We start from the raw sequence: 72,089 nt of genomic DNA, 5'->3' as shown, positions 1-72,089 counted from the left end.
GAAAATCAACCTTAAGTATGTAGCTATAAAGTAAAAATGCTGTTGCCAAAGGTTCAAGATAGGAGGAAAAGGCGACTGTTGAGGCTGTACAGAAGGAATCTTTACAAATGGGGTTTTTAAACAATTTATGATAAATCTGTAAATGTTTCAGTGGATTTGGTGTAAAAGAAAAACTACGTTCCCAATAAAAGCACTGCTCATCTTGATCGGCCAATCTTCACTTTTTGGTCAACTTTCTTGACTAGTTCAATATATTTAGAAAATATTAATAAATAATTATTAAAAGGATTTTATCGAACGAAATCCATGCTTGAATCTAACAGTCTTAAGCCAACTGAGAGCTGGATATAAGCAAGCATTGGACATTACTCTGAGTCTATACATCACTTTTGACCAAACAAAATGATCTTGCGGTTTTGACTACAGCACCAGGAAGACATGTACAGATATATGTAAGGTAAAACATGTAGGTAGGCCTGAGTAACAAACAGTTTCTTAACGTTGAACTGTTTCATTTTGCAAATATCACAACACACTCCTGAATGGAAGGAGGCTTTATGGGCTTGTTCGAAAGCTAGTCTGCTCTCACGTCACAAGTAGTTCCTTAATGAGCAATGCCTTATAACACCCTTTCATAATTTATTTTCCAAGTTCAGTGGCTCACAGCTACTTTGATTGGAGAATAAATTCAGCAAGCTACTGGGGGCTCATCTGTTTCATCATGTCAACATCATCTGATAAAAATAACACATCTTTTTCATCAGTACTTGGTATATCAAAAGTCCACCTCTGCGCTTCTCCTCTTTCTTTATCCTTGCAAATATTTGGCTTATTTTGGCTTTCATCAATTGGCCTCTTCGCCCATGACCCATCGTTGTTTATACAAGTAGATCATGAATGTTAAACTGACGTTTCCTCGGTTTTGGACATCTTTTTTTCTGTATCGATGAACTGTCGTTTTACACAACATTTTGCCGCAGTTTGGGCATTTTTCTTTTGGCCGTTTTTTCTGTTTCTAACATTTTATAATGATATTTTTTATGGGTGTGAAGTGTGTGACATTGCGTAAACGTTTTACCACACGCTTCGCAAGGATAATCTTTGAACGACCACGCACTTAGGGACTTTTCAGACGTCTTACCCTCAATAGAAGGGTATTCTTTTCTCCTTCTTTCTTCATCTCTTCATCTCGGAGTGTCAGTTCTTCAAGATTCATTGACTCAGCAATTCTTTTGTGTATAACATATTCTCTTCGATTGGCGTTACCAGTGTCTCGCGTATGTTTAAAAATAGATTTTGTGGTGCGTGGGACGGTCAGTTAAAGATTATCATGGTGAATCTCGAGTCACAAATTTGCCGGTATTTGTGGACTGCAACACCTACTACTAAGCGACTTGCTAAATAACTCAAGCATATTGAGATAATTAAGGTTACTGAATACCTTTAGAGGTGTCTCACATCCAAGCGATGTAGCGCATCCAGTTTAACTATAGAATATTTATTTAAGGCCCTATATCAAATTAAGGCTTATAAAGCTGGGTATCAAACTATACCAATAATTTAGAAATAAAATAAATTGTTGAATTTCTTAAGACCTCTAAATTTGAGCGTTCGAGTCACCTTTTAAAGGCTAAAACTGCAAGTCGAAGCAAATTTTGTCGTCTAAAAAGTATGTGGGATTTGCCATATTCAATTTCAGTGAAAAGTTACACAACATTTTCCAAACAGCATTGAAAAATTATGGACTGATCATAGAAAAATCGCTGTCGGAGAAAAATCTTTCAAAAAAATAATTTTGCAGTCACATCTATGTTGTTTATATGTCAAACTATCTACTGTCCAAATTTGAGGGCAAACAAACAAATTGGCTTTGACTTGTAGCTTTCAAAAGGGACCAAAATGTGATTCGGATGCTCACATTTAGAGGAGGTGAAAAATCTCTCAATTTATTTTATTTTAAATACTTGGTTTAGTTTGATACCCAGCTCTTCAAGCTTTAATTTGATATAGAGGCGTAGGTATCTACAGTTTAAACAGACACGCAACATCGTTTGGTCGAGAAGTGCTTCAGGGTACAGGTAACCCTAAACTACAATACTTACTATACCGTACCTGGAATGATATATTTTTGCAACTCCCATGGCCCCAGCAATCACATTTCGATGTGCAAGGCCGTTTGGCCCTAACACATCGACAGGAAACACATCTTTTATTCTTACAGCTGCAACCAATCTGCAAGAAAATCAACCTTAAGTATGTAACTATGATGTCAAAATGCTGTTGCCAAAGGTTCAAGATAGGAGGAAAATGTGACTGTTGAGGCTGTACAAAAGGAATCTTTGCAAATGGGGTTTAAATGGGTATTGCTTACTGCGTAAATACAACACTAGGTCCTCATTACAAGTGAGGGAGGATGACTCGCTGGTTTCACATGGTGATGAGGCTTTCTAATTAGCTGCCACTTTTTTGTGAACCATATTGCCATGTGGATTTGCTCTGTTAACTTGTCTTAGTACTTTCAGAAAATCTGCTGAAACCTGCCATCTTGTCCAACAGTCCTTAGGACACTTGAGAAAATGCCAAATGGTGACACATTATTTTAGTGAGAAGTCATTATTGAATTTTCCGAGCCCTTCTCCCCCCAAAGTAATGTTAGAATAGTGGGCTACTTTAGCTGGATCAACATCACATTGTGTTGGGGATGGTGAGGAGAAGGTAAACAGAAGACCACATGTTGGCAATTTCACAGAACAAGTTGTTTGACAAAAGTGCAAAAATTTATTTCAAAAATAAAACATTTTTGCGGTTATTTTGTACTTTTATCGGTATGCAGTGTAGTTAAAATCAGTATCTACAAACAAATCGGATTAATAGGTCTCACAAAGTCCAATTAAAAGCTTGGTGCGAAATATTTCCGGTTAGGATACCCTCCGTTGCGGTCTTCCCAGTTTTACATAAGCATCTTCTACATCAGAAGGTTGGAAAATTAGCGCCTGCTTGCAATAGCTGGCCCATCACATTCAACTGAGGTAAATGCAACTTTGCAGCTGCAGCTTATACACAGTTAAGCAGGTTAATTACTTGGGCTAGCTAAAAGCAATTGAATTTCCATATGAAAGCCCGAGTTATAAAATGCCAGCCGTTCTTCTTCATCGTCTTTGTCGTCGTCATATTTCATGGCCAAATCTCATAGGGGGTCATAGTCTTATACGTTTCTAGCGTAGAGCGTGAAACTGAGTATGAAAAATGTGACAGTAGTCACTTGAAGGGATAGACGAGAAGGCCCTTCTTTCCTCTGTGACATTAATCGTCAAATTCGGGAGTCGGCAGAAACAAAATAAAGATTACTTTTTCTGATTCCAAAATAAGGTGAAAAAATTCAACATGCAGCACCCAGGACACATGATTCAGGATGAATCCACCTAACCACTACAAGCAATGGAACTAAAAGCAATTGAATTTTTTGAAATCAAATACTGCAAGCCTGAGTATATGTGAAACAGCGTCGCCTAAAGCATAAAATGAAAGCTAATGGCAACGAAACTCGAATGGAAATAACTGGAAGCAAACCGGGATGTAACTATTATTGGAAGCAAACATAAGTGGTTTAACCATATATAGTGTGCTAACGTGGACATGCATTGTTAATTTATATAAAAGGTCGTGAAATGTCACAAGAGGAAGAAGGGCTTTCTCTCGATCTTCGTGAACAATGTAATACACATAATGCTGTGTTTTGTGCTTGAAAGCCTGCCAAATAAGAAGGCTCACGCTCGTACTCGTTCTCATGAGATAATAAATAATCAGCTATGTACCATTTCAAACTATGCAAACACTGACAAAAAGCTATGGTTACTGACTTACAAAGAAACTTCAAAGATGAGGCAAACAACAGGCATTTGGATAAAGAGGTTACTCAATGAAGCAAGTTAAATAGTAGATATCTAAACGTAATTCTTGTGTCAAAATATCCTGACTTTTTTTGTTTGTTTTTTTCATGCTCAATCAGCTTGCTTCTAAAGCACGATTTGATATTGCGGTACGGAGCCTGAGCTAAACCAGGTGACCGGACCAGGTGAGGTAATGGCCGGACCAGAAATAGAACAATGGCTCCGCACGTGGTTTGGCTAGGAGAAAATACTGTTGCATTGCGGAGCCAAGACACAACAAAGAAGGACAACAGGCAAGGATGAGGAATTGCCCTGCCCTTAAAGTATCTGTTTTTTGAAGATTTAAGGGTAACAAAAAGTGTTGTGGCCAGGCCAGACTAGGACAAAAATTAACAGAGTGACTGGTTGTCTCTGAATATGGAGACCCTTGATAACAGAGAATCATTTTGAAGAGGAGCAGTCCCCTATATAGGACCTTTGTAGCCAGAGCAAAGCAGGCAAGTTTTTACTAGTGGCAGTGACACTGTAAAGTTTATCGTTATACATTCCTTGTTTAATTTGATTGTAATTGTTGTCTGTGTTTTAAGGATATCCCTTTCACGTTTCACGAATTTTGCATTTACATTGCTTGAGTGGCCATCTGCACTCATTAAAACAAAAGTATTAATTATATTGCATAAGACCCATGTCAAAAAGGATCCATTGAAGCCATAGTCAAGTTCACTACCGCGTGAAATTGAAACAGATAGGTCTGTTGATATGCTGAGTTGTAAAAACTTGTTTGAGCTTCTTTTCTTGGAGTTATTTCGATTCTTTACCTTAAAAGATTTTGTGGCAATGTATGAAATTAAAAAAGTCAGAAATAATAAAAAGTAATAATTAACAATTGAATAAATTAGTGAGATATAAGTCCCCTCAAAGAAAATTCTCTCGATGGAACAGATTTTACGGGCCACCTGTAATTTTTTCCAGGCAAGTAGAATAAGGAACCGGCTTTGATTTGGTTGTTTTTATTTACTTGACTGTAATATAACAGAGAACATTTGACAAGTTCAAAGTTAGTTAATATTAGCCTTATCACTTCAGGTCCATAAATGGTTCAGCTTCTGAAGGTTAACTATTTTGAAAAAGGAAACATTTTTAAACAAAATTTAGTCCCGAGTAAAGTTCAAGAGATGCCCCACAAACTGTGCAAAGGACATGTTAATACAACGTTTGGTAAGTCCATACGAGGATGTTAAATATGTGTAAAATTTCAAGCCTCATGACTGCTGCTGAAGGCCCTGTGGCCGAATTTTGAAGTTTTCCAAATTTTGAAGAAAGGAAAAGGAAATCAAACCTTTTGATATCATTTCCGAAAATAGTTAACCAAAAGGGTTCTAATGGCCAAATAAGAAAAAATCCGTTATTTCGCTTCTGTTGGCTGATTCTCGATATTTGCGGATTTACGCTCTCAAACCTTCAAGCACAACATCGCTGAGTTTTTATTAGCGATATATTCCTAGTGTTTTTTGCTAATGTTTTTTTCAACTTCTTGTAATAAGATAATGTGAGTTAGTTTTTAGCATTTGCTATTTTATCTTTTCACTTTTAACTATTATTTTGATTTTTTGTTTGACAACCTCCTGAAAGCCGATTTAAATTATGCTCTTAAAAGATTTTTAATTATTATCATACCATCATTAAATTAAAGGCCCAACTAGGAATATAATGCCTTCATTTAGTTATAAGGCATTGAAATTGAGAGGTGAAAAAATGTATCACTTAGCCATTGTATTTAAAGTAACGCTTTGCGCGAGTTGCAATAAACGCAAATTTTCAGTATGTCATCTGTGCAAGAAATGCAGTGCATTGATCGGGAGCTCATTGAATCCCTGGTCAACCCCGCTTTCTTGCACATGTCCACTCCACTAAAAGGCTACGACCCAATGTTTTATCTCCTTTGCAGCCGTTATGCTGTTTTTTTTTTTTTTGAATAATCAAGAAAATTCAGCGGAGTACAGAACAACGCGAGTGTGAAACGAGTGATTTACGCATCGCACTACTCAGAATTAATCTACAATCAGGCCAATTTTTTTTTTCTTTTTGCGCTCTATATTTTCTTGACATGGAGGCGAATACCATGTTTGAGACAAAAAGTAAATGATCGCGGAATAAATTCATCTGATCACAGGTAAGCCCACTGCTTTTGATAACCTGCTATGTGTATCGGCTGTTTTGTTTTGTTTTGTTCTGTTTTGTGTACTATCTCCAGCAAGCCGCATTTTGCACTTAAAAAGTTGAAAAAAAAGGAAAACAAGAAAAAACGCCTTTATCGCAGGTTAAGCTTTTCAAAACTGCCTGTTGAACGTGGAACTATTTCGATAATTCAGAAAACATTTCTACCAACGGGAGTTGGTTAGCCTCTGAGTCAAATAAAGATGTCGCTGCACACGGATTTGCAAAACACTTCGTGAAGAATGTGGCCCCCCTTTAATTAGTGGGCTGTTGTTAACTGTATTGCACCTTGGGATTTATTTTACACATTCAACCATTTCATTGACAGCACCTCAAATCTGCGAAGAGACTCAAGTATTCCCAAAGCTAAATCGTTGACCAATCACCGCCAACTAGTTCTAGACATGCAAATTGTTATGCCGCGGGTTAATAATCTGAGAACTGTAAGTACATTTGGCGAAAGACAATGGCATTCTGGGCCATGGTCAAGTAGTAATACCTCAGGGGACGCCAAGCATCCTCGACCTTTCCATATGGGATTTCTCCTCAGGAAAAAAGTACCTGTCAAACATCATGGTTACACTTAGAGTCTTTAAACTGACCCAAGAGATTACCTTGATCTAATCCATTAGAGTCCAAATCTTGGCAAATGCCAGGGTCTTCTGTGTTTTCTACAAGATTGAAAATCCATGTAAATACAAACAAAAAAAAAAAGAACTCTGTCTGTTACTTGGGTGAAATGCTGTCTTTTTAAATATTCTGATTGGTCCCAATTGCGGCTTATTGAACTACAGATTTAACTGGGCCACATGTAGGTGGTGGATAAGCTACGCAATGTTAAACATCTAGGCAAGTGAACATGACAGACATTTGATAAATGTGGTAAATTGTTTACATTGAAACACAGACGACCAGAGTTTGGGAATAAATTCGGAGCTTTATTGTTACACTGAGATCAAGAGACGAAATAAAACTCCGACACCTTAAGGGTGGGAGGGAATTAGGGTGAACCAAAAAACGGTTCGAACAGATCGACAAGAGATTACAACTGACATACGATTCTAAATAACTCGCTTAACAACGCGCTGTTACATCAATCAACAATTAACTATCATCACTTAGGTAATGATTAACACAATTGTTTACATTGAAACACAGACGACCAGAGTTTGGGAATAAATTCGGAGCTTTATTGTTACACTGAGATCAAGAGACGAAATAAAACTCCGACACCCAAACCCAAACTAGATTGTCTGTGTCTATGAAATTGAAGGAAGTTAAAGAATAAAAGAAAAAAAAATAAAAATACATATATATAGAAAAAACTAGCTAGAGACCAAAGCCCTGTAAGTTCTGGGCCATTGCATCTACGGCGGCTCGTTTCTGGTTATCGGTCATTTCGAGATAAACTAAATAAGCGTCGCTATGCCAGTCCCCTTGTAATTTAATAAATTCTGCGGGGAGTCCGCAATCGAAGGCAAAAGTAGCACCCCCACGCCGAAAACTATGAGGAGAAAATGCACTAGGATCTGCCCCGATTGCCTGGATAGACCTAGCAAGAAAACGCGAAAACTGTGAATAAGTGATAGGCTGACAGGACGCCGAAGAACTGTCGCGCACTGAAAAAAGTGGAGCACTAGCGGGCACCTGGTTCAACTCAAGATGCGTTCCTAAAGCAGTGACTGGACAAAGCTTTGAACCAGGAATAACTGGCAAGGGAATGCTTAGAGAACGCTGAGCGAACTGAATTGTTTTTGTTTCAAAAATGTGCAAATATGCCGTGTGCTCTTTAAAAATAAGTTGACCGCGACGGACAACCTTAGGGGACGAAATACTGCGTAGGCTGTCAACGACTAGATTAGATTTACGTAAAAACGAAAAGAAAGCAACAAGAAAAAGCGCCCACATGGCGGCATGTAATGGGAGACGTAAATCAAAGAAAAGCGCCATGCGATGCAACATAAACGGAGTAATGGCTTGTTTCCTGTTTAGTTGCATACCGAGAAAACGCTTAGTTCCCCTGATGATAAGCTTAAAAACATAATTCTGGTCCCAGCCCAGAGCGAAACCGTACAATTGATGAAAATGTTTCAGACTAGAAATATGGTTCTGGATAGTGCCGAACTGGCGACCAACATAAGCAAGATAAGCTACATAACGAGACACGATATTAGCGTCCAAAGGAAATGAACGAAAATGAAAATTATCGCAAAAACGAAGATAAGAAGCAAGATGCGATTTCATATTCTTCTGAGTAGTTGCGGCATAGGCCTGAGATTTAAGCTCATCTCTTAGCTGGTCGATGACCAGGATCCTGAGATAATGGCCTATAATAGATAGAAAGAAAGTGAAAATAAGTACTTATGAAGCTACTAAAAGGGAGAAGAGAACTACGATACTTGAAAGCGTAAAAGGTGTTCTGGCACCTCGATAAAAGAATACTGAATTCCTAGCTTACTACAATAAAATAAAAGTCACGCTGAGACTTGGAGTTAAGTTGCCATCTGCTTAGAGCGTCCGCCAAGGTGTTGTGGTCGCCTGGAATAAAGGATGCACGAATCTCGAAATCGTGTAAAGAGACTGTAAACCAAAGCTGACGCAAACAACGTTGCATAAAACAGTCGCGTGTGACGCCAGAGTTAATGACTGTGACCGCGGCTTCATTATCACAGGAGATGAGAAAACGCCAGCGAGCGAGAGTAGGCGCCCACACTCGAACGGCGAGCACCAAAACAAATAACTCTAAGGCAGTGATATGCTCCGCTTCCTGAACGATGTTCGTAGGAAGAGTGACGAAGAAACATTGGTCGAGACATGTAGCCCCACCGCCATGAAGACAAGAGTCCGTGGAGAAATGTAAATCCTCAAAAGACCAAGAAGCTGGCTTGATGAAGGAAACACCATTGTACAGAGGAAGAAACGTAAGCCACCAGGCAATGTCCAATTTCATGTCATTTGAAACTACCGCCTTGCGTTGTGCAGATGGAAATGTACGTAAATTGTTTAACAACCGTGACATGAAAATACGACCTGAATTGACACATGCTGTCACAAAAGACAATTTTCCGAGAAGAGATTTCAAGTCTTTGCGACAATAAGAGTCCCGAGTTTGCCAATGTGTCAGTTCGAGGGACAAATCATCAAGACGCTCGCGCGGCACGCGAAGACAAAAAGTGGTCGTGTCGACTTCGATGCCCAGGCAGATCATTTTCGTAGCTGGAGGGCAGTCTTTCTCAGGCGAAGCTTGCAAGCCTAGGCTATCGAATAATGACTGAAGCTAGTGAAAGGCGTTGAATGCTCTATCGGGATGTTCCGCGCCGTAAAAATCATCTAAATAAACGTCTGCTGTGTAACTGCGTTGAGTAAAGATAGAAATAACAGCCGATGTGGTTCTCTGACATATCATAGCGCTAGTCCGTAAGCCGAACGGACGACGAGTATCGAAATACAGTCTGCCATTAAACTGAAAGCCCAGTAGATTGTAATCTTTTGGATCGATCGGGAGTTGCCTGTAAGCTCGCTGCAAATCTTTTTTGTAGAGAAGACAACCGCGGCCGTGTTGAAGAATAAACTGGCATAAACGATCAATGCCGGGCAGTCTCAGTTTGTATGGCTCGTTAAGATAACTTGAAGCTGAAATGCCGCTATTTACAGAGGAATTTGGCGGATAACTCAAATCCATTACAACGCGCCGTTTGTTAGAGCCCCGCTTAGGAACAGTTTGTAAAGGTGAGCAAACCAAAGGCTGATGTAAGGGGTTGGTTTGAAAGGGACCAGCGATAGCATGATAACCAAGTTCAGTGTGAATATAATGTTCCACATGGTCGGCAAATTCAACCGCGGAGGGATGATTACGTGAAGAAGAAGAAGGGAGAATCTCAGCTGTATAACTCACCGGCCAGCCAAAGCGCAGAAAGTCAACAACGTGAGTATCGTGGTAGTCCCGTAAATAAAACTCCCAGGCGGGAATGTTGAGCTGAGATGTAACGGGTAGACGAGCTCCAAAGGCATTGGGAAACTCTGATTTAGAAGCCAGAATATGCTGAATTACTGCGGTCGCAGCAAAGTCATCTGAAAAGGAATTAAATCTAGTGTTAGGGATGTCCGTGAGCGATAAGTCCGTAGGAAAAGCTGGAGTCGGTTGGGGCGTAAAAGGGTCCGTACTCGGGTTTGAGCTCGCGAGTCACGCCGGCTCTGAAGAATTGAAGTTCACTTCAGGAATAGGAGCACGTCGCTTTGGGCAGTGAAGCATAGGATGATCTTTAGCGCAGACTCGACATTTGTGATGCCCTGCGTACGACGCGCTAGTTGAATCACAGGGGCAAGAACCGAGATAATTCCATTGACGACAAGCCTTGGCCTGTGAAGAATCTGGCTTTGACGATTTATTGTTGATGATATCGCTACCAGAAGAAGATCCGCCCCCAGCCGAATTATTCGAGCGTGGCTGGGGAGTGGAAGACCGTAAATCTGAATGCTTGAAGAAAATGGTTGCTGCATCGCGGATTTGAGACTCGTCATCAAATTCCAGGCGACACAACTCCACTTGCTTGGCAATATGAGCATAAAATCCCCTAACACTCCTCCAAGTATAGCTAGAGGCTTTGCGCATTAACAACTCGAGAAGCTGGAGCATAACCTCCTTGCGCTTGGCCTCATATGGCTTAACCATGGCGAGAAAACCAGCAACAAAGTCGGCCATCTCCAACTTCTCGAATTCCAAAGTGGGCGCACCTGAGCAGAACTCGTGAGGCTAGTCGATAGTTCTCTTCTTTCTTATTGTGCTTGGCTTCGACTCCACTCCCTCAACCTTGGTTTCTGCCGCTGCGGCGAGAAGCTTTAAAACTTCCAGCTCGAGAGCCAACTTGTCTCGCTGCAGTTGAGCCAGTTCGATCTCCGCTGTTAGTGCAGATGTGGATGGAACAGCGACTGGAGGATCAGAGAGCTGCCTCGAAGAAGGAGAATCATGAGAACCGTGAGCATGAGATGTTATTAACGGAGCACGAGGCGATAGCCCCGATGCGGCTAATTCGCGATCGAGTTGATCAATACGCATTTGCACGTATTCATAGTCGGGATCCTTGTTCGGCTTGACTTTTCTGCCTGAGCGTCGGGGAAGAACGGGAGAGGTAGAATCCTGATGAGTCATGATGGTCGGAGATGGAACCAAAAAACGGTTCGAACAGATCAACAAGAGATTACAACTGACATACGATTCTAAATAACTCGCTTGACAACGCGCTGTTACATCAATCAACAATTAACTATCATCACTTAGGTAATGATTAACACCACATGTGTTTCCTTTTTAATAACTTTACTTTGTAGCTTTGAAACTTAGACTAAGACAATTTGTATCCAGTTTGTGTCAGGCTCAGCTCATTTCATTAAGCTGCCTGCATCTTATATTGCTAATAAGTATAGTCATTTTTCGCCTGAGAGCTAAATTAACTCTCCTTACACAACAAAGTTAGCTATATTCCAGGTGCAGCTATCATAAAATGTACAGCAAGCCATGCAGATTGTGAGAAGATAAATGTTTCTGATCACAAAGGGAACTCAATTCAAATTAAATGATTCTTGATAACTTGTTTAATTTTTACTAGAAATTTAAACCACAAATGAAAGACAGCCTTAATGGGGTTAACCGATAGCCGCAAAACAGGCCAAAACAATAAGCAGTTAGGAGTAAAAATTATGAAATTTTAACTGCTAGGAGTAAAAAATATTAAGTGTAGTAAAAATTAGTCTTGAGGATTTTATGAACCCTGGGAATCACATCCCTGATGAGAGTTAAGACGAAATGTCCACTAACGTAGCGCCAGTCGTAGCACATGATAAACAATCGAAATGTTTCATATTCCTCCCACAGATAGCCTATGGTAAGCATAGAAACGTGGTGGAAAATTTTTTTTTGAAACGTTGTTTTAAGCCCGTCAAAAAATCACAAATTGCGACTGTCCAATGTTTACAAAGTGACTGGTCCATAGGGAAACAGCTAGTTTTCTTTTCCTCCAACCTTAATGTTTCCTTTGTTTTTGTCTTGGGAATCATTAAGATTCTCGGAAAAACAAATCTCCTTCTCTCTGGACCAATAATTAAGTTTAAAATGCTCACCTGCTCTTGGGCAATAATATGGTAAGCATAGAAATGTGGTGGGATTTTTTTCTTGAAACATTGTCAAAAAATCTTACATTCTGACGGTCCCACGTCTGGTGAAAAACACGCGAAACTTTAGTGACTCATACCCTATCATAAACTTCGCTTTTTTCAATCCGGAACATGACTTTTCTGTCATAGTTTAAGTCCAAACGCCGAGGAAACCAAATGCAAGAAGACATTTTAACGTTGCTTTTGATAATCTGGTCACAGGTTCCTGCCTATTTTCCTTTCTAGCAGGTTGGTGTTGTGATTATCATGATTTTGAGAGCGTCATTACTCAGAGCTGATGAAAAGCCCGAAAATAAGTTTTGTATCACCTTTTACACTGACATTTCTTCTTTTGAAATGTCAGAATTTTAGGTGTTTTGGTGGTTTACCGGGTAGCAAATTTGCCGAGTGAAAAAGTGTGCATAATTAAGAATTTTAAGGAAGCGAATTTTAGTCATTTTAAGCGGCTCATCGTGAGCTTGAAAATTAACCCACAGAAGTATAACTGGCGTCAAAAGACTTGTAAACCCCTCATCAATGCATTTCTAGGCTTAAACTGGAGTGTTATTGTGATGCAGATTGAAGAAAGCGAAGTTTATGATGCGGTATGAGTCACAAAAATTTTGCGTGTTTTTGACCAGACGTGGGACCATCAGAATCTGTGATTTTTAGGCGGGTGTAAAAACTATTTCAAGAAAAATAAACCCATCACATTTCTATGCTTACCATAGGCTCTCTCTATCTCTGGGCGAAATGTGAAAACTTTTGATTTTTCATCATGTGCCACATATTTTTGATCATTATGGCTCGGTCTTAGTGGACATTCCCTCTTAAAAGATAATGATGATAGTGAAAACTCGAGATGAAACAGGATTGTTGCATTTACAAATTGGCAGACAAGATGATATTTGAAATGTAAACTGCCTTTCCTTCTAGTCAAATCCATTCTAAAAGGGTCAAACAGACCTAGGAACATAGGTAAACAATGGTGCATATATTTTGTAAATGATTATGTTATTGCTTATATAGTGTTCAGGTCCCCTGTGCTTTGAGCAAGCGAGAAGATTTTCATGAACGCAAATCAAATGGGAGCTTTATAGCTGGATACAGGCCAAAATTTAAGCTTGTTCTTTTGTCTTTAAGCCGTGATGCGTCGAATAAAATCCCAACTTGCGGTGTTGCGGTGATCTCAAACCCTTCAATGTGCGATGTTTGTGTTTTTTTTCCCAAGGTGGTCAGTGAAATAAATGTATTTGCCATGCTGTGGTTTCTAGTATTACCTTTCTCAGACCTAAATTTAGCATCCAAACCTCGCTAATCCGTGCTAATTTATGACAAGCACCTAACATTGTTTTTAACAAAATACAGACCAACGCTGTCTAGAGCTCAGCCTTTGAGAGACACGTGGAAACCATGAGCGAGGAAAGATCAAGGATTGAAAAAACTGGAACTTGTCAGTGATACCTGTCTCGAAAACAAAAGTTAGCCACACGGACAGAAAAAAAAAATAAATGAATAAATAAGTTAGCCTCCAAGGCAAGACAGTGGCTCCTTTGGTACATTTGTGCAAGTCAAAATATTTTGTCACTGCAGGCCAAACCATCTGCACTGATAAGAGTTACGGTGTTGACAGATTTTTTTTGGCTGAAATAAACAGTTTTGGCCTCAGTGACAATCCTGGACCGGATGTTTTATTGTTCACATGGCTTTTGTTTAGCTGATTTACAGGTCTTGACCTTTAGGCAACGAAAAGGCTCTTCAGGCTCCTTGTGTCATCCTTAAGACGTTCCCCCACTACTGGAATCAACCCTTCCTTGGGAGTAGATTTTTCTCCCTTGCGTCCTCCTCCTTGGTGTCTGCTACTAAAGTGGACAAGCTCAAGGCTGAAGTTCAACGTTAAGAGTGCCTACCATATTGTTCCAGTCCACCCAGAAGACTGCTTTCTCCTGGGGATGCAGTGGCAGGGATATTTTTTCATAGACTTAGTAATTAAATTCGGCCTATGGTCTTCCCCCTTCATTTTTACAGCACTCGCAGATTTACTAGAGTGAGCTTTAAGACATAACTACAATATGGAATTTGTTTAACATTATTTGGATGACTTCCATATGCTGGGTCCCCCTAATTCTTCACTGAGTGAACGGCATGTTACGGCTTGCGTCCAAGCTGTTTGCTGACTAGGGTGTACCTTACACCCAGACAAACTTGAAGGTCCTTCTACGGTCCTGAAAGTCCTTGGCATTGAATTAGACTCTGTCTTGCTTCAGGCCCGGATACCAAAAGAAAAGTTCGATCATATATCAAGTCTATTGACTGAGTGGTTGCTTAAAAGGCACTGCAAGTGCAAAGAATTGGGAGTCACTTATTGGTAACCTGCATCACGCCTGTAGGGTGGTGACTCAGGGGTGTACTTTCCTGTGCTAGATGATCAAGTTGTTTTCTGCTTCCAGAAAAGAAGACCATCCTATTCAGCTCAACAGGGAATTTCATTTGAATCCCATCTGGTGGCTGGACTTCTTTCGCTCCTGGAATAGCTCCAGCCTCCTCCCTTCTCCTCAGTGGGCTCCACTGCCAGATTTTCAGGTGTCATTGGACCTGGCTGGTACTCTCGGCTATGGGGCTATCTTCGAGCGTGCCTAGTTTGCAGGTGCGTGCACCCCTACACGAATGCCCAGGTTGATGGCTTACAAAGAGCTGTTTCTCGTGGTGATCGTGGCACCACTTTGGGGTTCCCAGTAGTCCTTCAGAATTCTACTCTGACATTAGGGTGAAAACGCAAACATCGCACACCAAAAGGTTTGAGATCACTGTAACACAACAAGTTGGAATTTTATTCAACGCATCACCGCTTAAAAAACAAAAGAACTAGCTCAAGTCTTGGCCTGAAGGCAGCTGTAAAGCTCCCATTTCATTTAGGTTCATGAAAATCTTCTCGCTCGCCCAAAGCACAGGGCACCCAAACTCTGTATCAACAATAACATAATCATTTACAAAATATATGCATTGTTATTTACCTGCGTTCCTAGGTCTGTTTGAACTGTTTAGAATAGATTTGACTCAAAGCAAAGGGGGTTTACATTTCAAATATCATCTTGTCTGCTGCTTTGTAAATGCAACAATCCAATTTCATCTTGAGTTCTCACTATTTTCATTAACTAATAACTCTTGGGGGAAGAGATTCCCAGTTTTCATAAAATCCTCAAGACTTGGACAGGACCGGTGACTATATAAGATTATGCAATAATATTGCATAATCTCAGAATGAAGTTCATGAGCACTTTCCATTCAACCGAAAATTCTGGAAATTCAAGGATGAAAATCAAATGTAACGGAAATTTCTAGGAAAACAGCTTTCAAAATTTGGGTATACCTCAGGAGGTTGTCCCTATTTTTTGGAAATAATGTCAATCTTCATTTATTTTGTTTTATTGAGCGGTAGTTCTTTTTGTCAGGATCACAGCGAGTTGGACTTCCCACACAAAGATGAGGGCGACGCATATTTGCAAATGGACTTTACTTTAGAATCCTGCCACTTGGTTATCGATAACTACTAGCTACAGCTAAAATCATCAAGAAAGCGTTTAATTCCAATAAAACAGAGCTATGTCCCCATGGTGTACTTGTTTGTTTTGAATAGGTTAGCTAAGAAATGTACAGAGATTTATAACGTGTGGAAAGCCATTTTAACACTTATCAAACCCTTTGTTTTGTGACATTTTTGTTGCTGTTGTGATTTGTATAAGGTCCCTGCCATTGTGATGTATAAAACATCAGCTGTCGACATGCAACATATAAATGTTCTGCTTGTTTCTATATTTGTGACTTAAACTTCGAAGTCACTGAAAAATTCCAAATGAACTAAAGTGTGTCTTATCATTTTCCACTCTGGTGCAGTCAGCCGCAAAATTCTGTTCCATTTGACCCAGGAAATATCCAGAAATTCACACCAGAGTGGAAAGCGCCCTGTACCCTAGTGAGGTATTTGTTCAAATTCTAGGACCCTTTTTCCTGGAATTTTAGGAATTTTGGTTGAATGGTTTTGAATGTTTCTGAAATTCAACAATTTCCGGATTTTCTGGAACTTTTGCCTGGAAATTTCTGCACCATTTGTCTCTGTTTCGGAAATTTAGGAACTTTGGTTGCATGGAAAGCACCCCAGAGTTTCTCAAGTGAATAGTTTTTTCACGTCAGCACTACACTTACTCTAATTGGTTAAAATCCATCGGATGACGAGGCAAGAAGCAATCTGCTATAGGGCTGATAATGCATTAGCAGCCCGCTGTCGGTCATTTGTGGCCCGCTGAGCATGTGTTTTCAAGAGGCCGAGTTTCTATTTGGCCGCATATATTGATAATAATAATCATGTGGTTTTTCTCAAATTTCAGCTTTTTGAAGAACTCACTTGTGCAAATTAAATCCAAACTAAACTCGAAATCATCTGATTACCTATACAAACAGTATAATTCACATTTCAAGGCTGTTGCTTTTGCCCTGATTAGAAACTCCGATGTCACTAAATCCGGAATCCAAGGTTAACTAATTGACTCTACATCGATTTGAATGAGTGCTAATGCACACTGGTGATTTAAGCCCCTTAAAAAGCTAAGTACGTCTAAGTACGTACACTAGCTTTGCTTTATTTTTCACCAAACTTTTCTCATACCCTTGAATTCCTGTCTTGATCATTTCAGTTTTAAAAAATTCAACAAAACGTCACATTCACATGATCTATGAAGTTTTAAAATCTCATATCACAAATAACATCATTTGAGCAGGCATGGCCAATATAATAACTAGTTTTTGATTTATAAAAGTTAAAAGATATTTCAGGTGTCCTCCCAGAACTTAGTATCCCTACAAATGGCATCATTTTGAAGTTGTTGTTTTTGCTTTTAAAACAATAATTTGATCTCTTGAATAAGCGATAACATCACTTTTTGTGATGACAAAAAATATGTTTTTCCTAGTTACAAAGGCATGAAAAGCTTTGATTCATATATATATTTTTTAACTATTCCCGTTCTGCTCATCCAAGGCAATCAATCTGCAACAATAGTGGAGTCGGCTAATTCGAAAACAGAACTTAAATTTCAAGATTTTTTTAGGGGGGATCACTAGTTTTGGCCTGAAAATTCTTTGAAACTTTAAAAATGGTCATATCTCCTTTAATATTCAAGACATCAACATACGGTTTTCAGTTTTCGACAACTCTTGTTTCTAGCTTTTAACAACAGTAAAAAAATAGGTCTGCAATGCGAACTTGTGTGGAATTTCAGTCAAATAAAAGTTGATGCACTATGGATAAATCAGAGAAATTGTATCTTTGCAGTGAATATTTATACATTTTGACAGGTTGTAGTGATGAATGTCTGGTAAAGATATCGTAGAGTCCTGGTTGTGAGACCCCAGGCTGCAGACGAAAAAACGGTTACAGGAGAAACATGTTTGGACTTCAGTTTGCGGGAAATTTGCTCTCTTATGGTGCAGTTACACGGGGCTCTTTTCAACTGTGGTAAAAGACCCTTTTGCGACGGGGAAACTGCATTTGGTGAGTATAACCAATACTTCGGGAGGTGAATTTCCCTGTGGTTAATACCCATGGATACGTCAAAAAGATCACATGCAGTGCTCTTGACATTTAATGTGGTAAGTTGCAATGGTGTTTTGATGTCCAAGGTATGAGGGCAAATCACGATTCTCCGTTTGACATTTAAAATATGTAACCGAAAAAAGAAAAATGGTTTTCCTCCGTGTAAATTAGCTTTTGGGCTTAAACATGACCAGTAAATGTGAAAATGTTTAGCATGAAGTTTGAAGGCAAATCCAAATATTTTAGTCCTATTAAGAGGCCCTGCGCCTAAGAAACGACCGATGATTTCCGGCTAAACAATAAAATCGGCTGATTTTTATCTCCCAAGTAGAGGTTACCTAATACTATTTAAAAATGAATTTCTTTTGTTTCAGTTTCGCTTTAAACCAAAAATACCGAGCCGCAAACTTTTTCCGTCTGATAGCAGCAAAATCAGGCCGAAAATAAGCCCCCACAAAAGACTGTTCAGAAATTACTATCGCAATGCAAAATAATGAGAAAACTACACAGTGTTGAAGAAAAAGGCCTTTTAATGCAATAGCATTCGATAAACATCAAAAAACTGCCGAAGCAATTAAAAAATAAAGTGTCAAATGTTGCATACTAAATTGGATGGAGCATTAGTGATGAATTAGACATTGGAGGGATACAAATCACGTTTCTGGAAAAACATTTTTCGGCCAAAGTATATTGACCTTGTACAAAGCGTTCAAAGTTACCGTGTTTACCGTTATGCTGCTACTTCAGTGAAACACTTCTCTTTTGCCAATACGGCCATGGATAGCGTGTTAAACGCCACTTTAAAGCTTGCTAGGCATTCAAAGACCATCCTGAGTAGAAGGACGTAGAATTGAAAGAGACAGGAAGATGAAAAATCCGCAGAAAAAGAAAATAACTCAAAATTACCATCTGCTAACGAAAGTTGAATCTGGAAAATGTCGTCGCGTGACAACGGCCATTGATGTCATTTGTACAAATAGTGGCGGAATCCAAATGAATGCACATAAAGGGAAACAATTTTTCCCGGCCAGAAAACGTTTAGTGGAACAATTTTATGTTATTTTTCACAAATGATGGTCACTCAAAAAGAAAAACTTCCCCAACCGCCACACTATTTTGGCCGCAGTGTGATCTGAGTTATGGGGTCACGACTGGATCCCTATCTGCTGACTGCCCGACTAACACAGCGGTCAAACGTCTGCGCATGTGCGAGCAATGGAGTGACTAAAAGGCGGTCAAAATATTTTCATGACATTGTTCTTTTCGTGGGTCATCGGCATCCTATAAATGACATTTTCCTCGTTATTTATATATTTGCTTATGTTTTAGCCTGTACAACGAGAGCTAACAGAAATAAGAGTTAAAAATTGTGCTACCTTCTGCTTGTTGCAGTTCTTTTTCCGTGGTATGTATTTTCCGTCCTCCTTGAATTTTTTGTCCGCCTACACTTTGCATTTAGTGCACCAGTTTTTTCCAGGTTTGTAGTTTAGAAAAGATTTTCCCACTTGGTCAAAGACCTGGTACAGGCGGTGTGGGATCGGTATTTTGGCCAGCTATGCCCCCATGACGATGGACATGAACATCGTTTGTCATTTCGATTCATCTCCTTCCTGTGCTTCAGACAAATCCTGGATCCAGATGGAATCCCCACAGTCCTTGCCAAAATTTTTCCAGCTCGTCTGAGCGAGGCCGAATCACTGCAATTGTCTTTTTCTTCTTCCATTTTTCCTTCTTTTACACACCGTTTGTCATCCGTTTCCGGTGTCATGCATCGTATGATTAATAAAAACAAATGAAAATATACTACGCCGTCGGTTCGTAGCATGACATGGGTTTTCAAGACTTATAAACTTTTTTGGTAAAGCTCAAAACAAAATGGTAAATCAGCAGAATACCGGTAACTCAATAAACTTTGTGTCTGAAAAGTCTTAAGTTTTCCTTTTACCTACTTTCTTTTCCTTTTACAGATTTCTATGAACTTTTCAATTTTTTTTTCATAAATTTTGCGTGACACCGGTTGTTTCCCATGTTTTCCTTTAGATTTTTGCGCGGGAAATTGGAGCGCGGCTCCCAAAACATGTACCCATTTGCGCATGCCCGGCGTTTGATCGCTGTGTTCTTGCGACTTGACGTGACAAATGACGTCAATGGCCGCTGTCACACGGTAACTTTGAACGCTTTGTACAAGGTCAATATACTTTGGCCGAAAAATGTTTTTCCAGAAACGTGATGTGTATCCCTCTAATGTCTAATTCATCACTGTGATTGCTTTCAACAGCATTGGACTTTTGAGAAATAATTATTTTAAAATCAGCTCCAACGCTCCATCCAATTTAGTATCCAACATTCGAAACTTTATTTTTTAATCGCTTCAGCAGTTTTTTGATGTTTATCGAATGATATTGCATTAAAAGGCCTTTTTCTTCAACACTGTGTAGTTCTCATTATTTTGCATTGCGATAGTAATTTCTGAACAGTCTTTTGCGGGGGCTTATTTTCGGCCTGATTTTGCTGCTATTAGACGGAAAAAGTTTGCGGCTCGATATTTTTGGTTTAAAGCGAAACTGAAACAAAAGAAATTCATTTTTAAATAGTATTCGGTAACCTCTACTTGGGAGATAAAAATCGGCCGATTTTATTGTTTAGCCGGAAATCATCGGTCGTTTCTTAGACGCAGGGCCTCTTAAACGTGTGAGTATACGGAAACTGCACCGTCATGCAACGTATCAACAAATCATGGTTTATTGAGGGAATCTCAACTTGCTAACTGTAAACACACAGGAAAATACTGGACTTTGTCATTGTGTTATATCTGTACGTAAAACTTCGGTTGCTGATATAAAAATGCTGGTTTTAGCAATAGAGAGGGATTGAAAGCAATGAAATGATTCAAGTGTAAATTTTTCACCGACAGTTGCAAACTGTGCAGCATGAGATTGTTTACTAGAATTTTATTTTCTGCAGAAATTGTTGGGATTTTTAGCTGATCGAAGCAATTTCAATGTGACATAATTTAAATATGTAATTGCAGACAGTTCTGTCCGAGAACTGGAACATTTTGCATGATTGTTCCTTATTCATCCAAGAATTTCGTGAACGGCATGCAAACAGAAAGCGAATGTTTACCCACCTCATAATATATGGTGCATCAAAAATAAATTCAGCAGCGAGTGTCTGAAACACTAAGACCTAAGACTCCCTCCAAATCTCAAAAAAAAGTCAAAATTCGCCAAAAGACAACAGCCAATAAAAGTAATCACACTAATGGTCGCCGCACAAAAACACTCAACCCCAGGGTCCTCCTTCTTGCTAGTGGAACCCAGTCTACATGCCAAGTAGAAACCACATGACAAACACTTTGCTCTCATACACAAATAAAGGTATAAATGTTGCTGGCACTAACAAAGTGTGGGAAATCCCACACAAAAATGTTGGAATTTACAAGTTTGCAGTTTAGAGTATCATATGACGTCATCATTGGTGACGTCATCATCTGATATATGCAATAATTTATTGTGAAAAAAATTGGACTTCTGTCCTTTATTTACTTTTCAAGTCTGGTGACGGTATGTTAAGTTTATTTGAAATTATGCTAGTTTAAGTGTTTCATGGGACTTAAATCCCCACACAAAATTCATATTAACAGAGCGGTTCAAAACAACAAAGTAGTTTCTTCCCTGTATATATTTGTTACTATTCATTTGCGTCCCAACAGCTGGTTTACTTCCAGTCAGTTGGAATTCTGAACAATATTTATGTTATAATAATTTGAATTATTTATTTCAGTTATTTGCTAGGACCCTTTAGCCTTTGTGCTATAAACACAGCCGAGGGTAAATGAAGGTTATTTTATTTACTTATTTATTTACTCCACACTCTGTATTCCATGATCTATTCTACAGACTGCAACAGCAGGTGCTTAAATTTGAACTGTTAATTGAGAGCATTGTTACCTTCCTTCAATTGTTTAGAGTCCTGTATAAATCTTTTCAGGTCTTCATTCTCCTGAATCACCTATACAAAAATAGTATATATTCCCTTCTTGAACATTCTATCACAGGTCTATCAAAACCTAACTATTGACTGAGTTTTTGGCTGGCGTCAATCATGATTATGACAATAACCAACCAACCTTGAAAAAAGAATGAATTCTACCAATTACAGCCCACAGATGTGACCTTTTGAATTTATGTTTCCTGACAGGTCTGCTAAGATGAGCGACTGAAACCAGGCATAAAACCATTCAGTTCGCCTGTAACTGAAAGGCGCAGTAGTTAACAATGCTAGGTGAAAGATAGTGGAATTCAGAGCTACCTCATTTACGTTATTCACCCTGTACCTTAAGATAGAGAGGATATCAGCACCGTTGCCTCTGTTAATCTTTTACAAAATCTGACAGTCACAATTTACCTAGTCGATAATCTTTTTAAGCCAAGCAGCAATATGTTTTACATTTAAAACATAAAAGAAGAAACGTAACTCCTAAACTTACAGCGAATAACTGGTTGTCCTTGTCTTCCAGCTGTTTTTTTGTCGTTCGACCACAAGCTCTAAGTCCTCTTTTTGGATTGTTTTTATTGCTGCCTCTTTTTCCATTTTTTCTGCACGACGTTGGATTTGCTAAAGATAAAATGACTCACAGCACGGAAGTTAACGTCAGTTTATATGGCAAACATCCTCCCGCTATTGACTTCAGCAACACTTGATACTTATTAAATATAATTAATTCATCACAAAAATAGCCCACTTTAATGTACCCCTTTACTGATTCCTTACGCCTGGTGCAAACTGCACTAATCAATACAACGTTTTAACTCATAACACCAACGCGGCCACACAAATTTGTTGGAACAAAAGAAAGTGCCTACATAAGAATAGAGTTAAACCCCCAGAGGATTGGTTTGGTACACTAACAAGGCCACCGTTTCGTCATGGTTTTGGGACACCAATATGGCTGCTGTGACGACATGTTAAGGTTACAGTATACCTTCGGGTCGGCAATTTTCTTCAAATTTGGATTTTTGGGTCAAAATAGTGGTCGAAGAATAATCTCTAACTTCTGAAAAAAAATTTTGAAAAAGGCTAAATATTGGCGGAGAAATGGCGGTTTTACGTTTTCACCGGAAGTAAAAGTTTACCTCTTGATTGACAGCCCTATGGCGCGTATGCAATCAACCGAGACGATTTTCTCGGGAATTACCTGTATGGATGTCACGAATTGACTACTCAGTTGATCAACATTGTTGTTCTGACTACGCAGCATTTTTGGTATTAGGCATGTCTCTATTAAGTTATAAGTAAACATAGGCCACATTTAAACCATGGACCAGTTCGAAAAAGCGAAAACAGCGAAGAACGAATGAAAATACATCAATGAGTGAAGAAGCGAAAGTTCGCCACGCGGATGAAGCTATAGTTATCGTATAAGGCGGGCAAATATTTGTGGTAAGAGAAAAGAAAGGTTCTGTAAAAATTTCGGAACTTAACAGCAATAACAGGGATGCTGACAGAGACTCTTCTGATGAGTCCGATATCGATGAATCGTCGGACTCATTGAGACCATTTGAAATATTATTCATGCACAGTTGCCCACACACAGTTGCTCTCCGTGCTTTCTTTTGTTTGTTTCCTTCGCTCAGCCACTTTAGCGTTCGTATCCTTTTTAGTCTTCCCCATTTTGCCAGACCAGCTTCAAGAAAAACCAAGCTACAGACAAATCCTCTCTCTGCTTTCGGTTCCTTGAGCACATTGTGAAACACGAGTTTTTTAGAGATTCGCGTGTAAATTTCAGCAGGTGGTTAACGGTTGTAAACTTTCTAAACTTTCTACCTGAGAACCCAGTTGAAGGCGTTTGTGGGCGGAGTTTGTTTGCGAAGCAGAAAATTTTTCTTAGCGCTGTTTTCTCAAATAAATCTTTTCACTTGAAGCAGACACTTTAAAGAGTTATAACTCAAAGGGATTTTGTTCAATTGCTCTTAAATTTGGACAGTGGCTAGTTTAACATATAAGCTACAAAAGCCTGTCTGGGAATTGTTAATTTCGAAATACTTTTTTTTCGAGAGCGATTTTTGTACGATCACTCCGCATTTTTTAAATTCTATTTTGAAAATGTTCTGTAACTTTTTACTGCAATTGAATATGCCAAAACGCAGACACTCTTTTTAAGCTCTTTGGGCCCTGAAACCGAGGAAAAAATTAAATTAGCGTAAAACGAAATTCGCTTTGACTTGTAGCTTTGGAAAGGTGATTCAGGCGCTCGCATTTAGTGGTCGTGAAAATTTCGACAATTCATTTTCTTTCAAAATTCTTGGTATAGTTTGATAGCCAGCTCCATAAGCTTTAATTTGATATAGGGGTTTAGGTATCTACAGCTTAAACTGCACGCGCTACATCGCCTGCGCGCGAGACACCCCTGAAGGTATACTGTAACCTTAAAACGCTATACGGAGTAGCAAATGTTTAGGTCTATCATACCTCTCTTTCAATTTCCCGTCTCTCTCGTTGCTCACATTCCAACGTGTACATTTTTTTGAATGGTGTGAGTATGCACACTCTTTCTTTTAATCTGCAAGATAGAATGAATGAAAAAGCATCAATATTGCATTCCCACATACAGATCCACTTCCAATGGAAACAAAAGTTTAATAAATACACGCTGGAAGAACAGCATTTTTCTGGGTATTATTTTTCAAAGTTTCGGTTTTGTTTTGCTGCATGACTATCCTTCTAGCTAAACCATTATTTAAGAGCAGTAATATTATTATAATTATCAATAATGATGATGATAATGATATTAGAGACAATATTATGATTATAATAGGAAACTTCACAGCATCCTTTGCAGCTGAAAAATGCGCATGTCACATAACTTTCTCAGTTTCAAGTCTGGGAGGTTACCACATTATGAGAAAATAACTCTTGCCAGGAAATTTATATTTTCTGCAAACTTAGTGTGATGACATCATCAGTCATTCAACCATGTCTAAAAGTGTGTTTTATCTTAGTGCGAGGACTGGAATTGAACAATTACAAAGCAATTCACATATTTGAAAGGGTTATGTTATACAGCACTTAGAAATGGCCACGAGACTTCTACCATCTCACAATAATTGTTATCGTGGTTATCAGCGGTTTTACATGCAAGCAAGGTGTTAGGGTCAATTCTGCTTTACATTGACCCTTTCGCCTCGTTTGTATGCCTTTTTAAACAAAAGAATATTTGACCGCAGACTCAACTGCAATAACAGCTATTAAGGGGGCTTACTGGCATGAGTACAAACATGGCGGACTACAGTAGGACGAGGGGTATATCATTTCTTTGCTGGAACTTACAGAAACTGAAACTTGCATGTTACTAAATATTTTTTTGAAAATTACAGGGTCTCCCAATGTATGACCATGTGACCATGAAATCCCTGCTCACACGATTACAAGAGGGTGGCAAAGGGAAGTAGGTACATCGCCAATTTTACTTTCTCAACCCTGAAAGCATCGTTAAAAAAAGAACTCTGCCGATTCAACCACTGAAATGCATCGGCAATATTTAGGGGGTGGCAAATAGACATTTATTAGGTCAAAATTATGCCTCCTTGGTCATTGAGGGTGTTGGCTGCTCCTGGAGGAATTATTTTGATGCAATAAAAAGTCTATTCGCCCCCCTGCTGCTGACTGGGAGATTCAGTCTTTATCCACTGGGCTCCTGGACAATCTGGGAGAGTTGGCACAATCTGTGAACAGGTTCTTGATGAGCACGAAAAAAAATAAAATAGGGTGAGCGAGGTGAACCTAGCGAGATGGGATTTTTCCATATCCTGACTGCTCTCGGTCATATCCACCCTCCTGTTTTTTCCTTCCCCTTAAACACAGTTGGGAGCCTGTTCACAGGCTAAGTTAATTGGCAGAGATCTTGTATTCTTTGCTTTTGATGTCATTATGTTCTAAACTACAAAACTGAAGAGACACCAAAGTTTTTATCCTGATCAGGCCAAAGGGGTGCTAAATTTATATCTGTGTATAACTTCTCAGCTCAGGAGCTTGTTTCATTTGGAAACTAGCACATTTTGAATTTCGGAGTTATGGCAGTGCCTGACATAAAACTATGAACGCGTTTGTCAAAAAATATATACTTATCTCGTGATTTTTATCCTATTCAGAAGTTAAAGTATCAGGAAAAGTGCTGATGTAGATGCTTGTTTGTTCAGTACAGAGTTCAATAAAAAAGAAATAGTACAAAACTTTCAGGGCAGATTACGCCATAACAATGGGTCAACATGCGATAAAATGTGCAAATTATGCAACTTTTCCCCAAGCTATTTTATGCTTGTTTTTCTGGGTTTCAGCAGGAGAAAACCACTTTTGGACTGCACTAAAGACAATTTGAACAGAACAGAACAATAATTAAATGTCTCTGTGTATATTGGAATACAAAAAAAACTTGAGGTGCTTGTCCACCACAGACTTCCGAAGATTATCAATAACAACGACGAACAAAACATTTTGATTGGTTCTCGATCTATTAGAGGACAGACGCACGATTGACGTCATCATTACAAAGTTTTTCCCTCTCTGTTTTAAAATGGCAGAAAGTCTTGAGAATTTAGACAAAATTCTAGTTGACTGGGTAAAAGATAAGGTACAAAAAAGTCTTATCAAGGCATTGAACAGGTACGAAAAGAAGGAAGAAGAAAGATAAAGCCCTTCCTTTTTTAGAAAATGACTCAGAAAAAATACTCGAGCAGTCTCAGTCGGCTAAACCGAGCAAAACATTGGTTTTGGTAAGCCGAGAGCCGTTGCCACTTATCTCAAATTTAACAAACCTAATAAACAAAATGTGTATGAGATTAATTTATTTGAAAAATTCAACTTTTGTCCATCTCAAAATAATTGTTGACACACTGATTGATGTCAGGAATGACACATCAAAACATCACTACTTAAAATCAGTTAAAATAAACACTTAACCTTGATTTCTGATGCGAATGGTCCAGTCCGTTTCAGGGCACAGCAGCGAGCACAGTATAGCTCACTACAGCTCATGGCTAAATGTATCGCAGCTTAAAGGTATCTCCGACACTATTTCAAACTGATTTGAGAATCACCAACCACAAAGGACACAACTAACTGACATCACTAACGCCCCTTTCATTCAAAACTCGAATCGAATAGCCCCCAGGTTAACCGCAACCACAAGTTTTCCGAGCGTATTTTTTCGACTCCTGTAATAGTCAAGGCAACGTCCAAGCTTTTCGGCTCACAGGTCTGGTCTGGTGAGAAAAACGGACTTGACGTTTCAAACATTTTCTTTAAGATTTGTAGATTTCACTGTTCAATTCTGCTTTCGCTGTAAGTTTTCTTCCACGAAAAGCCACGCTCGAGTCAAGTTTGACAGTGGCGTGATTTTCCTGGATCAATCACAATTCTTTGTTACGCATAGCAACCAATAAGATTGCTTCATTTTGTATAGACAATAGATTACGTCAAATGGCTTTGTTCGTGTTCGTCAAAGGGAAAAAGGCCAGCTTTCGAGTTATGTTGAAAGATTTTGAAATAAGGCTTTATCTGTAGTAGTTTATTTCGTTATATTATAAAACAAATAGATTCCATGTTGCCATGCGTCTGTTCAGTAATAGATCACAGAAGACGTCAAAATGTGGTAAGAACATCAGTGACACACTCGGCTATCGCCTCGTGCAACTCTTTTGTTCTTACAACATTTTCATTTTGACGTCATGTGTGATCTATTACTGAACAGACGCACGGCAACATGGAATCTATTTGTTAAACCGACAATTCTGATTGGCCCGGGCAATTGTTTCAGAATAAAAACTAGTACCAGTTCCCGGACATCTAGAAAACGCCTGGAACTTCAATTGTTTGCGACATCAAAGATTTTCTGAGAAGGTTTGGGAGGCTTCTCTAACGGAAATTCAACTTGAAATGACGTGTTGATGTGACATTTTTTCAGAAAAAGCGTTAGCTAATTGTTTCTTTTACGAAAATTGTACTATTTTTCATGAATTATGTGTGTTATGGTTTCTGTTTTGTTTAGTTTTGCTTTTGTTTCCGATATTCTTTTTGGTTACCTTTATTTTATACTTTTGTTGCGCAAAGGCTCTCGGTCTCGCTCACGTTTGTAATCGCTCGGGGTAGGATCATGTTTCGTTTGTACAGTCAATAGGTTTTGTAAGGAAGTTTATCATCGTTCTTTTGAGGTTTAGCGATTCTTCTTAAAGCCTTTACTGTGTGGGTTAGATATGTAAGTACACAATCTTTTAGTTTATTGTTGTTTTGCTCGTTTCACTTTGCTTTTAAGTAACCAATTTAAGTTGTGATAGCTTCCCTCAGGACCACGTGTTTATGTTCTTTAGGAGCGTTCTAGCGTGTCTTATGTTATAAATCTTTCATTAGTTTCAAGTATATTGGTGCCGAGTCGTTTAGAATGATTAACAAGCATTGATACTAGGATTATTTGTTACCTTTATGTTGTTTTTACGAGGAACATGCATTTTTTTTCTTCGTGTTGTATTTGTGGGTTCCGCCCCCAATGTGAATTTTTTGAGGTTTTTCTTTGTAAATCGTTGCTGTTTCCTCGTATAATCCAGCATTCCATGGTAATTACCTTTAGTTATTCCTTTTACATGTTCATAGTGGTTATTTTAGTTATGTAATTATTTTTAGTTTACAAGAATCATCAAGGTTGGCATGAAATAAACAATCGATCAGTACTTGTGACTGGAACTTTCAGCGCCTCCAGTGTTCGTTTTTATATAAGATATGCCCATCTGAGCTTTGACGCTTTGCTTATTTATCTCGACTGTCGTAGCTTCAACTTCAATGTGATTTTTCATGAATTGTGCGATCACATACGGTTTGACGTTGATTGTGCAAAATTGCACTTGCTCACATAATATCAGAAGGCCTATTCTGCTCCAGACTCCCGGTAGTGGGGGACGAGCGAAAAAATAAAGAGAGGGCGAGCGGGAGAAAAAACGATGCAGAACCATGGCGATGAACGCCCCTTACCTCCTGGCCTACATTCCCCTCATTTTTGGGAGGACATGCTACCTGGCTTCTCAGTTATATAGGTTAGACATTGGTCCTCAGGCAGAATGGCTGGCAGGCTGTTCAAGCTATGCAAAATGTTCTACTGAGGGAAAAAGTCATCCAAGCTGCTTTTAGACCAAATGAAAATACGTACTACTATAACAAGAAAAAAAAAAATCATAGCGGACTGAGAAAGATATACATTTAGCATTCAGGCTCCAAAAATAAATAAAATTCATGCTCAGCTTGAATCCCCCACCGTTCCCTCATCAATCCCTGAAAGTTCAAAAGTCGCCTCCTAAGAATATGACGTAGCTGTTTACGGGCAGGGACCTTTTGCGTAGCTGTTCGTGTTGCATCGTTGTTTACAAGCAAGTTCTTTTTGTGTGGCGTAGCTGTTTACCAGCAAGTTCTCTGCGTGAGGTGCGGCTGTTTACCAGCACTTTTTGCGTGGCGATTTGCCAGGATAAAACGTGAGTATTTCGTCTTCATTTTAATTTGATTACAACATGCAAACACATTGCATTAGAGCGATGATCGACACTCAAGTAGCACCTTACTCAAGTCAATATAGCTGACTTCGATCACCTCCATAGCGGAAAAAGTATAAGTATTTGACACCTACAAAATGTTATTAATAGTATTTGTGGAAGCAGCGTGACCGAGTAGTTTGGGGCACTAGTGTTGTAATTCGTAGGTCCCGGGTTCAAGGCCCTTACCTTGCCACTTGCAGGATTTGTTTTTCGGTAGTCGCGAGGTTCAAATCCTCAGTCACGCTTTGTAAACTAGTTAAGGTTAGTACCTTTATAGCTAAGTGTATGAACTATCTTGCATGTTTTGTTATTTTCAAACTGAAATATTTGACACCATTAATAAGGAGCTGGAATAAGCGATACAGCGTACTAATTTCCATAGTTGGTATTTAGAAGATCAATCTCCGATCTATATGTCTTTTCCCAGAATTATTTTCGTTATTTTATCTGTATGCATGTGTGTATATTTGTATGATAGTCTATATTTACTTTTGCCCTTCTGGGTTTGTGTTGTGTTGTGTCGCATGTTTCGTTTTTTTGTTTTCCCAATCTGCATATTTAAATCAATGTTACGAGTATCGTTGGAGAGCAGGGTTGTTTCCAGACAAAACTCAGGATCGCTGGTAACAGCAACAAACTAATTTATTTCCGTAAGGTAACTTGACGAATTTACAGCACTAAGCTTCTTCAAATTTGAATCAATCTCTCTTACAGAAGAAACTCTCGCTCTAATATACATGAGGCTTAAAGTTCTAGAAACTTCTAATTTGGAACTAAATTAAGTAGTTTGACACAGTTTCTAATCTTAGTAATGACATAAGGATTAGAATGTTCCGGAATGTTCTTATACAAATTGGTCACGGCTGAATGACTTCCAGTTCTAGATTATTCTAGAACTTGACTTAGACAATTTTTCATAACAATGAAGTTTAAATATTTCTCAATCTACTCCCAAGGCGAACATTTCTGTAGGTACTGACAACTTTGACAATGCAGGGTAATTTTAATGTGATGACTTTAAATGTCAGAGGACTATGAAACCCGGTGAGGAGGAGAAGTATTTTCTGTTTTCTTAAAGATCAAAACTGTGAAGTCTATTTTCTGCGAGAAATAAACTCAGAACTCAGTGATTAAATTATTTGGAGAAGAGAATGGGGAGGTGTCTTTTTGCATGGATCCACACACAGTAAAGCTGTCTGCATTCTTATTAATCCTTCATTTAATTGCGCTTTTGATAATTTACAAAAAGATCAAAATGGAAGGATTGTTTTGGTTGATTCAAGACTAAATGACAGCAAATTATCTTTATGCAATATCTATGTCCCTAATGTTCAAAGAAAACAACAAGAATTTTTGCAAGAACTAAGCGCATACCTAATGTCCAACACAGACACTGAAAGACTCATTGTAGGAGGCGACTGGAACATCACTTTGTAGTCAGTTGAGAAGGGGGACGGCACCTCATGGAAGTCCACCACCGCCAGAGACAAACTTCTCACGATGATGACTGAATTCGCAATAGTCAACATTTTCAGAGAACAAAATCACATTAATGTCCCTGCCCCTTACCACAAGAAGAACAGCACACGGGGTTGGGCCTCAAACGAGCAGTTTAATGTAATGTATATATTGGGACACAAAACAAACTGCTAGGGGTAGGGAGGGTTAAGGGAAACAGCTAAACGATCGAACTTAACAGCGATAAGCGAGTGTACAATGTGATATGATGCTAGCACGTGCCGGCTACATTAAACTATATTAACAATATTAACATCACTTAATGTCCCTGCCCCTTACCACAAGAAGAACAGCACACGGGGTTGGGCCTCAAACGAGCAGTTTAATGTAATGTATATATTGGGACACAAAACAAACTGCCCAAAAAAGTGGCCCAATGAAAAACTAAGTGCTGGAGTGGTAAGGAGAGGCATATTGGTAAGGAATGTCCTTAGTCTGTGCGATACGAGGAGCAACCTTTAGGAAGAGACTTAAGGGAGAGCGAATGTATCTTTTATAACAATTGGAGGACCAGCGACCTAGCAGTTTGATCTCATAATCGTTCAGTCCTGCGATGGTAGCAGACGTTGCACCACCAATGCGAAAACTGTGTCCGCTGTAATGGTGAGGGTCTAGACCCACGAGTCGGAGCAGTGTTGAAAGGAAAGTGGTGAGATCTCTGCGGGCTAGTGGTAGTCCAGAGGAAAGCCGGAACAATGGGTCACTGGGGGTGGCACGTGGACGAGCATGTTGAAGGCGTAGATTGGTCTTTAAGGCGCAGACTGCACAAACAGTGTGGTGAGCATGACCAACATATAGGACCACTCCACGGTGTTGTTGATCAGTCTTCGATTTTCGCAGGTTTAGAGCTGCATATTCACCAGTTTGCGTGGTGTGAAGGTTGACATCCTGTAGGCGGAGTAAGGTCTCGATATCATAAGATGTTTTGCTGGTGACGGTAAATTCTCCCGCGCGTAGAAGCAGAAAGTGGGCGGTGGTCATGGCCGCCCAGTAAACTGTATCATCTTCGGAGTGTGGGTCGATAAAATATTTTGGCGACACGGAAGGTCAAAGGTTATAGGTAATTTCTGCTTGGCTGGACTGGAGTGTACGCGTTCAATTCCTCGCAAGGTTTGGTGTAGCTTAATAGTGTGAGTAAGAGGATTATGAATTCCGTGACTGATGTGTAACGCACGTACGCCGGCGAGGTACACTTTAATCGACTGTGGTTTTAAACGGTCAGCTAAGAAGGCCACAAACAAAGAGAGTGTTTCTTCGGATGCGGGAACGGCAGTGAAGCCATGTCTGTCGCAGAATGTGAGGTACTGACGTTGCGCGGAACTGTATGTGCGATGGGTATTTTCAGCTAACCCTTTATGGAAGTAGTGGTCAGCCCTCATTTGAAGGCGGCCAAGTTCAGCGGAAGGACTGGCGTAGGCAGGTCTGCGTCGGGCACCAACTTGCGAAAGCGTTGGACCTGTAATCGAGACAAGGCATCAGAAGCAGAATTTAGTATCCCAGGGATGTGCACAGCCTTCAATACAATGCTAAACTTGGCACAGATGAAGAAAAGATAACAGACAAGGGACATAATGTGGCGACATTTGCTGGAACCGGAGGTCAGAATGCGCACGACTGATTGATTGTCACAATGAAACAAAAGACTTTGTGAGGTTAGGGAGGGGGCCCAGACTGTCATGGCCATGGTGATGGCATAAAGTTCTTTGTACGTTATGGAGCGACGACTGGGGATACCGACTTCATTAAAGGTTGCACAGAGCCAAGCGGTGCCAAATAAGGCTCCAAAGGACTCGGTACAGGCATCAGTAAACAGGTGTAGGCACGCGTTGCTGAGCCACTGTTCATCATAGAACAAACTGCGACCATTCCAATCAGAGAGAAATGACAGCCACCATTCGACGTCTTTGAAGAACCGCTTAGTAAGACGGATATGATGGCTCGGGTGGGATCCTTTGGACAAAAGTTCGATCATTCGACGAAGAAACGTTCTACCTGGTCTGCATACGGAGCAGATGAAGTTGAGTTTCCCAATGAGGGACTGGAGCTGTCTCTTTGTGCAGGAGGCTTTGGTTTGCCACATTCGAAGTAAGTTGAGAGTCTCGTCCAGACGGGTCTGTGAGATGCGCGCCTCTTGAGCAATGCTATCGAGTTCGATACCCAGTAGTTCTAGGGTAGTGCATGGCACAACAGTCTTGGCAGGATTTGAATTGAAGCCGAGATCTGCACAGGTACTGAGCATGAGATCTAAGTTGGTTTGGCAGAGGGGGTCTGGGGCAGGGGGGCCACAGGTCCAGAAGTCGTCCAGGTAGTTCCAAACGGGGCTGGCCCCACGGTCGCGCATGGTGAACGATAAGATATCCACGTACTTGAGGAAGAGCGCGGGCGAGCTGTACAATCCGAAAGGCAAAAAGGCATCGACAAAGTAAGCAGTGGTGAGTGTGCCATTAATGTCAATTTGCCATGTGGAGCCAAGGAGCTCCCAGTCTTCGCGACGCACTAAAATGTGACAAAAGGCATCAGATAAATCAAGTTTACTCATTAATGAGCCTTTTCCATGGAGTTTAAGTTTTGAAATCGCGCGGTCAAGTGTGTCGTAGGTACAGGAAAACTTCTTTTGGAATGCCATCGTTCACAGAGTGAGCGGCGGGCCATGATAGATCGTGAATTATGCACCATTTCGTAGGCATCGAGCGCTTTTTAGGAATAGTGCCCATCGGCGATCCGACAAAGTTAGCAAAGGGCGGTGTAAGAAAAGGACCAATCTTACGATTAAGACAAAGTTTGCGTTCCAGCTCTCTCGCCACTGCCTCAGGGTTTGTTGATGCTGATAAATGGTTATCATAGATCTGACTGTAACGGTTTCCGGAGAAACCGATGTTTACTCCAGAACGAATGTCGTGTAATAAATCATTTGCAAGCGTTTGATCAGGGTAACGTGATGAGCAGTCCGTCCAGGTATCAAGATTGAAGGGTGAATTAATGTCCGGTAACGTATTTACAATCGGCCAGAGAGTGCTCCCCCCGGCAAGCCTTGCAAACGTGGGCACGCTTGCACTCAGTTCCTTGTTGGCAAGAATTGCGCTGAAACAAGTTGCAGCCTTCTTTGCCATTGCTTGTGAACCACTTGTCGTATTTCCACGGTAATTTTGCTGGCTTGCGTCCGGGCGCGGGCGCGAGCTAATTTTCTTCGCGCCTTGATTTTCCTCCAACGCGGTTTTCGCACGAAAAAGGCAATCACGCACCAAATGATTCGGGGATTTACAACGCTGACAAGAGACGCCTTCTCTCCTGACGGCGGACGAGTCGAGAATTGTTGTGTACAACGTTGTGTCAACGGTGTCGAAGCGTGCAGAGGTATTTAGGGTTTGGCTGAGACGAAATTGGACATCGTAATTGTAAACGGCGCTCCACACGAATTTCCTGTTCGCTTTTTGAATCACGTCACGGTAGCGGGCGAGTTCCTTGTAATGAAGTGGTGAGACATCCATCACGAGCACCTCATAAATGTTCCACGCCTCGAGCCACGAGTCGAACGATTCAATAGTTACGTTCTGGGTCGTGCTTGCTTTCCGATCGCCGGTTCCAGAGATAACATCGCCACATGTGTCGGGCTTAACTTTGAGGCGGGGAAGGAGATCGAGAAAATCAACATAAGTGCCAGCTTTTACGACTTTAAGTACGGTACCTGCAATTGGTTGGCCAGAGCCACTGTGTGAGCCAGATGGAAGTTGCTGTGTCATCTGGATGGGGGAGTTGTCGTCTTTGTTGTCGGCGCGAGCGGACGGTTCGTGTGTTGAGGCACCGCCCCCAATTTTATACTTGGTTGTTGTTAGTGCGGTTACCGTGTCGCGTGGTGTTTGCTGCTCGAGCTGCAAGGCTTCCACTTGACTCGACAAAGCTCGTATGGCTTGGAGCAAGGCGTCCTGCTTATCGCCAGAATCAGGAGCGAGTTGTTTCTTCTCTTCGACGGGCGACTCCTCCATGGTGCCGTCGCTATCAGGATCTCGTTCTTCGGGTCCTTCGCAGTGTTTTCCCATTGCTGCAAAATCGTGCTTATCTTTGGGTGTTCCGCAACCGGGGCATTTATTTTTGCGTTTGGATTTGCTTTTCGAAGACATTGCGTTGAAACGAACCGGTACAAGTCGAAGAGAGCAAACAGCTAAACGATCGAACTTAACAGCGATAAGCGAGTGTACAATGTGATATGATGCTAGCAGGTGCCGGCTACATTAAACTATATTAACAATATTAACATCACTAAAATGAGCTATACTTATGAATCAGAGCTCTTAAACTGAGTTCGCGGAACGACTTTTCTTTTATTGCTCGACATCTCGCAAAATGGGACGATCAAGCAGTCAGGCTTACTATATCGATAGCTCAAGTTTCACGAGGACCGGGACTATGGAAGTTCAATAACTCCCTTCTGGAAGATGAAAAGTACGTAGATTTTAATATGAGAAAACTATATTGTCATCAGTGAAAAGTGAACAGGCTTAGAGGACAAAAGTCTTAAATGGGAATTAATTACAATGGAATTGAGGGGTCTGACAATCCCGTATTCTCAAGACAAGGCAAAAAAGGCAGGGTAAAGGAAACGAATATTCAAAAGAAAATGGAGGAATTGGACAACCTTATCTCTAAACCTGCTAATACCGGGACTGATCACATAACCCGCCAATTGAAAACCAAATATACAACGTTAAAGGAAGATCTCTGCCTTATTTATAAAAATAAAGCTAAGGGAGCAGTTATACGCTCTAAAACAAAATGGATTGAACAAGGCGAAAGGCCAAACAAATACTCTTTTAATTTGGAAAAAGGAACTATAACCGTAAGGTCATCAAATCTTTAAAGAGACCAGATGGTGAACTGATTTGTCATGATTTGGAAATATTAAAGGAATTGAATTATATTATAGAAATCTATATTCATCTGTCATAGACAGGGGGAATGATTTGTTTAAAGAGTTTATTGGCTACCTTGAAATACCAAAACTCAAAGATACAGTTAGAGATGAACTAGAAGGAGAAATCACTCTTAAAGAATGTCAGGACATTCTCCGTACTTTGAAGCGGGAAAAATCTCCAGGAGATGATGGATTTACGTGGCAATTCTACAATTGCTACTTTGATTTGCTCGGATGTGACTTTGTAGACAGCTTTAATTCAGTGTACAACATAGGTGAGATGTCAATCTCTCGACCTCTAGGTGTGATTACGCTTGTTCCGCAGGAGGATTCTGATCTCAAATTACTTAATAACTGGCACCCAATAACACTGTTAAATTTTAGATTATAAAATTGTGTTCAAAGTAATCGCCAGAAGAATAGAAAGGGTCCTCCCACTTCTTGTTTGCTCAGACCAATGAGGATTTGTAAAGGAAAGGTATATAGTCCAAAATGTTAGATTAATCAATGACATTTTGGAACAAATAAAACTACAGGATATCCCAGGTATCCTACTGCAACTTGACTTCCAAAAAGCCTTTGACACCATTGAATGGAAATTTATTCAAAACAGTATTGCCCTTTTTAACTTCGGTGAGTCCATCCAACGCTGGATTTCAACTTTCTACTCTAATATCTAGAGCTCAGTCTTGAATAATGGATTTAGTACAAACTACTTCGCACTTTAAAGTGTTAGACAAGGATGCCCCTTGTCCCCTTTTCTCTTCATCTTGGCAGTTGAGCTTTTGGCATGTAAAATTAGACAAGACAAGGAAATCCAGGGAATAAATATCTTTCAAAAGGAACTAAACGTAAGTCAATTTGCATGACAGTGCTCTTCTTAACAGCAATAGAAATTCTGTAAGAAGAGTCATCGAATTGTTCCAGACAACTTTGGCGACCTCTTAGATTTAAGACTAAACCCGTCGAAAACCAAAGTTTCGTAGCTTGGACCTCGGAGGCATTGTAAAGAAAAACTCTGCCTGTTCCGCTACTTGGATCTTATGCATCTTATGATGTAAAACAGAATGAAAAGCTCAATTTTGAGACACAACTGCAGAAAATGCAAGGTATCTTTGATATCTGGAATTGTCAAAATTTAACAATATTTCGAAGATGTCTTATAGCAAAAAGCCTGGGAATCGCCCAGCTGGTCCACACGATTTCAAACCTCAACATTTCGAAAGCCTATATCCAGACCATTAATTCTGCTATTTTTAAATTTATTTGGAGAAAGAAGAAAGATAAAATCAAACGTAGAGTAATGATCTCTGATTATGACAAGGGTGGTCTGCACGTGCCCAGTATCGATACCATGGCAAAATCATTGAAGCTGGCATGGATCCTTAGACTTTTATCGGAAGAGGAAAATTTCGAGGACTCCTGGAGGGCCATTCCCAACTACCTACTGGACAAATATGGCCGACTAGATTTTTCATTAAGGTGTAATTACGATAAAAAGTTATTTGCAAGGATCAATTTTCCCCAGTTCTACAAAGAAATCCTTCAGCATTTCCTGGAACTTAAGACACCCTACAACGATTCTTTTTGACATCAAGAATTTGTTTAATTCAATAACAAAGACATATTGTTGGAGGGATGCTCTACCTTCTACAAAAATTGGTTTGAAAAGAGCGTTTATCTCATCCAAGATCTCTTAGACGCAGATGGCAACGTCATGTCGTACACGAAATTTACAGAGAAACATCTTTTAAGCTTTACGTTTCTAGCCTATTTTCAAGTCATCTCAGCAATTCCTAGAAACGCCATAGAATGGACAAAAGTAACCCCTCTAGAGAAAACAGACTTCCTGTCTAAAATGTTTTCCCGCTTTCATCAGAAATTTGTGTCAACCTTTTTAAAATGAAAGACTTAAGACGAGCAGAGTCATATTTTGTGGACATAAAAATCGTTTGCAAGGACAATAAGCTGAAAGGAATTACGGTCACTTCGCCCCATACAAAAATCACTTCGCCCCATACAGAAGTTACTTCGCTCCATGAAAGAAATTAGCGAAATTTGTCGTGAACTTTTGATGTTGGAGTTGGACTCATTTTGAACTTATGTCAGTTCAGATTTAACTAATGCAGCTTTCAGTCGTGTTCGCTTAAATACACTTGGTAACACTAAAAATCATTTCATTCGATTACTTTCCTCAACACGAATTCTTCTACGTTGCAATCCCTCAAAAACCTTGTTAATGCACGGGGGAAATACTTGACGTGTCCTTGTTAATTCTTATCGTTATCGGCCTCATAGTTTTGCTTACTTGAGGAAGACGACATTTGGTAAATGTCGTCTCACTTTTATCGCACGTGATTGGTTGAAAACTTGCCAGACAACGCAGCAATCACGTACGCTTCAAATTTCGGGACCTTACAGCGATGAAGCCCTGCTAATCTTTTACTTTGTTCTTGTTCTTTTACTCTAAGCAATAATTTTAGAAAAGGGAGCTTTTAAAAAAGATTACGAGTCTCAATAGAGGTAAGTTTGCATAAGTTATCAAAAGAATTGTCATGTTTTTTATTTCATTTTTTTTCTGTATTCTATGTACTGTATGGCGGACCATCGTGTTCAAAATGAGATATCATGATATCTCCATGATATCTTTAATTTATCACGATATCATGTTATCATGATATCTTCACAGCAAGAGATATCAGGATAAACGGATATCTTTGGTTACAATGATAACTCTTTTTCCCTGGAGAGATGTCTCGTCTGATAACATTTTGCACCGTTATTGTATTTCCTTGTCATCACCGTGTATTTTGTAATAGCTCTATTTTGTGTTGTATTGTGTTGTGTTGCGTTGTATAGTATTGTATTGTATTGTATTGCAAATGTATCGTATTTTTTACAATAGCAGTTATTTGTGTTTGTTGGTCATTATTGTGCAAATAGAGAAATACAAAAGAGAATGAATATGCACAATGACATTTTTGGTTTTATAATTCGTGAATGTCCACATTATGAGAAATGATGTAGTAGTAACTGAGATACTGATACAGGTTGCTTGTTTTACACTGTTACAATATGCTTAGTATGTTTTCAGCATTCGTGTTACCTTTGTTTTTCCTTCTCGGTCTTTTCCAGGCATTCTGTCCTGGCATAGAGTTCTTCTCTTTCTTCAAGCAGATCTCTTTTTTCCACCATTTCTCTTTTTAGTCGTGTTATTGCATATTCTACGGACAAAATTAACACTCAAGGTAAGGAAAAATGAGGGAAGATCTGGGTCTAACCAAGTTGTCCATACAGCTACAGCTTATCCCCATTTCCGTAGCAGTTAGTGACTAGGAGTATTTGTACTTCTCTCTGAATGGAACGAAAGTCCATTGTAGGATTACAATCCACATTAAAGGGGAAAAGCACCAAAAATACAGTATCTTGATCAAGAATAACTACTTAATAACCAAGAGTGAGGTCGTCACGGGAATATCTCAAACTGAGGCCTCGCTGTATTGACCTCGCTATCGCTCGGTCAATACGGTAGCCCGAGGTTTGAGATTTTCCCGTAACGACCGAACGGTTGAGGTTATTAAGTTGTTTATTATATGGCTCATGAATTAAAGAAAAGAGAAAAAATTATTCTAGCGGATGTTGTCAATTTACATCCGGCAATGCGCATGTTTACCGATTCTTTCATCGTGTCAAACCCAGGGCAAAAGTGAACTTCACCACTGTATTACGTATTCCATTAAAAACACACATTTCTTTACGGGAAAAATGATTGTCACAGCTTCAAAAAGGCATTTTAGTATCGTGATGCCACAACTTGATGGGGGAGTTTTTCCGACTTTTGTGGCAAAGACAGAAAGTGCTTTAAAATAGTCCAAACAAACGGTCTTTCCGTGGAAGAAAATACTAATGCTTCAGAATGCACTGCTTAGAATAACTCGATCTTCGCATTCGCTTTCGACAACATATCTTCACCTCCTGCACTCTGGGATTTACGGATTAACCTTTCAAGCTTTTTGAACGTCTAAAACTTCCTAGTTATCAGAAACACTGCTGCCGACAGAAACCGCCCGATTGTGTACATCTGATGATCCTGGAAGCTGATTTACACTTGCTTGTGTTAAAACGAGGGAATCTATTTGATGAGAACTGGGATGGAGTTCAGTATTTCGGTAATTGTTCTGACTAAGATGATAACTTGTAAGTTTCTTCATGGTGTTCTGCTCAGGATGCGTGACAGATCTGCCGATGGTGTTTTTCACTCAGCGAATTTAGCTTTAAGCTTACTTAGACTCGGCAACCTTTAATTGTTTTTCACTAGTGGCCGCCAAGGTTAAGGGCTGGTAAGTCAAAAACGACTTCTATACACGTTTTATCAAGGAAAAGTCCCTAAAATTTTAGCTACTTGGAATTCAATTTACTTTCTCTGACTGTTTTTAATTGGCTTCCATCGTTTCAATGCGCTTAAATTTTTAGAGCTGGGCGCTTCCTAATTTGCATAATCCGTAATCGGCCCGTGCGCATTACGGCTGCATAATGACCACTCAGATCTCGCTCTTAGCCAATCAGAGTGCACGTTATATCGGCTACAAGCCAAAGCCATATAATAAGACAACATAATAACCCTAACTGCCAATGCGATAACCAATGGGCCATTGCATCTCCCCAATTAACACTGAACTGGAGGAGGAATGGCACATGTGAAGATTACTAAAATAACCTTAACCACTTACAGACTGGGTGCAATACAGCTGAAAGAGCAACAGTTCATTTTCCTGTATTTTGATCGCCTGTACGGATACAGCTGTAGTTCTGATATCTGTTATTGACTGTATTTTTTCCGTTAAATTGTTAATGTCTATTATTCACCTAAATTCATATATTTTGAACATTGAAGATTTTTTGAGGGAAAGTGTTAAGATTATTGTTGATAATTTGTAGAGCTTCAAAGCTTGTATAGTAGAAATTTCACATTACCGAGCCTTACAACAAGTTGGAGAAACCATCAATGAGAGACGCATATGTCATAGCTGATTACACTTTATGAAAAAAGTAGCGTGATCTTTTAATCAAAGTACTAATGAGCCCCAAGTTCCACATGTCACTTAAAAGGAAAATGTCGATCAAGTGTTGATCGAGGATATCAATCGACACTTGACTGCGGATGTCTTTAGTAAACATGATCCGAATTATGTAGTTGAAGGCATCACCGTGAAGCACTACACTGGTAGCTTTGGCAAAAAAGTTCACTGTTCCAGAGTGTCGATACTTGAAGTTTTTGTGTTTCGAGGATCGAGTTTTAATTGATTATCTATTAGGCCAGAGCTGCACAAGCAAATCCATACTCCCATTGTACAATGATATGGATGATGCTCTACGGAAAATTTTTGTTATTGTCTACTAGACAAGGTGACATGCGTGAATCTAGGAAAAGATCAAAGATGTGTACTCTCAAAAGATTTTCAATATTATGGAAGTGAAGCATACAGAGGCCCAAGACAAGTGGTACGAGCCGGGGAAGAAGGAAAACCAAAGCTTTGATGGAGAAAACCAGCAAAGAAGTTGATTTGCTGAATTGCCTGTTATAAGCAAGTGTGAAAATTATGTCCGTAAGTAAATAATCCAAGAATTCAGACTTTCAAGCAGTTGCAAGTGATACAATAATACCTTGGATAAAAAATATATTCGAGTTTAAAGAATTTGCTGATAAGATTTTGTTCATTTTTGGAAACAGTTAACACCAATATGTATTTTTTTTGTTCCGCATAGTAATAGGGCCAGACAAGTAATTTCCCACTGTTTGGAAGTCATATTTGCCTGACGACAGCAAGTGAATTGTCGTTTTTATACTAGAGATGCATTATCCATCTGGACGAGCTTGGGCAAACATTCATAGTTTGTCTGGTTATGCGTCTCCAGGATAAAGACGGGCACAACACAAATCATGTGTCTAGACGAACTATTCTTGGTTATGCATCTTGAACACTGCACTACGAAAGATAGTTCCTCTGGACGCAAAATTCGTCTGTGTGTCTAAAGATGGGCATCAGACAAAGAACAAAAAAAGACTGCATTACGAAAGAGCCAGCAGTTGTATGCAAAGAAAACAACATACCGGAGGCAGGTGATAAAGCAAGTGCAAAACCGCAAAATTGACAATGGACAGAAACAGAGCTCAAGTACTTTGCCTTAGTCCTGACAGACGAGAAACACGAGTTTGGTTACAAACTGGACAAACTTGCATTGAAGTAGACCGCAAGTAAAACTGTCTTCGAGGATATAAAGAAGGCCTTTGAAGAACCATGTCCTCACAAGAATTTAAAGGAGAAAATGAATGAGAACATCATGGGTCTAAATCGAAAAAGGATTTACCTCCTTTGAGAGTTGATGTGGAAAGGCTTTGAGTCAAGTTTAAGTGGATGAAAGATCAATGACGAAAATACACGTATCGCATCAAGAAAAGTAGTAGCAAGTCTCCAATTCAAGAGCCAGAGTGGTACAAAATCATTAATCCATTTTTTTCTGACACTCACAGTAATAATTTGGAAATTGATACGAGTGATGTTTTGTCCGATGTGGACTCATATCCAGGCAGCAATGAAGAGCAGACAGATACAAGTCATAGCAGTTATCAGGAAGAGGATGGTGAGGCAGATTTAACCTCAACAAGTGAGAGTGGAACTGAAGGTGTAAAAAGAAATGGTTTGAAAAATGCATTGGACCTAAAACCATTAGATTGCAAGAAACGCATCGTGCAGAATGCCGCGACATATCCGGGACTTAAATGTAGAGTGCGCGCGAAATTTAATTATTAATTAGGCTGCCGATGGCTAAACAACAAAGAAAATGACCAGAAAATGGCCGACTACGCATACTTGTTTAGAGTTTACGTGCTTCATACTTGTGTTTCGTAGTGGTTATCATATGGCTTTTGTAGATGAGACATTGATGGAATAAAGGAGACATTTTTTGAAATGTTACGAAAAGTGGATTTAGTCGTTTTCTTTTCCTGAATTTGGTCCATTTGAGGGAAAATATTATATGAGGAAATATTTGGAGGAAGAATTTTACTCCTTCAAAGTGCCCTTCTTAACGGTTATCATATGGCTTTGAATGTATGTTGTTAAAGGAAGCTTTATGCCAAGTTTTAACGGAAAATAATGTTTCGAAGTGGTCGTTCCGCCAACTTTCGAACACTCGTAACGATCCTTCAGCCTTCGTTCGCCTCGGAGACTAGAAGAACAATAGAGCGAAACTCTTTTGAATTTCCCGGCAGAATATTAATATATGCCAAGCTCTGCCTCCACAAACAATAGGACACACGCCGACGCTATAAGGCATTGAAATTGAGAGGTGATAAAATGTGTCACTTAACCATCGTATTTAAAGTAACGCTTTGCGCGAGTTGCAATAAACGAATTTTCAGCATGTCATCTGTGCAAGAAATGCAGCGCGTTGATCGGGAGCTCTTTTTAGAGCTCATTGAATCCCCGGTCAACCCCGCTTTCTTGCACATGTCAGGCAAAAATGATCTCAGAGAGATAAAAGAGTTAAAGGAAGCGAAGCAGAGTACTTCATCCTCAGCCAGTCTCAAAGAGATCATTTTTGATTTTCGTTGAAAAAAAGATCTCAGAGTGTTCGGAACGTCGTTTTAACATCACTTTACATGTAATTTCATCAACATAAGAAGTGTTCGGACGGCTCCCATGTGTTTTCAGTTAAAGGATAATTCTTCCACTGAATAAAATACTCTGCCTTGCCCCCTTGATTTCGTTGACAGACTATGCGCTCAACTTCATAAATACCCATAACAACGGGCTTTTGCTTGGGTCGGTACTTATAACTGAGGCGACATGCAGTGAACAACAATGCTCACTCAGGCGTAAGACGCGCTGCGTGCCTTTGCTTTTTTGTTCGGCTCTGGATTTCAAACAGAAATGTCATTTATTTTCCTCTTCATCTTCCGAATAGATAAAGACCTGTGTTGTCTTTTAAGTCCTCGATCAACGAGAGACTACATGAACCGATCGAGTAAAAGACTACGTCTGATGAACTGCTTTGACCGGTCGAGTAAAAGAGGACAACGATAAAGTAGAAGAAAGTTTTATGCGCACCGTTCTTTCCATTTGGCAACACTTTGGAAGAAGAATTTTTTGTGGGAGAACTTTTGGCTCCCGCGCTCAAACCATTTCGAGCGTGACATGTCAACAAAAAAAGTGACTTTGTTGACACACGACTTTGTTGACAAAAGTCTTCGTGAAGAGCGCAGGCCGCCTTTAAATTAGAGCGCTTTTGTTAGCTTATTACACCTTGGGATTTACTTCACACATCAGACCGTTTGATTGACAGCCGCCGATTCATTGACGAGAGCAGTCGGAATTCCGACAGCTAATATTTGTAATTTTTTTTCCGCGCATTGAAAAAATGAGCACTGCAAGTATATGTCGCGCAAGACAATAGAATTCTGCGCGATGGAGTAAGAAGTCAGTCCCAGGCCATAAACGAGATCGCAAAGAGTTTTCACGTTCTTGGAGAATCACAGCAAAAGCGCCCTAAAAGGATGATGGAGGCAGACAAGGAAAGGCATGCTGAATTTCTCGCTTTTCAGAAAGAGCAAGCTGAACTGAATAGGCAACATGAGCTGAAGATGCTTGAAATCATCATGAAATATTCAAATCCTCTATTCCAAGGAGTACAACAGCATCCTCAACAACAAACAATGCTTGTCCAGCCTATTGCACCTCCTTGGTGTTACAACTTAATGCCATATAGCCATACTCCTCCAACTCATCAAGTGGCAAGTGTTAGCCAAGATTTTAGACATGGATAGCAGGAATGATCAACCACCCATGACTTGGTATTAGGTAGAGGTTACTTAAGGGACTACTCATGTTTACAGAGGAGTTGGTTTGTGGATTTTCTTTGCTAAAAACAGGGTCCTCTGTCACACTTTACTGAAATGATCTTGTCCTAGTGTTTAGGAACCTCCGACGCATTATAACAAGCAGTTGTGTTAACTTACAATCCATTTATCTTCACTTATGATCTGGTTACAGAAATACTGAGGTCCAAATCATGATTAACCATTCTGTGATTTAAACAAACCAGTTTGACAAAGTTTTACAGAACCAGAGCTTTATATTGGATATATTGGCAACCATTACCTTTTAACAGTCTGTCTGGTTGTTTACTTTTGCTTAAGCAGTATACCTTACTCCACATTTAACCTAACTTAAGTTGAAATTGGAGTTACACAAATGGATGAAAGGCAACAAAACTGCTGACTTAATACTTTATATATAAATAAGCATTGTCTCTTATCAGGGATCAGTTGTGAAGATTACAATCTGTTTTAAGAATGCTTAATTTCAAACTTAAATTTATTGATATTGTATAACCTGTTTGTCATCAAATCTGCTTGGGTTCAAGTAAAGTTCAGTTTCCCAGTTTTTGCCTGTGATATTACTTTGATCTACAAAATCAAGGAACTGCATTTCTTTCCTCTCTGATATCCCACAACCAATTGGCAATGGCTGCTCTTGTTGTATTTCCATTTTCAGCTGGGGCATCTCCATTTCTAATCAGATTGGGTTAACTGACCTGAAGCCTCCACCTGGGGTTGCAGGGATTACTTCAGTGGATGCAGAGATCATGAAGAGCAATGCAGGTCAAAATGACAGTCTGTTTTTTTGTAGAGAATTCTCCACTGCCCTTTCAGCATTCCATAGGCATGTTCAGAGACTACTCTGGCAGAGCAGTCTCCTGTTAAAAGTCTCCTGTTAAAATACTTTTGCTTAGTTACCCTTGTTCCCTCTTTGTATGGCTGTAGAAGCCACGAGTGGTTGGGAGAGGCTGAATCAGCCACAGTAGTTAATGGAATCTCCCTATAGGGGTCCAGATTCAAAGACCTGTTAGGAAGCACGTGACCCGATTCGATTTCAGAATAAATCCACAACTTCTTAAAAACCCAGCGTCACGTGTAGATCCTGGAACACCCACTGCATCCCACATAAAATGCTTGTTGTTACCAATGGATCGCATGTTTGTCACAGAACATCTTTTCTTGTAACTGTAAAAGTTCTTACGTTTAGTGCTGACGTAAACATGAAATCCATTCCATGCCCCTACACAAGGAAACTCCCAATTTGCCAGAAAATTGTCCAGTTCTTCACTCTTCCAGATTTCTTGGCAGGTAAACAAGTCTGTCATACAAACATCCCACAATGGCCTTAAAAACATCTTGAAAAATGATGTGAGCAGTTGATTCTGTAACGGTCAAAAACGTACACCCATGTGCCAGTCTGTAAAGACATAAAGCCAATTGGGTAGCAGGTGGAGTAGGGTGAGGTTTCATGCGAGTGGGCTCCTTCTTGATGAGGTCTTTAATTTTGCCCAGAATAAATTCAACCGTGTCTTAAGACACCCTCAACCTTTTCTTGAGAGAGGCTTCGCCCCAGATTTGGTATCTGTTCGTCCACCGATCTCCGTTTCTCAACTCATCTGGACTTCGCTTGTTTCTGTTGCTTTTTGTAATCACAAGAGCAGGTTCTGAAGCTTCAGTTTCGAAATCCATATCTCTAACGAAACGTTTCCTTGCCACTTCCTTGTTTATCTTATATTGGTGACTTAAAAATTCTTCTGCTCTTCTTTTCAGGGAAAACAATTTTACAAGTTGCAACAGGACCGCCATCTTAAATTTTACCGCCAAAAAAACACTCAAGTGCCCATTCCTTTTTATTTCGCCACACGTAATAGTTCGCATTGTTCATCTGTCGAAATTCGTCTTGTTATTCATGCCGTCTTTACACCATACACATAACATGAGAGACGCATTATCCGTCTGGACGGATAATGCGTCCTCTAGTATAAAAACAGTAGTATAAGGGGGATTAACCAAATGCCATTTCACAGAGGGAGCCTCATTTCACCTTATCGAAGCCCCCATCATCAAGTCCGGCCCTCACAAGCTCGGGCCGGATGAACATGGGGGCGCGAAACAGTAAAATTCGGCTCTTTGAAATAGTATTTGGTTAATCCCCCCTATACTACTCACAACAGTGGCACCCCGCGCAGCACCCCGTTAAACGAGGGGTGGAGGAGTGGTGCACGAGGGGTGCGGGAGCGCCGCATCCCACCACGAGAGGTGGCCGCGGCCATTGGAAAGAACCAGTTCAAACCGGTTTCAACCGCCCCGTGAGGTGAAACAACGGCAGTAGGACTGGCAACAAAGGAGTGCGGTATGTTAGAAACGCGCGAGCCCGGTGTTATACTACCAGAGCCGGTATGGCACGAGCGCCAAACAAGTGCGGTTGGCTGATGCGGGGCCACAAAGAAAGCTGCGGAAAGCGCTGTTATGGGGTGTATTGCGGGCAGCACAACTACCAGCTGAAGAAAGGAAAGAAAAAGCCAGAGCCCTGCAGAGTATGCAGAGTCGGACTACTATGCGACTACCGTCTTTGCAAGCCCTGCGGCGGGGGCGCGCTAAAACAGCATCTTTACCGCAAACAAGAAAAAGCAAAAAAAGACTTTGAACGTGTTTTGCTCGAGCTGAAAGAAAGAAAAACACCAGTTAGAGAAATGTAACCTTCGGTTATATTCCAAGGAACCATGTCTTCCGACGACGGGATTTCTAAGGCCATTCAAAGTCTCCTTCCAGAGCTTCGTGAGATGATTCTCAGGGAGTGGATCGCGAGGAAAATCAAGCAAAAAAAGGAAATGGGGTGGGGAAAAGTGCACGAAAACCTTAAAAAACTGCCGTTTTGCGAACTCAAGCAGCAGGTAGCCAGAATGATAATATGTTTCGATTATCCTGACTGTCCTTTCGAAGGGAAATGTTCCCGCTGTTTGGATGAGGGAAACGTCCATGAAATGTGGATGACTGGTCTGACTGATCTCATTGAAACAAAACCTGAGTTCAATGGGTTTATAATTCCATGTTCCTTGTGTGCTTATGATTATCACGAATTATTTCTTTCCGACTTCATGATGTTTTGAGAAAAGCATCATCCGCCTCAGCCATCGCAGCGACAACTTCGCGTGAAATATCGCGAGCCTCTTTTTGCCACTCAGGAGTGAAATACTCGTGGACGAGGAATGCTACCAGGTGGAAGCAGGCAATCATGTCCGTATAACATGGAAATAAAACCGTCTGTTTCTAAAACTTAGTTTGAAGCGGGAGGTTTCGTGATTTTTTTTATCATTTCCGCTTCAAGTCTGCCACAGATGTCTTTCTCAAGTTTTTGGACATCAACATCAGGAAGCTTTCTCGTTGATGGTTGGTGAAGCAGCCTTGCTCGGACCTGATCTTTCAGAAAGTCATATTGCTGAAACTCTGAAAGGATAGTGTCGAACTCGTGGCAAGACACCTCGTTGTTGTTCAAAGCGTTCGAGAGAAGTCTGTTGACGGTGTCGCGCTTGGCGATGGCGAGCCTGGTGATCTCTTGATGCTTCTTGATCTTCGAGTCGAGCTTTTTGCTGGCGAGAATCATCGCAGACGAAACGAGAGCAAAGCATCCACCAGCGCCGCAAAGAGGAACGGCAGCCGGCAAGCCAACCACAGACAGAGCGGAGCCAAAACTCGCGCTGGAAAATGCTACCGAGAGAACGCTGGAGCCGGCGGTGCCCCAATTAACGAACTTTCTTGCGCGTTTGTATTTTTTTGCGACGAGGCAATAGTGGTGGACCTCGCCGGCCAATGTGTTGGAAATCTCGTTGACCTTCTGTAAGCGGAAATTTTGACAAGGCTCTGCCGCCACCACCACCGGATACAGTGGCTCAGCAGGCGGCGCGCTTTGAGGCAACAGATTTGCCGAAGACATTGCGTATATATAGAAAATTAATTTAACTCTAATTCAAAAAGAAGAGGGAAGCCCTTGAAATCAAAGACTTGACCATTTTCATCTTTCACGCAAATGGTGATGCTATTTAGGGACAGGTCTGTAGAGCAGTCTCGCAAAACCTGTTACGGAGAAGCCTGATAGCTTACTTTTTCATAAGGCTTCCCTTTCACATCAAAAGGGGCCAAGATATCTGACCTTTTGCCATTGAACAGATTCTTTTGTTTGTCAATCAAGTCGCAATGAATGAAATATGACGTTGGAGATATAAGCCTTTTTGCGAAGGTTATAAACTTCAGCTTTTGCCCAATACCAAGCAAACCAGCTAAATCGCGATCAAGTTCTATCGTTCTTAACCCAGAATTTATGATTACAAGCTGGCCAAGAGGGTGGTTAATTGCTGTTTCCAGCCTATAGCTATATTTGGCGAACAGATTGGCTATTTCTTGAGAAATTTTTTCTAAACTGTAATGACCTGGAAGTAATTGACCAGTTGGCAAAGTGGTATCTTTGCCTTTATCTCCCAAGGTGGCCGAACCATCTCTTTTCAAATTGTCCCAGCTGTTGTACAAACTGCACGAAATGAGTTTCATGAAACCGACTCTCAGTATCGGTTCTTCAAAATAGATGGTCTCTCCGTTCTGTTGTGTGACAAGAGCGAGAACAACCATTTTTATATTCAACAAATAAATTATGTTCAAATAATATGGCGAATGTGTGGAAAGATCCAAACCTTGTGATAAAAGACTCAATTGCCAAGGCAAACGCATGGAGAGAATTTGTGGGACATTTCCCAAAGGCCGATAGATCCCGTTTCATTGCTCAGGGGAATACTGATGGAAAAAACGTTACGGAAGAAATCTTTTTCAAAGAGGGCCCAGGCTCGCTTCAAAGCGTCTTCGGCTCAGACAAAAAATATTGGAGCGAGGAAATGAAAAAGGCACTCGGTTTGGAAGACAAGCACTCGCGGGAAATTGGAGGGTTTCCTTACCAGCTGGCGCTGCTTGGTTCAAAAGTTTCCTTGGCCATCCCTGCGGTACCTTTCGACGGCAAAGCGCAAAGTTTGAAAGAAATATTCGACACCCCAATCCAAATATACGTCACGCCTGAACAATATTTCATGACAAAATTCCGAGAAATATTTGAAAAAGCCAAACTCAGGCACACGTCGGCAGTCGAATCAAAACACTGGCTGGGAGGGCCTGACATGAAATATTGGCCGCAGCAGCTCAACTTCACGGTTTTCTGCGCGACACAGGGGTGTGGAGTTTCTTGCAAAATCTTTGACAGCGGGATGCATCTCCCTCCGCAGATAAGAGCTTTCTACAAATTCCACGTGTACTTCACAGTCAGGCGTATTTTGTACCAGCTTGGAGGAATTCAGAGCATGAGCGCTTTGCCCGGAGACCCGCTGTTCAACCAATACAACAATCATTATGACGTTGCTTCGTACAAAAGGATATGCAGCGAGTTCGGCATTGCCCCCTTGAGTGATTTCCGCTACAAGCACGGGGAAAACCACGGTCTGGGAAGCGTTTACGTGTACGCGACAGGCGCGGGCGCAACAGAAACTGACTATAAATACCCTGGATGGAACAAATTTAGCGATGAAGGCGGCAAAGCAATAAATGGGGACTTGATTTATTTCATCGAGCCGGGGGCCACTTCTGAAGCTCAAGCGGAGTGGTTCGCGCCCAACACCACGAATGGTTTGATGCAGGCGGGCTTGTCAAGGATCAACCAGTCAATCGAGGCTTTCGTTTACTGTGTCCTGGGCGTGCAAGTCAACGTCCGCAGCAGCATTCTCGGCTATGGCGGCCGGGCGAGAGAAGCCCAGAGCAAGTTCCTGGTGCTGATGGAAGATGCGATCAGACAGCCCAACTTGGCCGCTAGCATGCAAAGGTACCAGCTCGCGGTTGACCAAGCGAAGGTCAGGCTCAATCTCACTGTTGCCCCCATGGCCTGGCTCATGCCCGCGCAGATGATAATCAACACCGCAAGCGCGATCAGTTACAACAAGCTGAAACAGGCGGTCTCCGGGATGAAACTGGGTGTGAACAACGAGGTAAACCCTGAGACAAAAAAGGCTGGGCTGAAACACATGGCAGGCGGCCCTTCAAAAATTAACCCTCCCAACAGCCATTCGTCCAACCCGATTCACAAAGCCGCAACAACTGAATCAGGGCGTGTGGTTCCACCTCACAGGAAACCAGCTTCGTCCGAAGCTCAACAAGCGCAGCCACCAGCACAAAAAATTGAGCCCAAGGCTCCAGACAAAACACCGCAACACGAAATTAACAAAACGGCTGTCATTGTCGGTGTAGTTGGTTTATCGGCTTTGCGGTTCATGGCTTGGAGGTAAGTGGCCCCGCTGGTTAACGCTGCTTCTTAAAATATTTTTCGAACAAAAGGGCCACCGCGGCAAGAATGAGCAGCCAGGTGTGCTTGGCCAGAAACCCGACGACTTGGCTGGCGGCTTTGAATAGGAAGCTCGTGATCGAGCCAATCAGCCCGGGCAGCAGAGAACCAAGTTTCGCGGCAATATCTTTGAGGCCGTTCCCCAAAGCTTTGCCGGTGGCTTTCAAACCTCTGGTAAGGACCCCGATGACAGCGCTGATTGTGGTCCCGGCGGCGAGAAGAATAGCGGTCAAGGTCACGCCGTATTTTTTGAAGATCTCTTTGACCCTTTCCAAGAGAGGCTGCCCCCTTTCCCTTTGAGCAATCTGAGTTTGCAAACGTTTCTTTCTGCAACTCTGCCTTCTGCGGCTTCTTTTTCGGAGAGTGAGGCATTCTCATCTTGGATGATCGCCTGGTCTTCCTCGTTTTGGTGCTGCACCTCGCTTTCGTGCTCTTTCAGGTCGTCCAGTGGTTTTGTTTGGTTGAGCCTTTCTTCCATGGCGTTTGTTTCAATTTCTTTTGCCGCGATGCTGGCCCTGAGACTGTCGACCTTTTTTTGTTCTTTTTCCAAGTTTCTTCCTTTTTTGTGAGGGAGTCCAAAGCTTTTTTCTTGTTTTGAAGATCGGTTTGATAGTTCTTTTCCTGTTGTTTAAGCCTACGCAGCTCTGCTTCACTGTCAAGATTCGAACCATATTCATCCTCAATTTCATGGATCTGAGCGTCTTTTTACTCGATTTTTCGTCTCAGAGCCTCGACTTAGAGCCTCGACTTCTTTCTTTTCTTCTTCTCTTTGCGAAGAGAGTTTTTCCGCCTGTTGTAGTTGGATCTCTGCCTCTTTCAGTCTTTGGCGTTGCTCTCTGATGGTGTTGCGGTCTTCAGCAATGATGTCTTCAGCTCTTGGCCCCAGAGGTGCTTTTTTCGTGTCTGTGAAACTTTTTGTAACCCTTCGCCGCTAAGCTTGAAAATTTTAGACTCACCCCCCCTGGGGCCAAATGAAACGAATCTCAGCTTGATTTCCTTTTTTGCTGAAACCAATTGGGCCCAGTTTTTTGAAGTCAACCTTCGGGAACAATTTTCTGATTTTTTCTTTTGCATTTTCAAGCATGGACTGTTTGTCATTGGGATGAATAAAACCACCGAGCAAAGGGGTTTCTTCTCCCCCAAAGGATGTCTCGGTATAAGAAGTGTCAGGCATGCCGGACTGCTCGTGAGGAAAAGTACTCGTTGCCATTTGTTCGCCCCCGTGGTAGGGGTCGCCAGGTTGGTAGGGAGTGGACCCCGTGCCTGGCTGAAAAGGACGGGTTGTGTCAACCTCTTGTTCGCCTTCATCAGAGTCGTGGTCAAGCCGATTGTCAAGGTCCGGGTCTTCGTAACCAAATTCGTCACTGCCTTCTGCCATAGCGATATATTTCAAGCCTATTATTTTTCAAATTAGAAATTATCGCCGGCGGGTAATACAATAGCGACTTTACGCAACAGGACGGCTCAAGGAGAGGACGGCAAAATTTCATTGTGTGACTTGCGTGACTGCTTGCTTCGTAAGCTATTTGACGCCATTTCCGGTTTATCACTGTCGTCCTCTTAGCGTTCACGACGTGAAAACAAGGAGTTTGAAGTTCTGAGGAAAACGTGAGTATTTTTATCCATTTATTTTCATCTTAACCTTTAAGAGGCCCTGCGCCTAAGAAACGACCGATGATTTCCGGCTAAAAAATAAAATCGGCCTATTTTTATCTCTCAAGTAGAGGTTACCGAATACTATTTAAAAATGAATTTCTTTTGTTTCAGTTTCGCTTTAAACCAAAAATATCGAGCCGCAAAGTTTTTCCGTCTGAAAGCAGCAAAATCAGGCCGAAAATAACCCCCGCAAAAAACTGTTTAGAAATTACTATTGCAACGCAAAATAATGAGAAAACTACACAGTGTTGAAGAAAAAGGCCTTTTAATGCAATATCATTCGATAAACATCAAAAAACTGCCGAAGCGATTAACAAATAAAGTTTCAAATATTGCATATTAAATTAGATGGAGCGTTGGAGCTGATTTTAAAATAATTATTTCTCAAAAGTTCAACGCTTTTGAAAGCAATCACAGTGATGAATGAGACATTGGAGGGATACAAATCACGTTTCTGGAAAAACATTTTTCGGCCAAAGTATATTGACCTTGTACAAAGCGTTCAAAGTTACCGTTTTTACCGTTATCCTGCTACTTCGGTGAAACACTTCTCTTTTGCCAATACGGCCGTGGATAGCGTGGTAAACGCCACTTTAAACCTTGCTAGGCATTCAAAGACCGTCCTAAGTAGAAGGAAGTAGAATTAAAAGAGAAAGGAAGATGAAAAATACACACAAAAAGAAAATAACTCGAAATTACCATCTGCTAACGAAAGTTGAACCTGGAAAATGTCGTCGCGTGACAGCGGCCATTGACGTCATTTGTATCAATAGCGGTGGGATCCAAACGAATGCACAAATAGGAAAACAATTTTTCCCGGCTAGAAAACGTTTAGTGGAACAATGTTATGTTATTTTTCACAAATGATGGTCACTCAAAAAGAAAAACTTCCCCAACCGCCACACCGTTTTGGCCGCAGCGTGATCTGAGTTATGGGTCACGACTGGATCTCTAGCCGCTGACCGCCCAAAGGACATTGCAGACTCGTTTTCCCACACTCTTGCGACCTTTACGTGACAAATGACGTCATTGGCCGCTGTCACGCGACGACATTTTCCAGATTCAACTTTCGTTAGCAGATGGTAATTTCGAGTTATTTTCTTTTTCTGCGTATTTTTCATCTTCCTTTCTCTTTCAATTCTACATCCTTCTACTCAGGATAGCCTCTGAATGCCTAGCAAGGTTTAAAGTGGCGTTTACCACGCTATCCACGGCCGTATTGGCAAAAGAGAAGCGTTTCGCCGAAGTAGCAGGATAACGGTAAAAACGGTAACTTTGAACGCTTTGTACAAGGTCAATATACTTTGGCCGAAAAATGTTTTTCCAGAAACGTGATTTGTATCCCTCCAATGTCTCATTCATCACTGTGATTGCTTTCAAAAGCGTTGAACTTTTGAGAAATAATTATTTTAAAATCAGCTCCAACGCTCCATCTAATTTAGTATGCAATATTTGAAACTTTATTTGTTAATCGCTTCGGCAGTTTTTTGATGTTTATCGAATGATATTGCATTAAAAGGCCTTTTTCTTCAACACTGTGTAGTTTTCTCATTATTTTGCGTTGCGATAGTAATTTCTAAACAGTTTTTTGCGGGGGCTTATTTTCGGCCTGATTTTGCTGCATTCAGACGGAAAAACTTTGCGGCTCGATATTTTTGGTTTAAAGCGAAACTGAAACAAAAGAAATTCATTTTTAAATAGTATTCGGTAACCTCTACTTGGGAGATAAAAATAGGCCGATTTTATTTTTTAGCCGGAAATCATCGGTCGTTTCTTAGGTGCAGGGCCTCTTAATTTTTTGGATTGAACGATAGAAACAGTCTACCTTTTTAGTTACCAGCCCTTGTATATATGGAAATAACTTTTTTTAAAACGAAAATGAAGCCTACTTGTAAACGCATGACGAAATGCTCAGACTGGCTTATTTGTGAAAATTTAATTCTCCTTCTTTCTAAGTTATTTCTCTGTAATTTTACAGTTTTATGGCAGTTTCTGTTTCATCTTTATCATCCGAATTACAATTCTGGTGTAAACTGATCTTTTTCTGCCTTTGAGGGTTGTTTTCAGCAATGTAAGTGCGGGATATATTTTTGTTTGTTGTAAACCAACTTTGAAATATAAATTACATTTGTATAGTAGGTTGCCCTATTTACGGACACTTCCACTCTTAAGATACTGTATTTCGTGGTAAAGATAAAAAGAAATCTGAACGATACGTTTCGAAGACTTGCTGATTAGTCTGCTTTCATTATTTCGTTTCGTGGCTGAGTTGGGCTCCGTTTAGACAGAAAGATTCAAGTTTTTGTCGAGGTATGTAAAAGTTTTCTAATGTGATTCGTATCGCACCTCGAATTACACTGATGACTTCTTCGCTAAAATCGAAAGAAAATGCTTTAAGCTTCGGAAAATAGGTAACTTTTTAAGTGAATCTTTTTCCATTTGACTTTATTAGACGTATTTTGCAATGATCGAAAAGAATAATTCCAAGAAAAAGGGAGTATTTATCTCGAAGCGAATCGATCGTCAGAAATATTAGGGCACCGAATTTGGCCAACTTTTTCCGTAATTACTAAGAAACCAAGCAGGTTTAGGCAGTAAAACTTCATGACTTACTTACCAGCAGTGAAAGCTACATTGTGAGTAAATTTCCGCTCGTTAATCAGGGGCGTAATGCTAGGATTTGGGGTCACACTATGTCACGCCCAGGGTACTTACATAGTCCACTGCAGATGTTCACTCCTGAAAATGGAGTATATAACTACCTAGCACTAGAAAAAATTTATGGCATGTTGATTCTTCGGATTCGCACTTTTCGCCACCTGGATAAAAAGGTTTGTTTGTTGTTTACTGAAAAAAATATCTCACAAAAGGGGGTCATGGGCACCCCAGGACCCCCCTTGCTATAACTCTGTTAGTGCTCTGTTGAGGTAAGATATTGTGGTTATTGCAAAAAGTGTCCGGAATTATAAGGCCAACATACTGTACTTCAATCCTCTTCAAAAATAATGCAGTGTGCCTTTTGCAAAAGAAATTCTGATCACAAAGACCGTTGCATGTGAAGTAATCAACCTCTTATCTTCATTTTATATAATTAAAAACCAAGAATTTCAACATGTTTGTTTCTTCATAACCTAGAACAGAAAGATGGAGTGGAAAACAGAATGCGATCTACTTCTATTGCAAGAAATAGTTGTGTCCGAACCTTACCAGTACAAGGCTTCAACAAGGGAGAGAGGAAAGATATGGGAAGATATCACAGAAAGGTTGAATGCCACTGAAGCGTTTGGAAATCGACTTGGACACAAAAGAGCTGTGAGAGACAGGTATGCCCTGTTGGCCAAGAAATTTAAGAAGAGAATGGCAGAAGAGGAAAGTGCGAGTGGAATTTCACCCGAGATGTCAGAAACGGACAAGCTGCTTGACCAGATTATTAAGAGATTTGAGGAGAGCGACAGGGAGGCTTGTGAGAATTCAGAACAGGGCGAGAAAAATAAAGAAAATGACAGAAAAAAAGCAGAAGAGATGAGGAAGCGTTCCATGGAGAAACTTGGAGAGACCAAGAAAAGAAAGGCTGAGGACGGTGAAGTAACACCCAGAAAGAGAGCATCAGGGTCGGAAACCCTTGTGTACTTGAGAGAAAAGGCTGAAAAGGAATTTGACCTGAGGAAAGGAGAACTGGAAGTTAAGAAAGATGAACAATCTGCACAACTACAGATGTTTCAGTTCATGCAACAACAACTACAGCAACAGCAACAACAGCAGCAGCAAATGCAATTACAACAGCAGCAGCAGCTTCAAAATCAACTTCTCATGACACTTATTGAAAAAATTAATAAATAAGTGTATAATTTAAGACATGGATAAGGTTTGTTTTGGGTACACATTTTTATTGGTTCATATCATGCAATTGTTTTATGATTTGATTGAACCACAAACATGAATGTCTGTTGAAATGTGAATCAGTTATTTAATTAATATTAATAATTTGAAGGTTTAAAAAGTAATATTGTACAATGCTTTGAATGTGTCTTCATCCTCTATTGTAACAATTTTTTTTACGGATTTAGACATTAGACTGGTGTTTTCTTTAAACTTCAAATATTCTTTAAGAACAAGTTCACCTTCATAATTTTTAGCCATTCATACACATAAAAGGCTTCTGAACATTGTGATCATTATTTAACACATATTTATACAATAAAATATATATTTCCTTATAAAAACCTTCATCATGTTGTCAATTAAACTTTTCCAATAGGGGAAAAGTTAAAAAAAACTAAGGGAGTTAAATACCCTTTAAGTAAGAATTTAGGTTCAGAAAAACCTTCTCTACGTACAGGGGAAGGGGCTGAGTGTCTGGGGTACTCTCGATCTGGCAAACCATAGTCTTGCCACACTGAAATTTAAGACAAGTTGAATATCAAACTTTTTTGATGCTCATTTCACTGTTACATCGCAGCATTTAACGAAACAGCAAAGCCATTTCATAATCAACTATGGTTCTAAGAACACTCTGCAATTAATTATGCCATTACTTCATATGAACATTATCAGAAGGGGGAAGGGGGGGGTGCAAAAACTTAACTCCCACAGCAGCAACCTTGTACAACTTTTCCTCAAACAATGAAATAAGAAAAGAAATGCCTGGTAAACGATTTGAAATTCCAGTTTGTTACATTTGTTATTTCTTGAAAAGACTAAACCCACAAATCTGACAGCAAAGAAAATGAAACACCAATGTTTTGCAATTAAATTACAGGAAAACCTGAGAACATTTAAGTTTTTGACATAACTCAGTTGTGCCCCCAGTCCCCTCAAAACAAATAGAATGGATGCTTCATTTTGTAAAGCCTACAATCAGCATGGCTTAAAAATTCTTCAAACTGACATGTATTAAGCTTAACTAATGGCCAGGGTGGGAGGCGCAGTGGCCTAATGGTTAGTGTGCTGGACTCCAGATTGGGCAGTCCGGGTTGAAGCCCTGGCTGGGGCACTGTGTTGTGTTCTTGGGCAAGATACTTTACTCTCGTAGAGCCTCTCTCCACCCAGGTGTATAAATGGGTATCGGCGAATTTACTGCTTGGGGGTAACCCTGCGATGGACTAGCATCCCATCCAGGAGGGAGTAGAAATACTCCTAGTCCCTTCATGCTACAGAAACCGAGATCAGCTCCGGCCTGATGGGCCACTAGGCTCGTATACAGACTTTCTTTTTTACTGATGACCAGGGGGTAACTCTCCTGGGTAACTCCCATATGAAAGGAATAAGGCTGCTTGTCTGTAATAAACCATGCCCTTAAAGAAGACAAATCCGGATGTTGCTTGAACTTAATTTGATCTTTGTTTGCAATCCTAAAAAATAGCTGAAAATATTTGTGGTTTATCACCAATTGAGACAACATCCAAGACTTGCACCCTACTGTACATGCAAGTGAGATGACATCATTCCAATCAATTTCATATGGGAGTCCCCAGGTACTGATTGATTAAAAATAATATCTTAAATAAAGTAACCCTGTAATGAAGGCGGTTCGACACCAAAGAACGAGGAAGTATTTGACCCATAAAGACATGAGTGGGCATTTCTTAATAAGGCACAAATAATATATATTTTGCCTACGGCACTGAGTCCAACTTTGAGATCCCTTTGAAAATCTAAAAAAGTAAAGTATTGCAAAATGTCTCCAAATACCCACTCCACAGCTGTTCTTACTTTACTCATGGACAAATGATATTGTTGCTGCTGCGGTGTTAAGGCATTGCCTTTAAATGGTCCCTGAAGGTGGACTCTCAGTGGGTATGCAGGGTCCCCATACACACAGAGTGGTTGGCCAGTTGGGGAAACACAGTGGTTTTCTAACATCGGTAGAAGGCCAGACATCGCCAACATCCCACTCTCGTGTCTTCTTCCCTCGACGGGACCAAAAAGGTTTGCGATAAGTCCATTGGGCGCAACAACACTCTGAAACTTTATTGCGTGGACTCTTTTGTGCCCATTCTAAAGTACTCTGATTTTCGCCAGGCCTACAGACTGGTCGAACCGTCGCATCTATAAATCCCCAACAGTTGTCAAGGGCCGCTCCTTTCCGGTAGATTGCTTCAGAGAATTGAGCCAGTTGTGCTTGAGACAGCCACGGTTGGTTCAGACGTGAGAGTAAACGTCCAAAGTGCACATGAAGCAAATCCATCGCTTCTCCCACCACCATGCTCAACTGGGGAACATGTCTTCCGAAACGCGGTACAAGGTCTTCGTATCTACACAGATACGCAAATCGACGTAAAAGCATACACAGTGCTTCATCGCTGTACATGGAAAAACGATTTGGGCAAGTGATTTTGTCCGGAAGATTAAACACATCGACTAAAGCGTATATGTCATGTTTCAAAAAGTGAAATTCACTTTTGCACTCGTCGTCGGAAAGACTGTCAAGATCAAATTTGTCGTATTTCCAGTACACGATTTCGAGGTTCTTCGAAGTGTTCACATCGTAAAGCAACAGTAGTTCTTCGTCATCAATCAAATTCAGGTCATTAGCGAGTAAAAGTGCTTCTCTTGCTTCCCTAAATGTAGCCATTTTAGCTTCAAGTCGTCTCCATGTCGTGTTGTGTTGCGTAAGGTTTGTTTACGTTTAGGACGGCAACATCATTGCTCGCGTGCTCAGCCCAGTCCTCGCGCGATCTGAGGTCGCCGTCTACATCGAACCGTCCTGTTGCGTAAGGTCTCTAATGTCAGTTCCAGAGAACCTTCGCGCAATATACAGCAAAAAAACATTGCGCGCCATGCAGGCCGAGCGCGTGGTCAAGCAGCCCACCTTTTACCGCACTGAAGCCCACCCCGGAGACACGCTGTATGTTTCAGTGCCAAAGCTGAACGTGAACGAGGTTCTGGTGCCGGACTCGCTTGCGCTTGTCTTTGACATCGACCTTTCTGGAGGAGAAGCCAACAACTTCCTCGTACAGAACGTCACGCGGGCACTCGTTAACAGGCTGCACGTGAAGTTTGGAGGCGAAACCCTGCAGGACACAGTCGGCTACGGCATCTACAAAATCTTTGATGACCTTTTCCTTTCACAGGAAGAGCGAGACAGGAGGATTCTCGAAGAGATTCAGAGCGAGGATCTGTGCAAGATCCGCTCAAACGCCGGAGACAAGAAAACCTCTGGCGTCAACGCCGAAGAAAAGCTGAATGAGGTAAACGGAAAAAAGTACCGGATCAGGCTTGACCATCAGATCCTAACTGATCACGACGTTTTCTACCCCCAGGCCCTTTACAACGACCTCAAGTTTAAAGTAACCCTTGCTGGAGCTGAACATGTGGGCAAAGGCTCTGATGTGACCAAGCTAAAATACAAGCTGACGAACATCCATCTCGAATACGAAATGATCTGCAGCAAGACTCTGGCAGAAGAGGCGTACAGCATTTACTCCAGCAGAAGAGAGTTCGCCTATGACCACGTGATGCGTTCCAAAGTGGTGGAATTCGAAAAAAACTCCAACACAAGGAAGAACATCAAAATCGATGCCCAAAAAAGGTTGATGAAAGCCCTCTTGCTACTTTTCATAGAGCTGTACGCTAATGGCGCCAGAGATTCTGAAAAATACGTCTTCCCGGATCTGACGAAAGTAAGCGTCACGATCAACGGCTCGCCCAACATAATTTACAACCACGGCGTCGAAAGCAAGGACATGTGGGAAGAGGCCCAATCCTTCTTCGTAAAGGAAAAAAATAAAACTGAGCACATGAATGCGACAAAGTTTTACACTGGAGATAATTTCGGGCTTCTGATTGATATGCGCACCATGGCGGACCAAGAAATGCCCGGAAGCGGCAGGCGCATTGTGAACAGTACAGACGGCGTCCAGCTGGAAATCGAGAGGAAAGCATTCTCAGCCGACTTGAACTGCCACGTATTCGTCATCGCTGACTACCAGTTGAATGTTATGGATAGACAGAAGGAATCTATACAGCATTGAATATAACATGGACCCGAGGAAGATACCCTTCAATGCTCTCATCGTGGGGCCGACCAATTCAGGCAAATTGAGGTTCGTAGTGGACCAGCTCTACGGCCCGTTCTCCAGAAAGTTTGACTACATCGTGCTCATCTGCCTGACGTTCACGTGCAGCAAGACCTACCACCGGCTTGGCGAAAACGATCCGAGAATGGATGTGATAGTCTGTGAGCACCACGACGTGGAAAGGTGGTTGAAGCTTGTGAGATGGCTTTCCGAGGGCACAACCACGCTCATTATCCTCGACGACTGCGTGGCCTCCAAAGATGTGAAAGGGCGTACAGGCGAGCTGGTGAATCTCGCCTTTTCCGCCCGGCATATGGGCATCAGCGTGTGGGCGCTGACCCAGAAGTTGACCGGAAAAACATCTTTCCGGGAGAACGTGGCGGCAATTGTCCTCTTTTACACCCCCTCGGCCAGAACCACGAAAGCCATATTCGAGGATTACGCCGGCGAGCTCTCCCCCGATGAGTACAGAGGATTGATTTCAAACCTGAAAGAGGGAAAGTTCTCTTATCTTATATTCGCACTCCACCACCCGTACGGAGTAAAGTTATTTGAATAAAAAAAATTGCAGCTGTATATAGCCTTGCACAATGGCTGCAGAAGATGCCGCATTAGCAGAAATTATGAATATTCTTGAAAACGAGCCCAAGCCATCGAGTGGTCCCGCAGGCAGCCTTGTTCCAACTGCCCCTGGACCTGACATTCCTGCTCTTCGCGAGCACCTGGCCGTGCTGGTGTCCACAGGCAAAGCCAAAGAGGCCATCGGAGTGTAGCTGACCCACAAGCAGGTGAAGCGCCTGAACGACAAAGAGGTCGAGAAATAATCAAACGCTACAAGACATACGTGGGCTCGAAGACAACGGAAAGCCTGATCGACAGCTTCATTTTTCTTGCAACCAAAGCGGTCGGAATGAGTGTGAAAATCAAAGACTCTTGAACAAAGAGCTCTCCAATCTGGCCGGCAACCTTGCTTTGAAGTGCAGACAGTTTCTTGCCGCGGCCAACGCGGTGTTCATCACCATGAAACATATTGATTTTAGTCCACAGTTGCCGTGTAGAGCCACCCTTCTTGTGATGAAAATGACAATCCGCTTGAGGGCATTGATGAAGTACCCGGCTCAGCAACTGCAGAATAAATGGTCACCATTCATCAACAAATGCTCAGGTCTTGCTGACAAATCGTTAACAATTAAACTTTTTTCATTTGCTTATAATACAGTTCGCTTCAATGTCAACCGAACAATCCAAGAGCGCGCCTGCTGCCGTCACTGAGACTAAGGCAGCGCCTGCCACCGATGTCACACAGCAAGCAACGACTCCAACTGCAATCACGCAGCGTGAAAAAAACCCCAGGCGTGTGCCCGCCAGAAAAATGGCCGCCGAAAAAATGCAGCTGGCCAGTGAAGAACAGAAGAAAGCGGCTGAGGCTTATTACGCAGAAAAGGAAGCGAAAAAAAAGCCGCCACAGCGGCTCCTGAGCCAGCCCCGTCTAAAGAAGGTGAAAGCCCAAAGAGCGGCAGCCTCAGCGCCAACCAATGGATCGCTATTGGCGGCATAGGCGATTCACTGCTTGGGATTTATTACAAACGTAAAGAGCTCATGGCAATGGCCAATGCCGCATTCAACAAAATTAAAACGCCGAAGCCCGCGCCTGAGCCCAGCTCCCCACCTGCGAATGTCGAGTCAGAACCTGCTCGTGCGACACGGCCAAGAGTATTAAAAAAATGCTTTGAACATTTGCGTGTAAAGTTTACCCACGATGCCAGAACTTAACACTTCACAGAAGATTATCACTTTCGCCACCCCTTTTGGTGTCACGTATTGTCTGCTCGGCTTTGGCCTAATGGTTTATCGCGAAACATTCAGACTTCTGGATGAATCCTTTGGCTTTTGTGCCGGAGAAGAAGAAACTGCAAGCATAAAAGTACTTAAAGGGGTCGGAAAGGTATTAATAAGAGAGGGAGCATTAGGAGAGGAAGACATAAGAAAAATAAAAGCAGAAAGTACCGCGGAGAGAACTTTCGCTCTTTCCTTATGTCGAGCACGCCATGTCCGACAACAAGCTTGTAAAGACCGTCATTGACGCCGCAACTCTCATGGGATTAGCCGCAGGCATCGGCTGGGCCGCGAAAAAGGTTGTGAAAGAGAATTTCACTTCCGATCCCAGCAGCAGCTTTATGAATTACATGAAGTTCACCGCCGTAATGGCGGGGAGCATTGCGCTAAAAGGGTACCTTGACGACCAGAAAATCCTCCCCGCCAGCATTTGAATAAATAAAAGTCTATTATATTGCGCCATGGCAAGTATTGCAAGCGTCGATGTTCATGAGGCTGTTTCAAGATCCGTGAGACAAGATGGAAAGAGCTACGACGAAGCACTCAAGGAGTTTCTTGAACGTTTCAAGCACTCACTTCTCAATTTCGACTGGATCGAGGCAAACTCGGACGAAAAAGGTGCGGAGGTTTTGAAAGGTATTCAAATGCGAGCCACCGAGAAGTATCAAAACGCCAAAGAAAAATACAAGACCCCCGAAGGCCTTCTCAACTGGATTGCGAACAACTTGGTACAATTTGAGGAAGACAGGAATGAATTGTGATTTGAAAAAAGCCTCTGCTATATAATACCATGGCGAGCATCGTAATCATGATTGGCGGGGCTGTGTTGAACGCCACAGCTTTTATCGGAGGCAATTATCTGGCAAGAGCGCTTGGCGGGGGCGGCAAAGCCGCGCTTAAAGAAACAAAGCGCTACAACAAGGCTCTCGAAGATTATCAAGCGGCTTATGCCAAATACACGCAAGACCGGACACAACTTCTCGACTGGATCGCGACCAACGCCGAAACAAAGGAGCAGGCCAAGCAGAACATGACCAACATGGACTACGCCTTCAAACTCTACAACCAGGTGCATCCCGGTGCGCAGGTGGCGCCGCCCAAGGAGCCCAAATTCTCAGATTTCTATCAGCCGAGCGAGCAGCAGAAAAACGGTGAACTCGCGTTCGTGGGTGCCGGGGCGCTCGCTCTGGGCTACGCAGCCTTCCGGTTCCTTTAAACTATTTTACGCCTTACTTATATGGACGCCAAACTTGCGAAGATTTACTACGAACCCGGGGCCTACAGGAAAGGAATCGCCGCGATCAAAAAATTAGCCGAGGCCGCCAAGGTACCTGAAGATGCTGGAAAAAAGTGGCTGATCAGGCAAGTGCTCTGGCAGATATACCTCCCCGCGCCGAAGCGGATTCCTCGGTCGAAATTCGACATCCCACGCCCAACAAGGTCCATCAGGCGGACTTTGTTTTTCTGCCACACGACAAGCTCCCTTGCGGCCGCAAAGTTTTCACATACACGCTGACCGTTGTCGACGTGGCCAGCCGCTACAAAGAGGCCGAACCGCTGACGTTGAAAAATTCTGATGAGGTCGTCCTGGCCTTTCAGAAGATTTACAAGCGCTCGCCTCTCGAATGGCCTGAAATGCTGCAGGTTGACCCCGGGCGCGAATTCATGGGTGCCGTCACCAAAGAGATGGACAAGCACAAAACCTTTATCCGGCGCAGGCGCGTTAACATTGACCGCGACCAGGCCATTGTCGAACGTTTCAACCGCACTCTGGCGGAGCGCTTGTTCGGGCACCAGTACGCCGTGGGGATGCTTCTTCCTGATGGCAAGCGGTCCACTGCCTGGGTGAAAAGACTTCCTGAAGTTGTTTCGGCTCTGAACAACGAGGTCGCAAGCCTTATCGGCAAGAAACCCGCCGTTGCCATCAAAGAAAAATCTGTTTACACAAGGCCGTCGACACCTTACATGAGGCCTGTTGGAAAACGCGAAAAAATCCTCCCCTCTCTTGTCCAAGTTCGTTATCTATACCAGCCCGGCGAGCTTGAAGGAGGCGTGAAAAGGGCCACGGACCCAATCTGGTCTTTGAAAGTTTTCGGCATTGAAAGGTCTTTTTCCAAACCGGATCAACCCGTTTTCTACTATCTGCGCAACAGACCTAAGCGCGGCTTCGTGCGTGAAGAGCTGCTGGTTGTTCCTCCGAACACTACTCTTCCTCCCGCTGACGTGAACTAGATGTTAATGGGGGCAAGCCCCCAAACCCCCCTTACTTTTGTTTAGCGGGGTATGGAGGTGTGGGACGTAGCCCCACTGTAATATTCAGTTGGTTCGGTGTGTATCCTGTCAGGCAGCACCCACCACTCGTCGTAATAAGCGCTCAGCCCCAGCTTCTCCTGCTCGTAAGTGACGATCTGGTCGTCCCGCATCCTGAAGCCTCTGTTGGTGGCCATGTCCTTGCTTCCTTCCAGCACTTCCTCAACCCGCTGCCATGTGATGTCGTTCTGCGTTTTCGACATCCCCTTCGTGCTGAACTTCTTGTTTTCGCCACCCTCTCCGTCGTCCGCGTAATAACACTTCGAGCAAAGGGCGATCATCCGGAGGCCCTCGAACTCAAGCTTGAAGAGACCTGGGGTCCGGCCACTCCACTTGTCCCAAGCCAGCCACTGATTTTTTTCCGCATCAAATTCTGCCTTCAGCTCTGGCCGGACAACGTCCTCGAGCCGCTCGCCCGAGATCGGCATGTAGTTGCTGTCCGTGTCCATCTGGATTGACTCGAAATCTCTTCTGTCGACGTACTTGTCGATAACGTCGTAGTAAAATTCCAGCATCCGCAGCTTCGCCAGCTGGTAGACGGCGATTCCCATCTGGAACGGCCGCCTGATCGTGATCCGAGGCTTGTGGCTTTCCAGCTCGTAGGCCTCCCCGATCTCGTCGAGGTCTTTGAAATACGCACTCCGCAGCGCTCTGTCGACGACCTTCTCGTCTTTCGTGTATATCACGTTCGTTTGCCGCTCCAGAGCTTCTATCAGTGTCCCGTAAGCGCTGTTTCCGAGCAGTTTGAACACTTCGACAAGCGGCGCCTTGCTTCTGTCCACGTCTCCTGTCCGGCGCACCTCCGTCACCTGCTCCACGAACCAGGTGAAGATCTTGCCCGCGATGTAGTCGATTGTTCTGGAAACCTTCACGACAACCGCCCCATTGTTCACATACCACCGCAGCAGAGGGGCGGACACCAGCATCCGTTCTGCGGACAGCGCCCCCACAAGTTTTTTTCCATCTCCGCGCTTTCTGCCCACTCTCACCAAGTACTCTTTCATGTGTTCCGGCACAGCTTCGGCGGGAACCTGCTTGTTGATGAAAAATGGGCACATCTCCTCAAACTTTGACCACAAGCGCTTTGGGATTTCGATGTTGACTTCGGCGAAGCCGAACCGCTCCCCGGCTTTCAACCGGCGAATCAAAACTTCAGCCGCTTCCGCTTGGCAGTCATCGCTGTAGTGCATGACCTCCTTCCCGCAAGGCATTTCTCTGAGCATGGTCGAGAGATAGAGAGCGCTGGCGTCGAAACCGAGAATCTTTTTGCAAAGACGCGGTTCTTCGAACTGATGCGACCTTATCCGTGTCACACCGGCCTCGTGCCGTCTTGTGAAAACCATGCTTGGTCCGCCAACAACCACCCTTTTGAGCATTTCATAAGCCTCTTTGCTTGGGCTGTAAAGGTCTGCTCTGTGCTCAATTGCCCATCGGAGCAAATAATGCAAACTCACCCCTGGCAGGCTCACCGTGTCTTTCAGAATGTCGATTCCTCTCTCGGTGTAGAAGCTTTTCATCTTTTCCAGCGCCTCGAGGCCGGGAGCGGCATCAAGATTGTTGTAATAGCGCAGCCAGTCTGCATCCCCTTTTCTTTGAACAGCCTCTTGCACTCCTCCCACTCCTTGCACATGAGAACGTATCCGCCCTTCAGCTTTGAATACCACGCCTAGTATTCTGGGAGCCCAGGGAAATCTAACTTTTCGAGCACGTTGAACCATTCGTAAGGGAACCAGGATTTGTTGGACTCGCTTCCGTAGGCTTTCACCCATTTTGCATAGCTCGTGCCCGGGCCCAGATAGTTGATGATATCAAGGAAACGGGCCCCCCAGGTGAGCAGGAACATGGTTTTGTTCCCCTTCTTGGCCACTTTGACTTTTTTTGTTACTTCGGCGAGAATGCTGAAGAAGTGGTTTTTGATCAGAATCAGGTCGTACGAGCCTGAGTTGAAGCCCACGACAGGGACCTGGTTGCACCATTCCTTGATTTTTTGCTGCTGGTCTTTTGGCAGCAGGTGCATGTCTTCTGGCACAAACTGCGCTCTCACCAGGTCTTGGATGCTTTTCTTGCGTCTCTTCAGCTCTTTCAGGAACTTGCGGACCAGCTCCATGGGTTTTTTTTCGCAGATGTGGGTGGGCTCTCTTTCGAGAGTGTCCCCGACGCTCACGAAGATCGGCACGTGCGCGTTTTCTATCGTTAACATCCCTGTTGGCTCTTTCCGATAATTTTTGTCGCCATACGCCTCGAAATCGTAGAAGATCGCGTGCGGGTAAGTTTTCGTTTGCTTCCTCAGGAGTTCCCCCTTAAGAAACCCAACTTCGCAAGCCGAGGCCTCAATTACTTTGTAACCGTTCTTTCGCAGAAATGCGGTCCGGTTCACGGTGGCTTGGTACAGTTGTTCGGCTGTTTTGCCGTTTGTTATGCCCTCCTGTCGGTTAGGATAGCATTTTGGGCATCCGTTGAAGGGGCAGCCGTGGTATTTCCATACCATCCTCGTTTTGTGGTGGTACCCGTCGACAGGAGAATACTTCATTTTCCCGCCTTCTTGAGGGAGCCATCTCTCGCCCCCGTGCCCGCACATTGCGTGGTGGATGTGTATACCCCGTCGCTTTGCTTCTCGCTCCAGCCACAAAAGCGCTTGCACCGACGCTGAGCCTTTTTGGTACATCGCTCTCTCGAAAGCTGTCTCCAGGGCTTCCACTTTTGTCCCCGAGCAAAAGATTACCGTTTTCCCCGCGCTGCAGGTTTGATGGTGGCGTTGCAGATGACAAGATTGTGTGAACCTCTGCCTGCAATGGGTGCATGCAAAGGTTTTTGCCAGCTTCGCGATGTCTTTTATCAAGAAAGCGTGGCCTTCGTAGACACCTATCGTCAAAACGTTTTTGAGTTTGGGGTTTGGGTTTGTTCTGAGATGCCATACCACTTCACCGTCATCCAAACGCCGAGGCTCGTAGACACGAATTTCGAGCCAAGATGAGACGGGCGAGCCCTCATTCAGATGGGCTTCCACCTTGTCGAGCTCGTCCAGAGACGTTTTCCTGAAGTTCGGTGGAATGGCATTGAGTTTGTAGAAACTCTGGGCCAGTCTTCGGGCTTCTTTTGTGCAACGATCTGTGCGCGTCCCTCCGTGCACAGCGAGGCATCGCCATAGGCACAGGTTGTCGTTATACACGTCCAAAGATACCATCGCCCGGCTATGGGCAAGGTTGCGCAGCCAGTCGGGCAAAGGCCCTGTTCCCGCCAAAGGCTGCCTGTCAAGCACAACCTTCACAACAACGTTGAAAAAGTTTTCAAAAACCCACTTCGTGGTGGCCCTTTCAACTCTTTCATTGTCGAGACGCAGTTCTTCCTGGGTGATAAGCCATTTTTCCGCGTCTTCCAGTTTGTTAAGCCACTGTGAGCCCTTGGGGTTCGAGTAGTACACAATAATCGTTCCATCCTCAATGTTTCGCAACTGGTACGCGAAAACGTGCCTCAGATAGAACGACGTGCTTACTCTTTCGCGTATCTTCACCGTCAAGTCTGGTGTCAGGTTTCTCCCCAGCCGTTTGATGAAACGCCATCAAATAAAATGCCGGCCTGTGATCTCTTCCCGATCTTTCTCTGCATTGTCGAACAGATCCAGAATCTCGTTCTGGTAGTCTGTCACTGTTCTGATTCTCCGCGCACGGAAGGAGTCGAACTCCCTCAGGAGCGCTTGCACTCCTCTTTGCCTTCTTTGGCGTGGAGGGGCTCTTGGCTCGTAAGGCTTCAGAAGAAGAGGCTCTTGCAGACGCGCCCGCGTTTCTTGAGAAATTGGTTCATCCAGCACGTTCTGGACAACCTTTCTTACCGCTGGCACGTTTTCTGCAAGAAGTTCATCGAAATAACGTAATACCGCGGGATCTATTTTAGCGAATTCTTCTTCCAGTCTTTCTTGAATGCTGGAAGACATGGTTCCTTGGAATATAACCGAAGGTTACATTTCTCTAACTGGTGTTTTTCTTTCTTTCAGCTCGAGCGAAACACGTTGAAAGTCTTGTTTTGCTTTTTCTTGTTTGCGGTAAAGACGCTGTTTTAGTGCACCCCCGCCGCAGGGCTTGCAAAGATGGTAGTCGCACAGTAGTCCGACTCCGCATACTCTGCAGGGCTCTGGCTTTTTCATTCCTTTCTTCCCGCGGCCACCTCTCGTGGCGGGACGCGGCGCTCCCGCGCCCCTCGCGCACTACTCCACCGCCCCTCGTTTGGCGGGGCGCTGCGCGGGGGTGCCACTGTTGTGAGTAGTATAGGGGGGATTAACCAAATACTATTTCAAAGAGGGAGCCGAATTTCACCGTTTCGTGCCCCCATGTTCATCCAGCCCGAGCTTGTGAGGGCCGGACTTGATGGTGGGGGCTTCGATAAGGTAAATGAGGCTCCCTGTGCGAAATGGTATTTGGTTAATCCCCCCTATACTACTAAAACGGGCAATGTTTGCTTTTCAAAAGCTGCTGTTTTAGTGATGCTAATTTGGGTTCTTTCCTGTAACTTTTTCAAACTGCACTTAGTTCACCATCGTTGTCACTTTTAATTATTTTGTAAGATATGATGGCAATGTGTCTTTTCTATACTTTTGTGAGAGAAACAAACTACTGCTAACCGGTCGTTTCGCCTACACGATCTGAGTCGATCCACCTGCATCACAATACTAAAAAGCACTAGCAAATGAGTTAATAAACTTGAAGATCACCAACAGGAAGAGTTTATGTGCAAAAAAAAGGAAATAAATTTCATCTTTAACTTGAAATGATACAGGTGTGTGTACATATGTTTTCGTCGAGGCAAGAAGTCATCTTTACTAGCTTATAATGCTGAAGTGACTCGCATAATGTGAGTGTGATTTTTTCTGCTTTGTCATCAACTTCCCTCTTGTTCGGACTTGTGACTTTATAAACAATAACAGCTAATTAGTGCCTCGTGCAAGGTAAGAGTGATTTTTTGTGTGATTTTTCTTTCTCTCAGTCTTTCACAGCAACCAGTTAATATAGAAATGCTGTCAATCTGGGAAAGACATTCCTTGGCTCAGCTGATGGCACTGCAAATGCGTTTGGTTAAAAAAAACAAAAAAATAAAGAAATAAAAAGGATAATTCAAAGAGCAAGATACCGCTCCCTGCACTGAGGCTAAAACATTGAAACAGTGGGATGATTTTTCTAGTCAGAGAAAAACTGTTGAATCATTGGGTAGCCGGAGAGTACCGTATGGCACTGAATTTTTGTGGGTTCTAATTTTTGCGATTTTTTGCAGTTTTTTTCCACGATTCGCAAAAAAATTTCCTGAAAAAGTTTCTTCCGAAAAATGTACTCCATGATGAGAGCACGTTGTGAGTGACACTGATTACAAAATATTGCCGAGTCACAAAAATAAACTGTTGTTGCGTGATTTTCCTTTCGACCTCCCTTTCACCGAAAAAAGTCTGACAGTCAATGTTCATTTATCTTCCCAAAATAACTTCGACTTGAAGTGCATATGACATGAAAAAAATATTTTCTGCTTATTTGAAAGGCCTTTCAAAATACAGAAGAATGGCGTTTTTCTTTTTGAGATATCTTTTTTCGTTTTAGAGATATTAGAGATATTAACGAAATCAGTAATGATGTCATATAATTTTCAACTAAAAATGGTAAAATACTGAATAAACAATATCTCTAGGAATATTGAAGCAGTGTTCTTGAAATTTGGTACCACAAATGTACATCAAAACAGAAACAAAATGACACCCTTAGTGCTGTTGCCATAGTAACTCTTTCGGCTCCAGTCTCTTTCTGTCAAAAAACCAAATATCCCCATTTGCAATCTCTAAAGTGAGACAAAGGGTCCTACTTGGAACCGATATAGTTCCCATATTGTCTTAACTCTCATCATTAAATTGGGTGGGGTAGATGGTTCTTGGTTTAAGACAAAAACTGGGAATTTCAGTTTTTATTAAGACAGCACCAGCGGTAAAACTGTTGTCATGGCAACAGCAGTAAGGGTGTCACTTTGTTTCTTTTGTAATGTACATTTGTGGTGCCAAGTTTCAAGAACACTGCTCTAATATTTCTAGAAATATTGTTAATTCAGTATTTTACCATTTTTAGTTGCAGACAATATGACGCCATTACTGATCTCATTTGCATAATAGAAAAAAGTCAATATCTCTAAAACGAAAAAGATATTTCAAAAAGAAAAACGCAATTCTTCTTTATTTTGAAAGGCCTTTCAAAAAAGCAGAAATTATTTTTCATGTCATATGCACTTTACCTGTAGGTGGAACGATTTGGATCGTGTAGGCGAATCAACTACAATGTAGGCAAAATGACTTTGATTTAGGACAATCGACTCTTAGGTGAAACGACTTGTACGCGAAACAATGACATCCGAACTACTTTATCAAATGAGTATACAATTCTTATCAATCGATGCATATCATCTCAGGGTATTTTTCACGCAAATACTAATTCACTACTAAGGTATGTGAGTGAAAATCGTGAAGAGTATGTGAAAAGTTTGTGAAAAGAAAGAATTCTGAAATAAATGTTGGAAATATACATGCGTGCTATAGTAGACATTCACATGCATGTGAAATCTTCATAATGCAGGTGAAAGTATTTGTCTTGCATGTAAATTTTTTCTATGTACTATGTGAACTTCATATAATGCATGTGAATTTTTTTACACAAGTGAAACAATTTGGTCATGCGTGTGGCTTTCTTCAGTGCGTGTGAACCATTTTTCACACATCTGAAACATTGTTTGTTGTGTATGTGAAATTGTTTGCATACATAAAACAATTTTGCAATGCATGTGATTTTTTCCATGTATCTGAAATTCTTGAGAGATTTCCACCCCTCTACACAGTCAGGCAAATACACACCAGCATTTTTGACATTAAGACCACAACTTCCGCAAGACTTCAGTTTCAACAGGTCATTGATCACGACTTTGTCCTGTTTACTTAATCCTTCTCACAGTAAAATTTATTAGTCAAAGGAGTAAAATTCCTTGGGATTGTGCTCCTGCAAATGATTTTTGAATACTTTCCAGGCTGTGATAGGCCTCTAAATTGTGCAAAAAAAATCAGAGTTTCTTTGTGGAACTCGAGCATCCCAGACATGAACCGCCATAGTAAAGATATCAGTGATGTCACCTATTTTTATTAATATGCCAACCA

The 72,089-nt window shown here is 41.8% G+C and overlaps 3 protein-coding genes across 3 annotated transcripts; 1 reads left to right on the top strand and 2 right to left on the bottom strand.

Moving 5' to 3' along the window:
• Window positions 1-7,012: 7,012 nt before the first annotated feature.
• LOC145495786 (uncharacterized) lies at window positions 7,013-8,372 on the bottom strand. Its single transcript, XM_081475376.1, has one exon. The coding sequence runs from the start codon at window positions 8,349-8,351 to the stop codon at window positions 7,437-7,439; it is 915 nt and encodes a 304-aa protein (XP_081331502.1). The 5' UTR covers window positions 8,352-8,372; the 3' UTR covers window positions 7,013-7,436.
• A 46,989-nt stretch (window positions 8,373-55,361) lies between these two features.
• LOC145496242 (uncharacterized) lies at window positions 55,362-56,924 on the top strand. The gene has a single exon (XM_081475938.1). The coding sequence runs from the start codon at window positions 55,902-55,904 to the stop codon at window positions 56,595-56,597; it is 696 nt and encodes a 231-aa protein (XP_081332064.1). The 5' UTR covers window positions 55,362-55,901; the 3' UTR covers window positions 56,598-56,924.
• Window positions 56,925-58,207: 1,283 nt separating this feature from the next.
• Window positions 58,208-59,440, bottom strand: LOC145495816 (uncharacterized). The gene is given in 2 exon segments (XM_081475397.1): window positions 58,208-58,767; window positions 58,769-59,440. Coding segments are annotated over 2 exon segments (1,074 nt in total). The 5' UTR covers window positions 59,332-59,440; the 3' UTR covers window positions 58,208-58,256.
• Between the last annotated feature and the right edge of the window lie 12,649 nt (window positions 59,441-72,089).

Source organism: Orbicella franksi, chromosome 8 (genome assembly GCF_964199315.1).
Source record: "Orbicella franksi chromosome 8, jaOrbFran1.1, whole genome shotgun sequence".
In the NCBI taxonomy this organism is placed as follows: Eukaryota; Metazoa; Cnidaria; class Anthozoa; order Scleractinia; family Merulinidae; genus Orbicella; species Orbicella franksi.
Note: the sequence above shows the minus strand (reverse complement) of the source record. Positions and strands in the feature narration are given on the sequence as shown.

Coding starts and splice junctions, on each gene's coding strand:
- LOC145495786 (XM_081475376.1), bottom strand. CDS start 8,351: ATGAAATCGCATCTTGCTTCTTATCTTCGTTTTTGCGATAATTTTCAT.
- LOC145496242 (XM_081475938.1), top strand. CDS start 55,902: ATGGAGTGGAAAACAGAATGCGATCTACTTCTATTGCAAGAAATAGTT.